This window comes from Gymnodraco acuticeps, unplaced genomic scaffold, assembly GCF_902827175.1.
Source record: "Gymnodraco acuticeps unplaced genomic scaffold, fGymAcu1.1, whole genome shotgun sequence".
Taxonomy (NCBI): domain Eukaryota; kingdom Metazoa; phylum Chordata; class Actinopteri; order Perciformes; family Bathydraconidae; genus Gymnodraco; species Gymnodraco acuticeps.
The window spans coordinates 560516-632604 of NW_022989855.1; the positions used below are offsets into that span (position 1 = coordinate 560516).

General features: G+C 40.8%; 1 protein-coding gene and 2 long non-coding RNA genes across 3 annotated transcripts; 2 read left to right on the forward strand and 1 right to left on the reverse strand.

The window, feature by feature from the left end:
* Nucleotides 1-12772: 12772 nt before the first annotated feature.
* Nucleotides 12773-15280, reverse strand: LOC117562111. The gene is made up of 2 exons (XR_004571490.1): nucleotides 14809-15280; nucleotides 12773-14468 (listed from the first exon to the last, which is right to left on the reverse strand). It is a non-coding gene; the product is annotated as an uncharacterized LOC117562111 (long non-coding RNA).
* Nucleotides 14455-52825, forward strand: slc9a1a (solute carrier family 9 member A1a). Its single transcript, XM_034239886.1, is given in 13 exon segments — nucleotides 14455-15042; nucleotides 26303-26775; nucleotides 28584-28834; nucleotides 30581-30798; nucleotides 33505-33707; nucleotides 38672-38761; nucleotides 40884-40954; nucleotides 41451-41627; nucleotides 43951-44077; nucleotides 45481-45582; nucleotides 46249-46330; nucleotides 47384-47511; nucleotides 47513-52825. Coding segments are annotated over 13 exon segments (2361 nt in total). The 5' UTR covers nucleotides 14455-14762; the 3' UTR covers nucleotides 47672-52825.
* A 5276-nt stretch (nucleotides 52826-58101) lies between these two features.
* On the forward strand, nucleotides 58102-59311 carry LOC117562265. The gene is made up of 2 exons (XR_004571525.1): nucleotides 58102-58210; nucleotides 58358-59311. It is a non-coding gene; the product is annotated as an uncharacterized LOC117562265 (long non-coding RNA).
* Nucleotides 59312-72089: the final 12778 nt, after the last annotated feature.

The following is a 72089-nucleotide window of genomic DNA, read 5'->3' on the forward strand; positions in this document are numbered from 1 at the left end:
CCCATGGTGGCATGTATTTGGATTACAGAGAGATGAGATGTTCTTTTATCTTTCACACTCTGTATGTTAATAATCCTCAGCCTGTAGACTGATATACGGCTCATATCACAACTGGCCTTGGCTGGTGCAGCCTGAGTTAAACCATTCACTGTCTCCCTCTCATCCTCGGCCTTGGGGATGAAGTCATAACTCTAGCAGATGTTCACCAGCAAACATCACTTTGGAATTAAGAGGGCCCTCTACAGGTCAAGTAAAAAACTGACAAATTGTGGCATAAAACTAGTCAGCTCAATAAATAATCCTTCCTTGAGATAATTCTGGTATCTGGTTCTGGTATATTAGGGCAGTTAATATATATTCATACAACATCAGAAGCATAAACCAGTTTTCTGCCATTAAGTTTTTCACATACAAGAAAAATAGTTTTGATGTACAGCAGGGGTGCCCAACCAGTCGAAAAAAGGTTGGGCACCCCTGATGTACAGTATAGGTCCTATACTGTACAGTATAGGACCTATACATAGGTGTATAACAAAAACAATGCAATTAAGGAAATGAAGGAATAAAAATAAAATAAAATAGGGAAAATACTATTGAAGAAGCAGAGAAATATACATATGGAATAAATAAGACAAAATATGTACAAAAAATCTGAATAAAAAATGCAATAGATGTGTAGATTTTAGGAAATACAGTAGTAGACATGTGAGATGCCTTATCTATCAAGTGCTCAATCTATGCTAAATACAACTTCATGTGTGTATACAGTAAAAATACCTCCAAGCAGATTTTACCGCCTGCTTTGAAGTACAAAATGGGTTCCCTTCTCCACCCCCTTCCACCCTTGTCTTTTCTTTCTGGGTGGTGCCAGATGTGACCTGGGCAGAATCGCTGAGCGAGCGCACCTTTCATGGTAATGAGGTAAGAGTTATGGTTCGCTCCCTAGCCAAAAGGTCTGCGTGGAACAAAAAGAGAAGAACACCTTGGAAACTTCGACCTGACAGCTTGGAGCAAAGTCTGGCCCGGTGCACCAAAGAGACTTTTATTGAAAAAGTGTGTGTAAGAGTGTGTGTGTGAGTGCAAACAACATGTGATTTTTCATTTTGAGTAAGGCCACATGGCTCCCATCTGAATTTGATTTACACCTCTTAGATATAAAGTGTATAATTGCTCAAGCCTGTCCTCACTAGAGGAATCAAAGCCATTCATAAACCACTAGGACAGTCAACGAAGACTATTTTATATAATTATTTATTTTTACTTCTCACCCAGCCATAGACTGTCTCTAGACCCATTTACCTTACTATCTACATACATGTTTCCACCAGTTGTGAACAGAGTTTGACCTTCATGCTGTGTTATTTATATATCCAGGCTGATGGCACCACCTACTGGCAGAGAATCCTACATGCACATTTCCACATTTCCACAACTGCAAGCAATGACAGGTGGTTGACTTTAGGAGGCGGTGCTGCATCATCGCAAGGTATTTGAGTGAGTCAGGGTTTTATTCCCCCCCCTAAAATGTCTGCATTTATTTAACTCTCATTAGTAGGAGACTTGTTACTTATTAATTAACCTAATGCCGCAGTGGAGAGGTCGTGGGTGTTTACCCAACACAAATTAAACAGTGAAACCAAGAACTCACAAAAACCACATTCATTCAGTTGGTTTTGAAACTTCCCTATTTGTTTGCTTAATTTCCTTATTTCTCATCAATTGTTGTCCTAATCCAGTCATTTCAAAATGCATTTCACCATCTTTGAGGTGGGTCTTGCAATTTGAACATATACACCCCACTAATTGACCTTGATTAAAGAGAGCAAGACAAACCCACCCACATGTCATAGTGATGAACAGAGTAGTCCAATTAAGCAAATGCAGCCATATAACAATGTCAAAGTCTAAATGGACTGTTAAGAAAATCTGAACCAGGGTGAGGCCCCCTGATTTACGCTATAGGATGGTGGGAGCCGAACTAACCCCTCCATGACCCTCACATTTCCTTAGCACCCATGTGGTCACTGCCAACAATGCCACTTTACACATAAAACTGTCTCGTTTCACCAACCTCCACATGGGTGAGAAATGACGTGCTCTACTGCAAGTGTCCTTTACATCCTCAAATGCTCACGTGGATTAGCATTCACAAGTAACACCACCAGATCTTTTAAAAACCGGGTCGCTGAACAGTGCACAACATGTTCTATCAGAAACAATATACCTCCTGTTAAGTGGCTGTGCATATTTCAAAAGGAGAAACAAAACACTTTCACTCTCATACTGCATATGTGAGAATTGAGGCAATACAAAATCCATATAGAGGGAGACATTAACTCTATGTGCCCAACATGTGAACTGTTGTTCATACACATGGAACTTTAAGACTGCTAAAAGCTGGAATGAGCGGCAGACATTATGACCATTTCTGTGATTTTACACTCATTTTGCTTTCAGTAAAAGTGCCTTTTGTTCTTTGTTGTGTTCTTTATACTTTTATTATGTTATTTGGTGTGACATTATCTCCAACAAACCATACTTATCATAATAGATCAATAGACAGAGGCGCCACAAGATTATATGAATGCAATTTATCCTAAACCCTTTGTACAAATACAAAATAATGAGGGGTACATGACTTTTAAATGTGTATATTGGTAAAAATGTTTGTACATTATTTTGTCCATGTACTACGTATGCAATTATATGAATGTGATTTTGTTTTAAATACAAATTTGCCTGGTGAACTTTCATTTTTTAAATTTACTGATTTATTGCAACAGAGGTGGGCAGCATCAGAGCCGGTGACACCAGCAGAATCAATAAACTGATCAGGATAGCTGGGTCTGTCATCGGCATCAAGCTGGACCCCTTTGAAGCTGTGGTGGAGAGGAGGACACTGAACAGGCTGTTGTCCATCATGGATAACCCCACCCATCCTCTCCACCTGCAGCTGGACAGTCAACGGAGCTCCTTCTCCAACAGGCTGCTGCAGCTCCGCTGTCACAAGGACCGATACAGGAACACATTCCTGCCCACTGCAATAACTCTGTACAACAAATCACCTCTGGCTGGAAGAGAACTCTCTGCTCCATAGTTTCTCTTGGAATAAAACCACACTGTACATTTTACATTTATATAATGAGTTCAATATTTAATATGATGTAATATATTTATGTATATTCTAGCCTATATATATATTTGTACATATAATATCTTGTCAAATTCAACATGTATATTTTCTACTTTCTTGTTTATTTCTAGTTCTGTTTTATTGTAAAATGCCTTCTTTTATGCTGCGGCAACACAAACATTTCCCAAATTGGAATCAATAAAGTACCATCTTATCTTATCTTATCTTATATATCATGTGAATGCTTGGAATATACACTCAGTATTTATTTGCATTTATATAGCCTTGAATGTTTTATTGGTTCAAGTACTTGGATTTTCTTTATAAGTTATGATTTGGCTTTTAATACTAGTTGAACATTACATTTGTATGTATATGTTTCTAGTTATTGTGCTTTTTATCATGTTTTTAATGATTGTTTTATTATTGTACTCCCATTGTGTTATTTGATATTGTATTTATTGCCTGTACAGCACTTTGGTCAACTGAGGTTGTTTTAAATGTGCTATATAAATAAATAAAGATTGAGATTGATTATGATAAACCATGTAGGCTCACATCATAACTGTTGGTAATTTCACAATTATTGCTTTCAACAGCAATACCTATTACCTACCATATGCTGCTGTAAACATTGTGTTAAACTAGTAATGAAGATTCTGAGCAGCCACCGAATTACACCAGAGACATTTTGTGGATCAGTGTCTGACTCTTGGCGTGCAATGACCACATGGCCATAATTATGAAAATATCCCTTTGCCTTAATCTAAGATGATGACAATTATACCCTGAGGACACCAGTGGTCTGCCGGAGCTAGTGTATACTTATTAAGCATGATGGGATCTGGCATTAGTTAGAGCAGTGACATTTGCAATGGCTGAGAGAAAATGGGGTTGAAGACGTTTGTGGCCAAGGGTCCTGTGAGAGAAAGAAAGAGAGAAGAGAGTTGGACATTTTCCATGCTTCAGTCAAAAGTGGCTGTTTGCCCAGCGATCCTAAAATAACCACCTCTGCCACAGGGTGCTTTGAGTGTGCTTAAAACCGTCAAAAATATTTTGCATTAGTCCCTGCTGACAGACGCTCTGTCAGAGCTTGTCATCATTTACACAGCTAAATACTAGGTGGCGTCATGTCACCATCTGATGGTTTTTGAAGGTTTTATCCCAGATTCATGCTGGGTCATCATCAGCTGACAGCTCTGGATCCTGTGGCTAACCTCTAATGAGAAGACATGCTGCTACAGTACAGCCAGGAACACATCAGAGATTCAGGCAGTTTGTTTCTGTGTATGGTTTATTCATTTATTCTGACCTGTGTTAAATAGGAAGTAAAGCAGGATTTAGGGTGCCATTTACTCTGATGCTACCTGTCGGAGCTGTGTTATTCTGAATATGATTCCACTCTACAGTCTTTATGTAAAGACAAACAAACAGAAAAAGCCACGAAGCTTCTTCAATTGCTTTGTTTTAAAATGTGAAACAGTAGAAATTGCATTTAGCTTTCTTTCTCTGTAGGTTGAATTGCTGCCTGGCAATAATTGACTTGTTTTGTTCCACATCTCATGCTTTGTGGGAGAAGACACAGTGACTAACTCCATGCATATAAAGGCAGGAATAGGAACTACAAAGTACACATATATCCAGGGAGTGAGCTGGTAGAGTACTTGCTTTGATTTTTTATAATTGCAGTTTAGTCTTCCTTCACTTAGAATGGACTTTCTTTGGCTTAACGAATATGAAAGAAAGCCTCCCAAAAGCAAATAAGCCTTGCTTGGTCAAAGAGTTCAATATAACATGTTTTGCCTGATCTTGGATGGATACAAAGCTTTCGACATGAAACTTATTTTTCTTCGGGCTGGATTTATTTTTAGTAACAGTACAATTTATCTTTGATCAAATGGCCTCAGCTTGGGGGTGCTGAGCTGGCTTGAGCACAGCATTGAACCCATGGGGCTTTGGGTTCATTTTGCCTTGAACCACGTATTATTTTTTGCTAAAAGTAGTCTTGGCATGTGTTTAGCTCTGTCATCCTGAGTAATTTACTTCATGACCGCTAACCACAGCATCATGCCCCATATTATTTTCTCCAAGGTTTTGATGGCAATTGGAATCATGTTGTAGACATCTTGGTTCCTGCAGCAAAGCTCATGGTATAACATTGTACCACAACAGAGCTGAAGGAGAATGTGTACAATAGGTTATGCATTTATGTGTTCCAACATGGACTTCACTGAGGTTACCATCTGTTTTGTATGGGGGTTCATTTGGTTTGTAAATGAATGGTCTGGCACGCATGTTCTGTTGCAAAGTTACTGTGTGATGTTGATAAGAACAGCAATAACCCTAGATATGAATATAATTAAATGAATGAGGAAACACATTTGAAATAGTTGTTCTCCTTTCTCATGGAGAAAGAAAGATACCTTTGACCTTCGTTTATCATGAGATAATTATCTTTAAACAGAAAAAGATACCAGCACAATAAACTTACAAGATCAAAGTGACAATATCCACGGCAGCATCAGAATAACTAACAGTACCCCCCTTAAAGAACATCTTAAAGTGCAAATTAAGAGCGCTAAGTGCTGCTGATTCTGCGGACATACTGTACTGTAATGGCATTTGGTTACAAATCTCAAGCATGTAACTATTATCATGAATACTTCCGTTTGGTAAGCTCTCATCACATTATTTCTGTTGGTCACTAAAAGGACTAACCTGGCCTATCTGAACAAAAAATGTTGAAGATTGCTGAGATTTTTCTCTAAAATATTGAGTTTGGCTAGTCCTCTTAATGATTACAGACTTTGTGAAATAAATCATATTCCTTTACTTCATGCAGCATGAAGAAATTGTTGTTGTCTTGTTGTTTAGTGAAACAATGCTGACCTCAAAACAAAGTTATTCAATACATCATTCATGTTTGCCTTCTTTACTACAATGGCCTGATACTGTTGCCTCTCAGTTGAGTGTCAGTATAATGAAATACAACATCAGTATGCATACTAAAAACCTTCAAATGTTGGAAGTATGTTGATCTAGAGTTATTATTTGTTGAACAAGGCAGTGCAGAAAAGAAATGGATGGTATACTCACAGCTGAATAATAAAGAACATTTTGACTTTGCACTGTATGAAAAGCACAGTTGTTACTAAATACACGACCAATATTTATTTTTTATTCAAGTTTTCAAATAGGTCATGAAAATGTGGTAGGGTATCTGCATGAACAAACCAGAATACTGAAACTAGAGCTGCTTAATGAAATGCAGCCATTATTAGTGTCACGATCTGTCTTTATGGTGTTTTGTCTTGTCTTGTTTCATGTTTTATTTTGAAAGGTCTTCACCTCCTGTCTTGCCTGTTTCTGTCTGCGTTGTGTCTTGTTTGGATTTGTCTGTGGTTCCCTATCGTTAGTTTCCCTGGTGTGTCTGATTACCCGATTGTGTTCACCTGTGGCCCCTGTGTTTTCTCCTTCCTCCTCACCTGTGTCTTGTTTGTGTGATTAGTCTTGTGTGTATTTAAGTTCTGGTTTTTCTGTCTGTCTTTGTCGGTTCGTCTTGTGTCATGACTAGTTCGTCGGTGAGTGTTCTGTTACGTCTTTGTTATCACTTAGCCTTGAAATAAAGGAATTGTCACTTTAATCTGCATTTGGGTCCTGCCTGCTTCACACACCGTGACAGAACGAACCGACCACAAAATGGACCCAGCAGATGATTCATGGGAGGTTGAATTACAGCATTTAACCTTCTATCTGGCTTGCTGCTTCGATTGGTGGAAGGGAGCGTCCAGTGTTCGGCAGAAGAGGGCCGCTCTGGTAGAGGCGCTCCGGTTGGCAGCAGAGAAACCATGTTTTGTTGAGTTTTTACCTGACTGGATTTTGGACTTCCTTCAAGCATGTGATTCCAGGCATGCTAGCTCCCTGTCTCCCAATTCCCAACCTGGCACCATACGCCTTGGTGGGTTCCGCCTGAAGTCAACCCGTGCTTCTGCCCCAGTTCCTGCTCCTGTCCAGGAGTCGTATTCCGGAACTCGTCAGGCTTATGGAGGTCCACGGAGTATTCAGGAGGCTGCTAAGAGGAGTCGTCGCAAGGCCAGGCTAGCAGCCCGAGCCCCAGCAGCCATGGTTCCGGCTCCAGTACAGGCCCCAACAGCCATGGTTCCGGCTCCAGTGCCGGACCCAGCAGCCATGGTTCCGTGCTCCAGTACCATCCCACATAGCCATGGTACCGTGCTCCAGTACCACCCCACACAGCCATGGATCTGTGTTCCGGTTCCTTGCCCAGCAGCCATGGTTCCGGCTCCAGTGCCAGCCCCAGCAGCCATGTTTCCGGCTCCAAAACCGGCCCACACAGCCATGATCCAGGCTTCAGCTCCGGACCTTACAGCCATGTTTCCGGCTCCAGAACTGGATCTTACAACCGTGGTCCCTGCACCAGAGATGGCCCATACAGCCATGGTTCCGGCCCCAGTTCCAGCCATGGTTCCGGCTCAAGTACCGGCTCCAGCAGTCATGGTCCCGACTCCAGCACCTCGTCTCCTGCTGGCTCCCCAGCCGACGCCAGCTCCCCGAGTCTTGTCGGCGTACCGGCCGACTCCATCACCTCGTCTCCTGCTGGCTCCCCAGACGACGCCAGCTCCCCGTGTCCTGTCGGCGTAACCGACCACCAAAGTTCCTACCCCGAGTCCCCTCTCAAGTTTCCTACCCGAGTCCCCTCTCAAGTTCCTACCCACCCCGAGTCCCCTCTCAAGTTCCTACCCGAGTCCCCTCTCAAGTTCCTACCCGAGTCCCCTCTCAATTCCTACCCGAGTCCCCTCTCAAGTTCCTACCCGAGTTCCCTCTCCAGTCTCCTCTCGAGTCCCTTCTCGAGTCTCCTCTCGAGTCCCTTCTCGAGTCTCCTCTCAAGTCTCCTCTCCAGTCCCCTCTCCAGTTCCTACCCGAGTCCCCTCTCGGGTCCCCTCTCGGGTCCCCTCTCGGGTCCCCTCTCGGGTCCCCTCTCGAGTCCCCTCTCGGGTCCCCTCTCGAGTCCCCTCTCGAATCCCCTCTCGAGTCCCCTCTCCAGTTCCCTCTCCAGTTCCCTCTCCAGTTCCCTCTCCAGTTCCCTCTCCAGTTCCCTCTCGAGTTCCCTCCTTTAGTCCCTCCTTTAGTCCCCTCTCTAGTCCCTCCTTTAGTCCCCTCTCTAGTCCCTCCTCTAGTTCCCCTCTCGAGTCCCCTCTCGAGTTCCCTTCTCTAGTCCCTCCTCTCGAGTCCCCTCTCGAGTTCCCTTCTCTAGTCCCTCCTCTCGAGTCTCCTCTCGAGTCCCCTCTCGAGTTCCCCCTTGGTTCCCCTCTCGAGTCCCCTCTCGAGTTCCCCCTTGGTTCCCCTCTCGAGTCCCCTCTCGAGTCCCGTCTCAAGTCCCTACCCAATGTCCTGGTCCGTTGGAGGTTCCGCTGGGGGTCCTGCCAACTCCATGTACTGTCCCGTTGGAGGCCCCGTCGACTACTCCTCTGCCGGGGGTCCTACCAATCGTATGTCTGTCCCGTTGGAGGTCCCGCCGACTACTCTCCTGCCGGGGGTCCTGCCAACCCTTTGTCCTGTGCCGTTGGAGGCCCCGCCGACTACTCTCCTGCCGGGGGTCCTGCCAACCCTTTGTCATGTCCCGTTGGAGGTCCCGCCGTCTACTCTCCTGCCGGGGGTCCTGCCAACCCTTTGTCCTGTCCCATTGGAGGTCCCCGCCGTCTACTCTCCTGCCGGGGGTCCTGCCAATCCTATGTCCTGTGCCGTTGGAGGGTCCCGCCGACTGCTCTCTCCTGCCGGGGGTCCTGCCAATCCCGTGTCCTGGTCCTTTTCCGTGGGGGATCCTGCCGAGGCCTGTCCCACCAGCTCCGACACCGGTTCCTGCCCGGCCTCCGGAGCTGTCTGGTCTTCGCCCTCGATCCCGGCCCCCTGAGAGCCACGGCCTTCGCCCTCGAGCCCGGCCCCCTGACTTTCCCGGCCGCGGTCCTCGCCCTCATGCTCGGCCCCCTGAGTTCGCCCACGATGGCCTTCGCCCCTCCATAACCCCCACCTTGGACTCTGTCTTGCCCCCGGGCCGTCCGCCCGAATACCCCTTTTTGAACTCTGCCTTGCCCCCGGGCCGTCCGCCCGAATACCCCTTTTTGAACTCTGCCTTGCCCCCGGGCCATCCGCCCGAGAACCCCTCCTTGAACTCTGCCTTGCCCCCGGGCCGTCCGCCCGAGATCCCTTCCTGGTCCTCTGCTGTGCTCCTTGGCGGTCAGCTCAGTCCCGTCCTCCTGACCCCCTCCACCCACCCTGTGTCTTGTTTGGATTTGTCTGTGGTTCCCTGTCGTTAGTTTCCCTGGTGTGTCTGATTACCCGATTGTGTTCACCTGTGGCCCCTGTGTTTTCTCCTCCCTCCTCACCTGTGTCTCGTTTGTGTGATTAGTCTTGTGTGTATTTAAGTTCTGGTTTTTCTGTCTGTCTTTGTCGGTTCGTCTTGTGTCATGACTAGTTCGTCGGTGAGTGTTCGGTTACGTCTTTGTTATCTCTTAGCCTTGAAATAAAGGAATTGTCACTTTAATCTGCATTTGGGTCCTGCCTGCTTCACACACCGTGACAACTAGTTTCACTATTTACACCCATGCATTCTCTTATGTGTTCAAAAAGAGATAACCACAAAGCGATATTTAACTGAAAATACTAGGGAAATGTTTACTCAGAATTTTTCTTCCACACTTGCCCCTGCTAACATCTCAGTAAATGAGCTAGTAGATCATTTTAATTAAAAATGTTATAGATGCCATTGCTCCAACTAAGGTAAAGGAAGTGACTGGCAAGAAAATATCTCCATGGAGAAAGGCCATGACCGTGAAAACAGAAAAAAGAGAATGTCGAAAAGCTGAACGCAGGTGGCGAAAAACAAATCTCCAGGTTCACTTTGAAATCTATAAAGAGAGACTTGGCCTTTATAATTTGGAATTGAAAAACGCACGACAATCGTTCTTCTCTGACATCATTACCAAAAACAACGCACGTGCCTTGTTTGCTACCGTCGACAGACTAACTAACCCCCCAGTGTCAGTAACCTCTGAATTTCTATCCTCCTTTTTCACTGACAAAATTCAGAAAATCAGACAAGCAGTCAGTGCCTCTGCATCAGGTACAGCAAATGTGTTGTCTCTGTGTCCACTTAATATCAATTCAAACACCATGACACAATTCCATCAGATTAATGATAAAAACCTAGAGGACATTATACAACTTCTGAAATCCTCCTCCTGCTGCCTTGATATTATTCCAACAGGATTTTCTTTCAAAGATGTTTTTCATTGCATGGCCTCAGATCTACTTCATATAGTAAACAAATCTCTTCACTCAGGTGTTTTTCCACAGGCCCTGAAAACTGCAGTCATTAAGCCGCTCTTAAAAAAGAATAATCTAGATGCTTCAGTAATGAACAATTACAGGCCCATATCAAGCCTCCCATTTCTAGGTAAAATCATTGAAAAAGTTGTTTTTCAACAGTTGAGTAATTTCTTGCATTTAAATAACTGTTTCGATGTGTTCCAGTCAGGCTTTCGTCCAAACCACAGCACTGAGACTGCTCTTGTAAAGGTCTTCAATGACATCCACTTAAACACAGACAGTGGCAGAACTTCAGTGTTAGTATTATTAGATCTCAGTGCTGCGTTTGACACTGTTGACCACAGCATATTACTAGACCGACTGGAAAACTGGGTGGGACTTTCGGAAACAGTTCTAAATTGGTTTGAATCCTACTTAAAGGACAGAAACAACTTTGTTTCTATAGGTAAATACACATCTGAGTTGACAAATATGACATGTGGGGTTCCTCAAGGCCCCCATCTTGGGGCCTCTTCTCTTTAACGTCTACATGCTACCACTGGCTCAGATAATGAAGAACAACAAAATAAGTTACCATAGCTATGCGGATGACACACATATTTACGTAACAATTTCACCAGGAGACTATGCTCCAATTCAAACACTGAGTAAGTGCATTGAACAAATCAATGACTGGATGTGTCAGAACTTTCTCCAATTAAACAAAGATAAAACTGAGGTAATGGTTTTTGGAGCCAAGTCAGAACGTATAAAAGTTAGCGCTGAGCTTCAGTCCGCAATGTTCAAAACAACAGATAAAGCCAGAAATCTAGGTGTAGTCATGGACTCTGACCTGAGTTTCAACAGCCACATTAAAACAGTTACTAAATCAGCCTACTATCACCTAAAGAATATATCTAGGATTAAAAGACTAATGTCACAGCAGGATTTGGAAAAACTTGTCCATGCTTTTATCTTCAGTAGACTCGACTACTGCAATGGTGTCTTCACAGGTCTCACTAAAAAATCTATTAGGAAGCTGCAGCTGATTCATAACGCTGCTGCTCGAGTCCTCACTAACACTAAGAAAGTGGATCACATCACTCCTGTTCTGAAGTCTTTACACTGGCTTCCTGTGTGTCAAAGAATAGATTTCAAAATACTGCTGCTGGTTTATAAAGCACTGAATGGTTTAGGCCCAAAATACATTTCTGACCTCCTGCTAAATTATGAACCATCCAGATCTCTCAGGTCTTCAGGGACTGGTCAGCTTTCTGTCCCCAGAGTCAGAACTAAATATGGTAAAGCAGCGTTCAGTTATTATGCTCCAAATATCTGGAACAAACTCCCAGAAACCTGCAGGTCCGCTGCAACTCTGACTACTTTTAAATCCAGACTGAAGACTTTTCTTTTTGTCGCTGCTTTTAATTGAACTATTCATATCTTAGACTGCACTGTAACTTTTATCCATGTATCTTTTCTTTTAATGTTTATTTTATTAGCTTTTCTTTTTAATGACTGATTTTAGATGCCATTTTCTTAATGTCTTTCATTTTTTGTAAAGCACTTTGAATTGCCTTGTGTTGAAAAGTGCTATATAAATAAACTTGCCTTGCCTTGCCTTGCCTATATGACGTGTCTTCTGTGAAATTGAAAATGGTGGTGGGGCCGTACCAACAAATAGGCTTTAAATCATTAGAGAACAATTATGCTTTCTTTTTATGAAGTTGAATGTGCTGGCACTTTGAAGTCTCTCATAGACTGTTGTTGAATTATTGTACACTTATGGCAGTTATCAGTGTATAAAATGAAATTGGGACGTGTTTATCAGAGGAGGCTGTCGGCACCCACCACAGAAGATAGCATCCACCACAGTTCAGATTTATCAGAAGTTTCCCTTGAACATCATGCAGCAATAAGGTGGTAAAAAAACCAAACACCTTACTGTCATAAAGAGTGATAAGACATAGACAGAAATGACTAACTGCACAGACAGTTTGTCGCCTGAACTCTGACTGTGGCTGTGTTTAATGTATGTGTTCTGCAGCACACTGTTATCAACACTGACCATACCTTATTAAAAGACTAGACATTATCTAAGGCATATTTGTTTAGCAGTTTTGCCTCACAACTATTAAGTGTAGTCTTCACTGGCTAATCTCTTGTCTTAAAGTCCAGAGAGCAGCTATTTGAGCACAAAACTATAATCATTGTGTCTCTTTATTGGCGAAATTCTTGGGGACTTAAGGCAGTTGAGAATACATATAGGTAGAAACACACAAGTTATTAAACATTGCATCACAGTAGAGACAGACAGATTGTTTGGATTTTTATTTGTTTCTCATTTTAAAATGAGCTTTACAAAGGCTGATCTTCTTAATTTTCAATATCAATGTATCTACCAAGTGTTTTCTTGATTAATCATTTGGTGTATTAAAACATGCTCATTACAGTTGATCCAAAACCCAAGGGTACTCCATTTACTATCATAACAGAATAAAGCAGTACATCCACATTTACATTTTGCATTGTACAAAAACCTAAGCACTCTCAAAGATTGCTCTTTTTTTGGCACAAGGTCAACATTACTGTTTTTTATAAGTCTGTAGTGTCACTTCAACACAAGCAACCCTTCTAAAACAGCAGGCCTACTTCAGGTCTTTGTTGAATGGATGAATAGATGATACGTTGCTAAATGTGGAAGGCGTGCTTCCACTAGAAGCACATGTTGAGTCATCATTTTTTAACTTGTAATTCAAGTACTTTTCAGGGCCACTCCCACACACCAGGAAACAAAAAACAAACAATATACTCATTAGTATGCTGTTTGTATCTTTAAACATAATCCTCCTGGTTCAATACATCCTGGGTGTGTCTTTGAGCAATGGGCTGAAACTGCACTCGGGGCCCTGGAGCGAAACTGACCCCTGACCTCTTGGTAAACATAATGTCCTGTATAACCTGTTTTCAATTCCAGCTAAAGGGATTTTTTGTAAATGTATGCACTCCCACTCTTCAGCCTGTTATTGTGAATATCATTGCTCAGAATACTGGGTCACATAATGCTTAATGAAGTATTCAGATCATGGAGCGATCTGATGTACCCCGGCATAATTTCCATCATCTGAGATTAGGAAAAAGGCACACTTGGTTATATTTATGTGATTAGTGCTATCTATACGGACTGTTTGAGTGATCCATATGATGACACTTATGTAACTGGCTTCTTACAGTCAACCAACATAATGGTTAACGCTCTGGGCTGTGGTCTGTAATTGACCTTTGACCTCCCTGTGGAAGCAAGAATGACCCGGAGCCATTTTAATTCAACAGTATCAGATTACTGCCTATAACAACCATACAAAGCAAATCCCAAAAAGGAATTGATGTGTATCTGAAGAATTTGTTACAGCAGTTACTGAGTTGCTATTCATTTTTCTTACTCATGATGATACACCTTAACCCTCCATTCCTATAGGTGTCAGTATAGTCGTCCATCCCACTCCCCTACCACTCCTCCTCCTCCCATCCACCAAACCTCCGCGAAAGGGTGTGCTTTTTGAAGGTTGTATGGAGCTAAACACCAACGCAGACAAGACCAGTCGCCACTCTTCGTTTGACAACCCGGGAAAAGCCACTGAAGGCTGGGCAGAGATCACACCTCGAGTCCACCCCACCGCATCCTCCCCACCGCATCCTCCCTCTGGGCTGAGTCCCGACCGAGGTCTTCTTGTCCTCCCCTGAACACGGTGCTGGGAATGCCGCATATACGGACACTTGTATCAAAAAGTTGAATTACATAGGCTACGCGGCAAAAATGCAACGTGACAGCAGTGTGGCTTCTCTTCAAGGTCAGTATCTGAGCACCGCAGCCGCCTCACGGACGTGTTTCTCGGACAGTCGGAGGGAAGAAGAGGCGTGGAGGGGGATGCCGCTGAGCCTCCAGCATCAACAATGACATCTTTCACCAAGGAGGACATTCATAGCCACTGACACAACTTGTGAAACACCGCTGTAAGAAAAGAAAGGAAAGGCTTGCTTATTTTACAGCACACTTGTCTGCATTGTTGTTAAAAGACATCCAGCATTTCGTCGTTTCCTGCTTTCTCACAGCGGCTTGTGTCACTGTTTACCTGGCAACAGGCAACAACGCCAAAGTGAAGCTAGTTAGTTGACAGAATGGATGTTTGGTTCGGTTAAGCCAAATAAGTTGCGTTGAACCTCCTTGAACTAGTTTGGTTTTCAGGCGGACTTTTAACCCACTCATTTATTTTAAAAATAACATCGCCTTCTTTCGTTCAACAACATGCCTGCGAGGAGAGATTCACACAGCCCGTCCGGGAAGAGTTTACCGGAGCGGGGGCTGCTCCTGCTGATCGTGCTGGTTTTACTGCAGGGATCCGTGCTTCCTCTCGGGGCTGCTAGCTCTCCCGATACCACCCACAATGACTACGTGGACAACCCCCAAGAGAAGGAGGAAAACTACACTAAAAAGGCATTCCCTGTGCTCACCCTCAACTACCAATACATACAGGCCCCCTTTGAGATCTCATTATGGATCCTGCTGGCTTCCTTAATGAAATTAGGTGAGTATCATGTGAATGTCACGCATGCATTGTTGCTTGAAGCCCTGCATTTTTGTTCAGTCTTTCCAGGAAATGCTAGCTAAGGGGTTAGGTTATAGGTTTGGCTACAGGTGTGTAGTCAATGCAGGTTAGTTAGGATGTTTGCAGCAAGCTGTCCAGATGCACAATTACATGCGTATACAAACAAACATAGGTGGAGTCTGTTTTACCAGACTGCTCTTTGGATCAAAAGCACATGTTGAAGAGAATACATATTTCTGATTAATGTAGACAATTCAACTGATATAGTCGTATTGGGCTCACAATAATTGACTCAGGAAAAAAAAACACTTATCTCCCAGTTACAGCATAATCTCTGCCCAGTAGGTCACCCTGCAGTGTGAATTCTTAATACCAATTAAATATGCCACTGGTATGCATGCTGACATAACAAGTTGGACCAGAATAGCTCAATTTACTCAGCTACTCAATGGTGAATCTATTTTTGCTATACTCATCAGATCTGTCAGCCTCATGTTCAGAGGTCCCGGTCTTTTGCCAGTGCTGTCCTTACTTGTAGAAACAGTGATGTCTAAGCGGCTTGGTGCAGCAATCTGGATGTCGAATAGCAACTATTTGGCAAGTTGTCAAGGGGAACCGTCTGCTATTTTGAGCCAAAGCCTTGAGGCATTGTCATAAAAGATGTCTCAAAAATGACATTTGAGTTGGGCTACTTCATTATTGTGCCAAACTTTACTACTTCTGTCCAGCTCCTCACTTTTCTCTGTTGCTGTCTTCTGTGTCCTCACACTTTATTGCTCCTTCTTTCTCCATTCCTGGTTGCTCTCCTTTCTTTCCTCTTACTTTCAATACACTGCCCTTGTTTCTCACTCTATGCCTCTTTGCATTGTGCTTCCCACAAAACACTGCATTGTCATCTGCTATCTTTTTCCGGGGCCATGACTGAGCACCAGCCTGTAGCCAGGGAAGATACTGCCTTACTGACTGGGCAAGAAGCCCAGGGTCTTCAGGGACCAGACGGGCAGAGAGGGACCACCTGGCTCGACTGGCTCTCTGTTAGGACGCAGCTCAAGGGCATTGAGGGGAAATGAGAGATGAGGATAAGGAGAGGGTGAGGTTAAGGAATTATGGAAGTCCAGCAAGCAGAAGGGAGGCAGAAAATGAATGAGGCAGTAGGAGTTTACCCGCTGACAGCAGCAGACATAAGTGACCGTAAGCCTCTGATTTTCCAAGGATGGCTGAGAATGGGCTGTGGGTAATTTAATGTGACAGCTACACTGCTCAGCCTCGGCAGAGCGTCTTATTCACGTTCATGGTACTCATATTTTTCAAGCTTAAACGCACAGCCACATTAAATGTATTTCTTAAGCAACGCTATCAGGGTGCCTTTCTGTCCTTATTTTTCGCACAAATACTTTTCATGGATTGATTATTCCCGGTGTGCAAAAATATTTTTGATATAAATCAAAACCTAGATGGTGTAATTTCTCTTAGAATATGCCCTAACATTGTCAAAGAAAATGGCAAAGTCCTTTTTATAGTTATGAAATGTCTTCTCTTTTGGCTCCTGTAATTAAGCTTCATGCCAGAATCATACAAAAATAACTATTCTGTAACGTTATCAATTTCTTTATCAATGGTCGGATGACATGAAAGCTCAGATTGACACTGCAAAACTATAAAACCCTCATAAAGTGATCCACTGTGTTGAAGAGAAGGCTGTGTTGAGAGGTCTGTTATAATCAGGAATAATCAAAGTTGACAAGCTATTATCTAAATGAACAATTTAATTTCCTGTAATATTCAAAAGGAAACTCATAAACAGATCTTGGTCTGTATTAGAATGAATAGTACACTGTTTTAGGGTGTGATGCTTATAATAATTTATGGACTGATCAAATATCCACCAGGCAGGTACCGACTTGAATGTTGACCTTTCAGTTTGGTCAGATCTGATTATATTCACTAGTACGTGTGGGAGTAGGACACACCTTTTTGAATTGTCTCGGTGTGTTTGAAGCTGCTTGGCACCGGTATTTCTTTACTTCCAGCTAAGCTTTGTAACATGTATTATGAGTACAGTTAGGCTCAGCATCCATTTATAATTCAAAACTCTCCAAACTATTTGAAGAGAAGGTGTGTGTTACACTATTACATACAGAGCTGCTGTTATCCGATTATAGTTTTTGTGGAAGCGGGAGTTAAACTTCAACCGAAACCTTTATTCCTAGAGTAAAGAAAAGAGAGAGACTCAACGGAGGCAAAGTAAATGAAAAACACTATTTACAGTAGATCCTTTGTGAGGCTTTGATATGGATTTGTTTATTTTGGGATTGCAAATGAAGAACTGCACTGATTGTTATAATCGCAGGCTTTGTTAATAATTAACAGACCTTTTGTATTCTTATTTCTGGTAGCTACAGCACAAAACAACAATAACTGTGTATCCTATAATGACATTTTTAAAGAGAAAGCTATTCAGTCAAAGTAGAAGTACCTACAGATCTTTGTAGAACAGTCAGATTATTGGTTCTTCTCTGTTTTATCCTTTATACATGCTGTAGATCAGGAAGTTCCTGGGACAGCGTGAGTTCACTCAGGTCAAACGGTTTAGTAGTGGGCGTATAAGTGCAGATTTTGAAAACATGAACTGAGAAAAAGGTTCTTCGTGAGCGTTAAATAAAGCACATATTGAATGGGAACTTACTTTTACACTTCCTTAGCGATGTTTAATATTGTTGCCACCTGGTTTTACCCCAATGAGGGAAAACTCACTGTCTGTTGTGTTAGAATTCATTGGTTTGTTTTATGTCTTGCACCTAATGAATTGCAAAGATGTAGATCGTGTTTGTCGTTCTAATTACCAGACATGGTTGTGATCCTAATTAAGTCTCAGCGGGTGGAAAAAACAATAGTCTAAGACCCATTACAGCATTAATAACACAGTTTCATCAATGCTGCAATTGTTAAATGTGTGTGTTTGCCTAGTAAATGGTTCACCAAGACACCTGCACATAGATTGCTAACAATTGACTCCAACAAGGGTGGGAGACGTATGCAGTATCACTAGGTTCACCAATAAACCACCAGAAAACTGATTCTAGAACAGTGTCCTGCTACAATTACCTTTTTGTTTCAAAATTCAATCAACAGTTTTGTTGATGAAATGTGCATTTAAAGCAGCTCACCAGAATAAACAAAGTATTGACTTAATCCTGAGTTTACAGTACAGAACATATGATTCTCCTTAAGAAAATTAAGGTAATACTACATTTTGTTGTAGAGTCCAAAGTTACAGGATTTGTTAATCCCATTAAGAGAAGGGAAGGAAAGATTAGAGGTGTATCATTGGAAACCGCACTCTTGGCAAAGCTTGAGTAACGGCCCGTCCACACTACAGCTTCGACAGCTTCAAAAACGGTTTCCAACGCGTCTGCCCATTCACTTTGAATGGGGTGACGTCACTTTTCGCCGAACTGCATTGTGGGAAGCAGAGCGGAGCTTTCCTGGCGTTTCAGGCTGCAAAAGTTGAGCAATGTTCAACTTTTGAAGCTTCTGAAGCTTTCGGTGGAAGCGTCAGCCAATCAAATCATATGCCAGTACAAGCTCTAGCCAATCAAACCGCTGCTTGTGTGTCAGGGGCGGGTGATTCATGTGATTGGTTGTTGGTCGAGCTTCAGACACGCCCAGCTCCAAGCTTTTTTTGAAGCTGTAGTGTGGACGGGCCGTAAAGGTTTCCCGGGCTTCACATTTTATCTTGAATATGTTTTTTAGATTATGGTTTAGCACAGAAGTTTAATTAATGAAAGAAATGTACATGCTAAGAATCTTACAAATAGATTTCTTTGCCTCATATTTAATGAGATGATTCTATATATATAGTCGACGTCCAAGACATTTAAGTCATTAAAGCAACAATGAATATTGATTGGTTTGATTGTCCGCCATTCTGTGCATGCGTCACGGGGCTGCAAGCAGTAATCATCATTTTAGGTGTCATAGCCGAAGAATATTCTAGCAATTAGTGGTTGCCCATGACGCCATTTTCTGTTTCATGGGTAGGTGCCGGATTTGAGTTCTCCATGAAATGAGACAGTCCCAAGACAACTTACAGTATAAAGGTGAAGCGAGTATCTGTACTAATGTTAACTTGTTCTTTTGCTCACTTCTGAAGCCTAAAACGTTCTCTCTATTTGTGCTTTTCCAGAGTATAGTGTGGCTTGTTTCTGTGTTGCTTTTTAATTATACTTAGGATAAAACGTTCCTATTAATAATGTGAGGAGTAACTGTGAGCCGGTAGTATTGTGCAGATATGGCGACAGGGATCATAATGAAATATACCAGCCACCGGCCATTATTCATCATTTGAACCACATGTGTCAAACTCAAGGCCCGGGGGCCAAATCAGGCCCTTGGTGGATTTCCTTTCGGCCCGCAGGATCATTTCTAATTACTATTAGATCTGGCCCGGTATATTGCAGGCACACTGAGGCAGGGGTTCCTCCGCTCAGAGCCTGACCCTAAACATTGATGAACTTGCACTCAAGATGAGATGCCAAGTATCTGCTTGAACTAGCATCACAGCAGCACACTGAGTTTAAATGGATGTTTCCTTCTGCACTTTGTTTCTTGAGACAACAGGGCATGTTTGTTTTTTTCTTTGAGGGAAATAGTTTTGTTGAAGCTGTTGTTGGCCTGTGGAAAAATGTGATCATAAGAAATGACTCCGGAAAAGCTGCAGATAGAGCCATAAGAAATGAATGCAACTGATTATTTAATGTTTAATGTTGTTTTTATAGGCAATCATTTAAGCTTTGTTAGTTCCAGGTTTAATATGTGCAATAAGTTCAATACGTTTTGCAATAAACATTGAACCAGTCCGGTCCTCGACTAGTACCCATTTTTTTATTTTGGCCCACTGTGTATTTGAGTTTGACCCCCCTGATTTAAACCAACACTGGTCTTTCACAATCACCTCGAGGAGCACAACCATGTGGGTCCAATCATTCAACAATGACTCACAATGACCTTTTTTGTATAAAGAGCCCTGTTGGTCATGCAAACACCACATTGAAATAAATGTGTTTCTGTAAACACAGTATGGTGTGTGGGTGGAAAGCCAGCTAACCACTATAACATCTTGACTTTTTGAAAAAGAATGAAATAAACGTATCACTGATAACTTTTTTATCAAAGTAACTCTTTAAACGTTTTCTCTCTTTTGTCCTTGCTTGGTCCGGCGTATTTTGGTTGCCAGCCATGTACAATTAGTAACCTGGCAACAGGCCACAGTTCTTGGCGTTGGGAATGATTGTGTGTAGCAAGTACCAGGCCATGCTGACACTGGGTACACATTCAGAAGTGAAAGAGCTGTTACCCGTTGCTGCTTTTCAATAACCTTGCTGCATAAAGACTCTCAGGGGGGATAAAGATGCAGCGCCTGCCATTATTGACAAGCAGCCAGAATGAACCGCCTGATTTTAAATGTCAAGGATCTGCTGGCATTCAAATCCTTTCTTACCATTCTTCTTCTACTCAGTACATCTCCTTCAAACATATGTCTTGACAGCACTGAAGTCGTGTGCTGTCAGTTGTTCTTTGAAGTGTACGGCCCTCCTTTTCACTTATCCTATCCGCTCTTATGGCTCTTCACATGATGAGCACTGAAGGCCATTATTGGAGTCATGCTTGAGAGGCTTAGGAATGGGTTAACTCTCCACCAGCCGGTTGGACATTTTAAGGCTCCATCCTCCAAGCTTTTTGTACCGGGCCCTGGATGTGTTGAGATTTCTTACATTTAGAAGAGTCAGTATTGAGACTGAAATAGCTTTTTGTCTCGATCTCATCCTTGTTGCCCACTATGCACAATCTTCACTTGTCCCTCCTTGTCCTCCATGGATGATAATGGGTCATTTAGAGTCATTCTCTGATCCAGTGTTGAAGCCACTGCTCGAGGTTCCAGCAGTATACCGTTTAATCAATCCAGTCATGCCCTGTGTGCTCCTTTTTTCCTCAAGGACTACACTGCCCATCTTTTTATTGAAGGTTACATTTAAATGGCTTCTTTGCAGAGCTTGGTCATTCAGTGTTATTAAACAGCTTCTGCTGGGGCGAGCCTGAGACTTAAATACCACATTTGTATTTGAGAAATGTGAGGCATTGCTATGTTCTGAAAATTACGACCTCTGATAATATTACATTTGCCACGGTAACCTTGACAAGAAAAGGTTTATGTTTGCCTTTAACAGTCTCTCCATATGACTTTCAATTCTCATTTTGAATTGCCTGATTGTACTTTTAATGCCAGATCTCCGTTGGTTCTATTCATGGCTCATGATTCAGAGAGTGAAGGCTCGGAGCCAAAAAGTACGCTGGCTCAGGTCCTATAGTTAATGTCACTGGTAAGGCAAGGCAAGTTTATTTATATAGCACCTTTCAACACAAGGCAATTCAAGGTGCTTTACAAAAATGAAAGACATTCAGACAAAGGCATTTAAAAACAGTAAAAGATAATAAAAGAAACATTCAAAGAAAAAAAACGTGAATAAAAAGTACATGAATAAAAAGTTAGTGCAGTTTAAGATATGAATAGTTCACACAGAAGTTCCACTTTACTGAGGAACACAACGGCTCAGTTTCAATTAAAAGCAGCGACAAAAAGAAAAGTCTTCAGCCTGGATTTAAAAGTAGTCAGAGTTGCAGCGGACCTGCAGGTTTCTGGGAGTTTGTTCCAGATATTTGGAGCATAATAACTGAACGCTGCTTTACCATGTTGATCACACTTGACACAAGGGATCATGGGACTCCTTCTCCTCTAATAATACCCCCTGCCACCCTCTGGATCCAGTTATACTCGTTTCTTTTTCTAGAGCCTTGAAGTATGGGTAGGTCTATCGTGAGTCATATAGAAACATTGTGCATTAATGAACAGAAGTTCTCCCTTTGGCTCCTCAGTGGCTCACCGCAGATCAAGTTTTGGGTGTATAGATTTGTTATACCCTGTCTACAACTCGATGTTGGTATTGCTGAAATTAAGCATGTGTTTCTCGTTAAGTTGTTTATTTGAATTAGTTTCATTACATTCTCTGTGTCTGTCTATTAGGATTAAAACACACCATCAATTATTCTTAGGTAAATGTAATAAGTTACCGTCTTCTTGGACTCCTTCAGTTACTCTCAGTAGTTTCCATCATATTAGTCAGCTGTTACAGAGGATGTTTATCTTTCCTGTGTATAGCAGTGCAGCCCGATGTCGTGCATATGCAACATGTTTGCTCAGAAATGTAGAGCACAAGACTTGTAGAGGTAACTGCTGTTGTATGCGTTGACATCAGCTAATTGGCTCCCAGCTGAACAGAACAGACCGAGGTCAACTCATAACAGGCTCACCTTGTTAAAGAGAATGATACATGGATAGGTTAGCAGCATAAAGTGTTGACAAACTGAAATCATTACATTTCTTTGCAATTCTTTACACGCATTTGTAATAAAGCAAGGTGATAAACTGATATTGGTTCTCAGTTAATGGCATCATTGTGTACAAATACTGCCATGGGTATAATTTCCATTTTGAAGGCCTGTCATTGTTATCTTTTCTGTTCAGCCAATTAGCTTGCTGGAGCTGTGCAGGCCCACCTGTGTGATCCGGTGTCCCCCACGCCGAACAGAGATCTCTGCAGTGTTGATGTCTCAAACACTTGGATGCAGCTTCTTAATTATGTAACAGTGTCTATAGGGGGTTAAGATTTTGTGAACATAAAAGTTAGCTTTCATAATAGCAGCTTTCTAAATAACATAGGGCTTTGGATAGAATAGAATCGTTTAATGTCATTATACATGTACAATGAGATAATCATAAATGCTTCTCCCTTTCAAGGGTGCCATCAAAACAAAAACATCACAACATAAGACAACAAATACACACAGCATACATACTTAGGAATAAGGAATAAAGTTCAGTAATTATTTCCAGGAGTATAAAAATAAAATCTGTAATGTAATAAATAATAATAGTAGGTATTTATAATAATAATAATGATATATGTGTATATATGTACAGAGTCACATTGATTCACATGTTTTCAGGTGTTAAGAGCAATGATGGCTCTTGGGAAAAAACTGTCTTTGAGTGTCCAAATTAGCTATTGAATTTATATCCTGCTACAAAAGCGTTTAAGGACAGTCACAATAAATGTCTGTTTCCTGTGTTTGAAGCAGCTATCACAGAATATCTTTGTTGAACCACCTTCCTGCGAAGCCTCTGTAGAGTAGTGGGTGGTAGCCCTCTTTAGACCATTGAAAATAAAGACCTCTTTACTATCCTTCCTCAAAGCACCAGGGCTCCAGCGGCATGCAGCTGCATAATCCACAGACATGCACTTGTTAGGTTTGTGTGCCGAAACACTAATAATACTGTTGTCCTCAAGCTGAGTCAAAACACACATCCCCTACTCTGAATGTCTTCTATTCCCACGATGCTTAAGTTTCACATACTACAATGAGAAAACCCTGCTACGTTGAAATGATCAAATACAGGTTAAATATAATTCCAGTATGTCTTTATAATAAATGACCTGTTAACTTTGATTGGTAATTTACTGGCAGCATTTGTGCAAGGCCTGACCATGACATAGCAAAGTGCTCAATGTGCTCATTAGTGAATATTAATTAGCTGAGCACCACCCTCATTGTGCAAACATAAGCAGACTGGAGCAGGCCTGAGTCGTGCCCCCCCCCCCCCCCCCCCCCCCCACATCGTGGCTCCTGTGCCATATGGTGCTGCTGCTGTCACTGCACCATCCATTCTTGTCCTGAGGAGCTTCAGCTTGTAGCTGTGCTGCTTATTGATATGTTACCTTGTGCTACTGTGTGCTTTTAGCTTGTAACAGCTTCAAGGGTTAAAAAATGTGTTCGCCATTTACATCTAAAATGATAGGGGTGGGTGGAACACATATTTACATGTAGTGGCTGTTGCTTCGGGCGGATGTGAAGAACAACTTGTTGGCATGCATCAAATCAACATGATAATCCCTCTGTTTCCATCTCTAATATAATCACACCCACACTGCTACATACAGGTCTTGTCGTGTCAGTCACAAGGTCATTAAATCCTTTTTGAATATAATGCAAAGCAGGGGCCATTTCTCACATGAGCTACGTTTCCCTTACTATGAAATCAGAAAAAAGGGTCAAATTCACAGTGCTGTTGACGTGGCAGAATGATTTAAAGTGCTGACAGTATTCTTTTTTGTATCTATTGAATAGTATGCAATCTACTATGAGTCACTCTCTACCCTATGAGCTTGTTTAGCCTGTGTGAGCATGTAGCACATTTTGGTTCATATGTCTGTTTGTTTGTATCTCAGTGTTAGCAGCATGCAGTCAGCTGCTACAGTAACAGAAGTCAGTGGGCTGCTGTAGTGTACAGTAAATGAAGCCGGAAAGACTTCTCACTATGGGACACATGCTGCTCTCTCTTTGAAGTCTTCATCTTCTTTTGTTGACTATTTATGCACAGGCTGCAGTTCCCATCACCTCATATAGCATGTCTGTGTTTTATATTTGTTTATTGGGTTTTTTCAACAGCATACAATTATTCTCTCAGAGCATGTATCAAAAGTAGGTAAACAAATCTTCACTTTATAGAAAAATAGGTAGAGTAACAATGTAAATACTGCTTAAAGGTGGGGTAGGTAATTCACTTCAGAAACACTTTTTGTTATATTCCATGGAATGCTCTTAACATCCCGATAGCAATGAATGAATACATGAAATGCTTTGACAATAAATACATAAATAAATGTCATCTGTGGAAGCCAGATGAAGCCGGCTAAAGTAACTGGATGGCCTACCTGCCTGTCAGCCTTCCATCTGGGCACAAACTGATCTCGTGCTCTCATTGGTCATGTGCGCGTTCGTGTGTGTTGGAGGAGGGGCTCTGTAAGGAAGTCTGAAGGAAGAGGCAGATTTTTTCCGGTTGTGTACTTTCAAATTCTAGCGCACTCGAGCTGGTTTCTCCATTCTTACCTACCATACCTTTAACACCAGGGCAAACACAATTCCACACAGACAGAAGACAAACAGACATACAAAAACAGACAAACCAAAAATAAACAAATAGAAAATCAGTCAGCTAAAACTAAAATATCAATAATAAACAATAAATGTCAGTACGGCAGCTACTCCTCCCCGCGACAACCCGTCCAGTGTTGGGACCCCTCCAAAATGCTGTGTTTTATATTTTCATGTGAAACTTCACAGCAGCCCAGGAGTGAGGGTATTTATGTTCCCATGTTAACTTGTCAGACAATAAGGGGGGCCTTTTAAAGTCCAGCAACCTTTGTCATTTGTCCCGCAGTAAGTGCTTGTAAATCATAACATTAACAATTTGTCAGGAATCCATACAGATATGTTTGTGCTGTAACTTGTGTCTCAAGCAATAGCAGATCATTTCACAAGGTTATTTCAATAATGTGGGTCTCAGAGGACAAATAGAAGCTGTGAGGGAATACTGTGAGATCATGGCAGCCTAGACTTGCTAAACATGTCATGTGAGATCTGTATACGATAAATATTTTGCATATTATTTCCATTTTTTCCTTCAAGAATTCACAAGGCCATTGTTTTAGCTATGTCACACCAGTAACTAATCAGCATGTACAGTGCATTTGTTTATTCACTACCTACATCTATAACAATGAGCCACTGTTATTATGTAAGTTACGGCTTAGAATATCAGTTCTTTAAAAGCTCTCTTTTTTCAGGTTGTAGTCACATTGAACAAAAGACATCACGCAAGCTCTGACATGTCTGCACAGCCTACACAGACATCTGAAGTATTTCCCTCTGCATTTCCTACAAACGTTAGCGATGGAGAATACTCATTTCCTGCTGTATTATCATGGATTTGCTAACATGTCACATACACTAGCTATTCTTTTCACCCAAGAGCTCTGCAGAAGTTAGAATGTGTAACAAGGGTGGTGCTAGTACTCACAGAAGTGTGGTATGTCACAGCTCATTGCTCTTCTAATGTTGTCGTTGGCCAGAATTCAGTTTACCTTTCATTTAGTCAGAAAACCAATAGATACAATTCCAGTTAATGGTAACATCACTCAGACGGAGACAAACAAACTTCCACTTCTCTTAAGGCCTAAAGCAAGGGATCCGGCAGTTGATTTCCAGATAATTCCCTTCTTCCTGTTCTACGTCTCCAAACATGCCACTGAATTGTATCTGCTTGTCTCATCCATTTTCCCAGGGTTCCACATGATACCTCGTCTGTCCAGCATTGTGCCAGAGAGCTGCCTGTTGATCACCGTGGGTCTGCTTGTGGGGGGGCTCATCAAACTAGCTGGAGAAGACGTCCCCCCAGTGCTGGACTCCCGTTTGTTCTTCCTCTGCCTGCTGCCGCCCATCATCCTCGATGCCGGCTACTTCCTGCCCATCCGGCCCTTCATGGAGAACCTGGGCACCATCCTGATGTTTGCGGTGGTGGGGACCCTGTGGAACGCCTTCTTCATCGGGGGTCTGCTGTACGCCGTGTGTCAGATCCAGCCGGCCAATCCCTCCATCCTTCACAAGATCGAGCTGCTGCCCTGCCTGCTGTTCGGCTCCATCATCTCCGCTGTGGACCCTGTGGCCGTGCTGGCTGTGTTTGAGGAGATCCACATCAATGAACTGTTGCACATCCTGGTGTTTGGAGAATCTCTGCTTAACGATGCTGTCACTGTGGTGAGTGACCGCCACAGGAAATATGTGGCTGGGAGCAGACTTTAGTGCGTTTTCTCTTATCAGACAATGCCTTTATTGTTTTGTCAGTTCTCCAATTTGATTTTGATTTGATTTGATTTATTTTGAATGTGTAAAACAATAATACAAACATTTAACATGAGAATTATTATACAATACAAAATTAAAATATTAAAAAATATGACGGATTCTAAATTATGTGTAAACAAATAATCTACTTAATTACACATTCGAAAAGGGGTGGGAAGAAGTTTACATTTATTTAATCCCACCCCTTCTCCCAACAACTAAATTATTAACATATATATTATTTTTAAAGAAATACATTTCTTATTGAAAAAACAAAACATAAAATAACAAATAAATAAACAAACACAATACGTAATACATAACCGAGGTAAATGATATTCAAGAAAAGATAAAATAACAAACCAGATAAATAAATAAGCTGCAAACACCCAGTTATGATTAAACAACGTCATCCCTATATCTTGTTAAAATCTTTAAAATCTAAAACTTTTTTTAGACAATACAAAACCAATATTCTCTGTCAAGAATACATGTGATATGCCGGGATGTAAACCTTTGGTTGTATCCCTGAGAGGCTCCTGAATTATTAGAACAGCCCTAACTGCGTGTCAGTTATTACTCAGCTCTCAAGATTCAGATTCAAGGCTTTATTGTCATGTGCACAGTAGCTACAGTGTACATATGGCAATGAACAACTTCAGTCACAGGCTCCTCCAACAGTGCAACATGAATATAGAGGACATAAAACAGATACAATAGTGCAAGAGAAACGTCAAGATATTCTCCCTCTGAAACACATAAGATATTTGTAACCCTTTTTACAAAGAGGGCTTCTCATTGACACAAATTAAAATAGTGCTGCACAGACGTCTTTTGTTATCAGATTTAGTTCCATATTAAAAGTGAATTTAGTTCTTATAACCTTGGACTAAAGCTGTCAACACACAGCTTCTGACTGACTGACTAGTCTGTCACCACTGAATTGTCCTCGGCTCACAGAAACACAAACGGCTCCACTACAGTATAACGTTACCAACAGCGCTAGCATCATAGCTTTGCAAGGCACTGACTTAAGTTTCCACAACCTTTGTTTCTGACATGAACTATCACAACACTTATGTAAATTAATACTTTGCCAAGTATTTCCATAACCCTGCTCATTCACCGTGGGCCTCTGTCTCTCGGTCAAATTCAACTACGAGTTTGGCTTCCATGCACACTTTATCAAGCTGGACGGCACTGTGCCATCATTGGCTCAGGCACGTTTGAGTCGAGGACCCACAGAGAGCGCGAGCAGAGCTTATCAGCCTTAAAGCGTTTGGCATTCATCTGCATGATCATCCTGCCTGGCATCACATTATGCCTGTCATACATATATTCCCATAGTGAGACACTTAGCGAATCATAACGCATCCATCTTATCTATTCGGTTTCCTAATACTTGCAGAACATTTAAAGGATGTGAGCAGCCTTTTAAATATACAACAACACATGTTAAGTAAGTGTGAAAACCTTAAATGTTTTAAAACGTATCTATACCTATAACCAATCTATCATTTTGTACACGTTATGGATTTTAGTTTGCTTTGACATTCACCCTGTTTTCACATTTCCATCATGACGTCTTTAATCTTTCTTCCTCTTTTGATCACAGTCAGAGAATCAATACAGGTGCATTAAATGACCTAGATTTTTTTTTAAACTGTCATCCCTCTGTTGCTTTTTTCTAATAACTATTCACACTCCTCATCCTCTCCTAGGTGTTATACCACCTGTTTGAGGAGTACACACGTGCCGGCACAGTCACGGTGCTGGACTGTTTCCTGGGAATCATCTCCTTCCTGGTGGTTTCCATCGGAGGCGTTCTAGTTGGAGTCATCTACGGGCTCCTGGCCGCCTTTACCTCCCGCTTCACCTCCCATGTGCGGGTCATAGAGCCACTTTTTGTCTTTGTGTACGCCTACATGGCCTACCTGTCAGCTGAGGTGTTCCACCTCTCTGGCATCATGGCGTAAGTGTTTTATTTTTGTATTACTCAAATGTTCCTTTGCAACCACTTTATCTATTCCAAAGTAATGTGCAACTTAGGATAATCACCAACAATAACACAGACATTTCTAGAGTAAATTAATGAGTTTCATCTCATTCATCGTAAGTTAACAGTTGACTGTTTTTTATTGTTTTTGACACCAGCAGCATTTATCTAAGCAACTATTGGAAGGATTACAACTACATGTTGTACATGTATGGCACAAATCAGAATACATTTGTAGTGTATGCGTTCAGAAGACGTCTTTTAAAGCCTTTTCTGAGTCCATGCATAGTCAGCATTGTTTGTCCTAGAATCGTTAAGACTTGTAGTTTTGTGCTTTAGATCCGCACTTACACATGTCCAGCGTATCATGTGCGCTCTCGGAAATACTCCAGCTGTTTCAGTGACATCCCTCTTGGATCACATGTTTTTAGTATGTTGATATTTCCTCAGTGATGAAATGTCCCGGTCAATATCAGCCTTCCGAGTGCAAGAACAATCTATTTCAGTCATTGCCCTATAACAGTAACTCAGCTGTACACCGTGGCATATTACACTGTAGCCCCAGTGGTTTCATAAATTGAACTGATCCAACGTCACTTTACCAAACCTTGATTTATAGGCATCCCAATATTCTCTGTTTCTCATCAGCTCCTGCAGTTTCAATCCTTCTTCAGTTTAAGGTGCTAGGAGTTATTGATGTTGCAGACAGGGAGTGATGATATACAGAGTCCCCTCTCTGACTCAGGGCCGAATAATTTGTATTTTCAAGGACAATCTTTTCCAAAGCCTGGGGCTCTTTTCTATCAAAATTAGATTTGTTGTGGTGTTTACAAAGTAGAAGAGAAACTGCTTGCTGGTTTGAATTCCTTTCATCGTCCCCTTAAAGCAGGGGTGTCAAACTCAATTTCATCGCGGGCCACATTCGCATTATGGTTGCACTCAAAGGGCCAGTTGTAACTTTAAGACTATAAAAAAAGATACATATATAACTATATAATATATATAAAATAATGTATTATATTACATTATTGCCTCTGCATTGGATTATTATCGGATAGGATAATAACTTCAAAATGAATTACGTCTGAAAGCAGAAGTCTAGGGCAAATAATTGCAAGTCTCTTCAGTGCGTGTGTCACAAAACTAAATGCATTGTGGGACATGTAGTTTATGGGCAACATGCTTTTGTAAAGCGGCATGTAACCGTATAATTAACGTATTGTATTCTTTGCAAGATCTTGCGGGGCCACATAAAATGAAGTTGCGGGCCGGATTTGGCCCACGGGTCTTGAGTTTGACACCCCTGCCTTACAGCTTTGAAAACCAAACCAATATTGACATGGAGTAGGCATGAGGTGACCGCTGAGCAGCTGCTGGACATGAATAGCGTTCATTTCGGGCCTCCACATTTTTGACATAGACGCATTGCCTGTCCAGAATGGAATAGAGAAGTGGTCCCTAGACAAGGAGGAAGACATTTTTTGTTAATGTCACATGTTTACAAAATCAGTGTAAAAATAGTCACTGTTGATGATGTCTTAAGTAAAACCACCACTTCCTCCTTTGACATTTAAATATGAATCCTACTTCATCTTAATTTTTTAACAGTGTTTCATTTTAGTTGACAGACATCCAAGCATTAGCACATTTGGAAACATTGTTATCCAAATAGATGTTTGTTGATATTTCCCAGAAGTCAATGTTTGAATCTTCTCCTTTCAGGTTAATAGCATGTGGAGCGACGATGCGACCCTATGTGGAAGCCAACATTTCCCACAAATCCCACACCACCGTCAAGTACTTCCTGAAAATGTGGAGCAGCGTCAGCGAGACTCTTATCTTCATCTTCCTGGGAGTGGCCACGGTGGACGGACCTCACCACTGGAACTGGACCTTCGTCACCGTCACCGTTCTTCTGTGTCTGGTGTCTCGGGTCATAGGTCAGCTCTAGTGATTCTCACAACTTCCTCAAATGAAAATAGTGTTTCCATGCTGGGGTGTGGAGTGTATGGAGGGGAAACGCTTAATCTGCATAGGAAAAAGTGTTTTAAATCTGACATATTTTTCGGGGTTAACTCATAAAACATATTTTTGACGTTTGCTTTCACTGATAGATTTAAACAGCTGTCACTTCAGATTTCAGCTTAAAGTGCCTTTGATTTGTCATTGACAGAGCTTATATGCAAATCAAAAAGCAATTCTCAAAATACATAAATGCATCTTTTTGAAGTAAGGTCTAATTTACCCAAAAAAGGAAATCAATGCGAGTAAAAGGAACTTCTAAAAGAGGGAAGTGGAAACACTGACAGGAGTTAATGTGGCCTCCATGTTTCATCACACAGCTGTCAGTGTGTGTAAGGGAAGCGCCAACCAGGATTTCCATGTTGACTTCACACAGCGTCACAATCCTTCTGCTGGTGATTTGTCATACTACAGTGTTTCCCCTAGGTTTACTGCTTTGGGGGGGTGCTGTCTGGGGGGGGGGTGTTGTTGGGATATTGAATTTTTGTACATCCTCTGGAGCAGCGAGAGGCGCTGTGGATTATTGTTATTGATTAATGCATCAGTGTTTCTTAGGGTCAAAAACACTAAACTCATAACAAAAATGAAAGTGTTTAGTTTATTTAATAAAAGAGCAGATGTTCAATGTGAAAAGTGACAGTAGATATAGATTAGTTGCTATTTGGTGCTATAAATATGTATTATTTAAAAAAAAAAAACACCTTGAATTTCAGGGGGAGCGCAGCGCCCTGCCAAGACAATGGTAGGGGAAACACTGCCATAGTTAATAGTGCTGCTGGAGAGACAGAGAGTGATAGTGGAGTACCTTCAGTCCTGCAATACTGACGGGCAAAATCACAAAAAGAAGAGCTGATAGCGAGTAAACATTTTTACTGTCATACTGGGCTTGGGCTACTTTCTTTTTACTGGCCCAAGTCAGACCTAGTTCATTTATCTTCTTTCATTATCATCATATGCCTCTGTGCTGGAGACCATACATATGTCATTGGGTTTCAATTATACATTATTAATGACAAAAATATTCATTACATTCTCTTATGTCAAGAGTTTATTAACCCCTTATGAGCTTCATTAACCACAAACTCTCTGAAGACTGGGGCTGCTCGATTAGGACAACAATCATAATCACGATTATTTGGGTCAATAATTGATATCACGATTATCAAAAACGATTATCCATTTACTTTGAAAACATCAATTTATTGAAAAAAAAAAATGTGAACAGTATGTTTTTAACAGTTGATTACTCTATACTTTAAGTATAATTCAACTGAAAACACAATACAAAATTATAATAAAACAAATAATTAAAAATATTAAAAATAATAATCATTTTATTTCGATTACGTTGTTTTCGTAATCGTTGCAAGCCAAAATCATAATCGAGATTAAAAAACGATTAATTGCACAGCCCTACTGAAGACAATATCATTTTACACTAGATCTGGTCATTGTAAAATGTGACTGTTTTATGCGAGGATCTTTTTGATAGAAACAGGCTGGTTTTGCTTTTAAATGCATATGATTTAATGTTTTTTCTTGGTAGTTCAGCCAGGAGGGCTTTGTAGACGTACACAGTTTCTTTTTGTCTTGTTGGTGCAGGTTAAGCGGCTGCAAAAGCCGTGCAATCGTTTTGTGAATTCGCCCCTTCATTTATTTTGTAGAGAGCTGATGATGCTTTGAGCAACATTTCCAAAGACAAATATGCCGTCTGTGACTGTGGATTGTTACAATCAATTATCATGCACATCTTGCTCACATCACATGAACAGTATCTTGTGTTAGAAAAAAAAAAATGCAGGTTTTGGTTTGTTTACTCTCTCTGAAGGGTTTGGCTCGAAACACCAAACAGATCATTGTAGCATCCCATAATCCCCTCTGTTTCAGCCCTGTTTCAAAAGTGCTGATTCTCTGTCTGTTACTTTAGATGAAAATAAGGAGCCCCTCCCCACGCCCCTCTGAGAGAGATTTGGTTAAAAACAACACAATGGTGCTCTAAGAGGAGATTCAGGTGATAAGGTGTGTGTGTGTGGGGGGGGGTTACCTTGGTTGGTGATTGGCTAATGGTTACACAAGCCAAAAAACAGGATCAGGACAGAAAGAGAGAGAATCTTTTTTTCTGAAACTTTCAGAATCTCTTTACACAGAGGGGACACATGTTGATGTAGAAAAGACATGGAAAAGTGCATTTTGCATGATAGGTCCCCTTTAAGTGTTTTTTCAAATCCTCCTGGCAGCAATTGGTTTCCATGTACTTCAATTTGATATTACATTTAAATTGCATACTTTGGTGGTGATTGGCACTCAATTAAAATAACGTCATGTATGCAAGTAGAGATAGGTTTAAATGGGCAGCAAAGCATGACCACACATCACTTATGGGGCAAAAGCAGATATGACTTTAATGGATTCGCTATGTCAAGAAAGGGTCAACTTTTTTTTTTTATGCATGTTTTTTTGGTTGTAATTATAACGAAAACCTGCTGTGTGAATCATGAGGGAAAGCTTTAATGTGGTAGTTTTTAGCAAGCACTTCTGGAGAGAACATTTGTTGATCTCTGCAGGTACCATACACTCAAAGTCCCAAACCCAATCTCACTTTCTCATTTCACTGTCCTTCCCAGGTGTGGTTGGTCTGACCTATGTGATCAACAAGTTCCGCATTGTCAAGCTGACGACCAAGGACCAGTTCATCATCGCCTACGGTGGCCTGCGAGGAGCCATCGCCTTCTCCCTCGGCTTCCTGCTGAAAAAGAATCTCTTCCCCATGAGGGAGATGTTCCTCACAGCCATCATCACCGTTGTCTTCTTCACCGTCTTTGTTCAGGTATGAATATGCAGTTTATGTAGTCCAATTTAAACAAACATTAGAAGGAGAAAACTTTGTGTATTTCTTTGTCTGTCAGTCTAATTACGCACCAATTTGAATGAAACTTGGTTGAAGGATTAAGCATGGTTCAAGTTAGCACCCATGAGGTTTTGGAGCAGTTCCGAATTACTGGGCTGATACACAAATTATCTTTTACTTTCGTCAACATTGTATACTGTCTATTTATGTCTTTTTTCACGCGGTGTCTGGTTAAATCCATGTAAATGCACTCTCAAGTTGAAATGTGTTTTCTTAAACATCTTTCTCGTGTCTGTTGTTTCCACATTACGACTTAAAGCTCATGAACACAGTCCGACTTCCTAACACTGAATATAGGAACATCAGGAGCACCTGAATCCACCATTGGCCTTAGTAAGAGTCTGTCCAAGTGCAACTTATGCAATGTTATTATGAACACATTCAATGCACCATGCAAAGAGATACCCACGCTTCAAAATGTATCTAACCCCGGAATTTTTCTTTTACTGTTGGTCGTATGGTGCACTATTCCAAGTAATAGACAGTCATTTAATCACATGTTTTGTTTGTTACCCACTTATTTGCAATTGTCATCACCAACTATATTGCTTTGCAAAAAAGTTCCTTTTAGGTGTAGTTTATTTGCCTAGCAGGTCTAGTTTGAATTTCCACTCGCATCACTGGAAAAAAACAATCTATCTCAGAACAAATATTTTATTTGCAACCCTTTATTCCAGGCCTGTGAATCTCCCTAATTGTAATGGTCATGCTGAGGATGAGACATCAAAGGAACGCTTGTGTGTTTTCGACAAGACGTTAATTTGCTACCCTGAATAGAACAAAAAGATTAATTTCACACATCAAGTCGATAGGCTTTCTTGGTCTATTTCTTCTTTAAAAAAACAGTTTCAGCTGGTTTAGGAACATATCATTTCAGCTTCTACTTAAAGTATGCTGATAGCCAAACAGGCAGGTGAACAAACGAATGAATCAAATGTAACTCAGGTGCATAAGGAATACAAAATATGGTTTTATGTAGAGACGTTTCTCCTGTATCTCACAGAATGAACATCAACATAATATACAAAAACAGTACATGATGGCAAGATAAAGACAAACAGGCAGTAGTTCCATACATACCAGTACTATGTATATTTAGCACCATGAACTGCATCAGCACGGTCCTGTCAGCTGAACCATCTTTTAGTGAAACTGTAGGAAGATACTCGGATGTCAAGTCGAACCAGAATGGAAGCAGACAAAATAAATCCTGAAGACATGTTCTCTCTCCTCAGGCAGGATCAGAAACATGTTTTATTCATACTGTCTGATGCTGAGACCAGGGGCCTCATTTATAACGCCGTGCGTAGGATTCACGTGGGAAGGTTGCTTACGTAGTAGAAATCCAAAAAATAGGTACAGAAATGTTCCGACATTTTCCGATTCACCAAACATTGCGTACCGGCGAGGAAAGTGCGTACAGCACTTCCTACGCCGGTTTCCCTTTTATAAATCACAATCGACTCGAAATGCGGTGCAGCTTTTGCGGGCTTCACGTAACGCCCATATTTGCCTCTAAATAGTCAAAGAAACGCCCATTCATTCATTCATTTTGACTGACTTTATGAAGAAGATCGCAGGAAATGACGACAGAACAGCTAAAAAAGACAAATCACACCGTGTCAGATTTTGGTTATTTTGGGGAGGTGGAGATAAATCATATTGTTTGGTGGATGCCGTTTGAACCAAAGTAGCAGCATGGAGGTCGGATCTTCACCAAAATAAATAAATAAGTGGTCCGAAAAAGGTTAATGACAAAAACAATACACAGAGCCTTCCTCAGGCAGTGTGTTTGTACCGGGGACAGGAGACACCCCCTTGATGAGAGATGAACTGTAAGAAATGATCGGGGAATCCCTCCGGAGTGGAGTCATGACGACTGGATCTGAATTATGTTTTTCTATTTGGTGGTTTGTGTCCCAGCTGTCGATCAGCTGTGCGCAGCGTCTCCACTGCAGCAACTCTATATCCACCAGTTAAAGGAAATACAATAATGTGTTGCGTTATATTAGCTGTACAATTTACCACATATGGTGTTCTTAGTTTCCATACCTCCTGTGTTTTATGAGCGACTTATCAAGTCTTAGCAAACGGCATAAAACATGATTAAACATGGTAGTATATAAAACCATGCTCGTACAACCTATAGAAATGCAAAACCGCATCATTTATGAGAAAACATTTCATAACATTAACACAACATATTCCAGGTGGTTTTAAATAACATATCCGTATTTATTTATTTCTCCAAGTTATGTTTTTGTGTGCACTGAGGAGTCTCAAACAGGCGTTTGTTTAATCATTTTAAGATTGGCTTTAATCAATGTTTGAAAATGAATTCTTCATATGATAAATGTAACATTTTATTTATGGTATTATTTCCACATATTTCTCTCCATTCTTCCTTCTGCCAACGCAGTGTCGCAGTTTCTCGTCTCTCCCGTTTTTGTGCTTAGTGCGTACGCATGGGTTAGAGTTTGCGTGGAGGACCGCACATTTTCCCGCCAAGTTAGTATTTTATAAATCGCAAATATTGCGTAGAAACTGGCGTACGCCATTTTTTTAGCGTATATCCCTTTTATAAATGAGGCCCCTGGGGAGGGGAGGTGGAGGTCCCTCTCACCTGCAATGTGAAGTTATTTCAAGGTCACCTATTATGCAAAATCCACTTTTTCATGTATTTTATACATAAACATGTGTCCCCACTGTGTAAAGAGATTCTGAAAGTTTCAGGAAGAAAGATTCTCTCACTTTTTGTCCTGATCTAAATATAAATATAAAAACCTGTCTGAAAATGATCTGATCAGATTTTGGCCACTTTATGATGTAATAACGATTTTTTGGCTTGTTTAACCAATATCCAACCAAGGTAACCCCCCCCCCACACCTTATCACCTGAATCTCCTCCTAGAGCACCACTAGCCGCTTTCACACCAAGTACTTTGCCGTACTTAGTTCCCAGTACTTAGTCCCGCCGAACTCTTTAGTCCCGGAACTGTCCTAGTAAATCGCGTTAACACCGGAATAAGTCCCTGGGGGAGGATTAGGCAAATGAAGCCGCTGACGTCACTTATTCTTCTGCTGCTTTGGGTTTAATGGCAGGCCGCAAACAACTTCACGGCGTATACTGCCACCCGAAGTCCTGGAGTCCCCCCGGAGTTGGGGACTGGCTTCAGTAGAAGCTGCTGGTTAGCGTCTTCCGAGTAAATCGGCAGAAGCGCCGACACCTCCTCATCACTCCACCGCTCCCATGTTTTTTTGTGTTGCCAAAAGTTATAGTCTCTCTCCGTTGGTGCGCTGGGCTAATGCTAATGCTAATAATGCTAATGCGAGCAAATAAAATGACGTCTTCACAAAACTTTTCCGAGTTTTACGGGGTGTGGTTTGCAATCCGCCCAGCCAATCAGAAATGGGAACCTTTTCCTCCCCAGGAAAGTACCTGCTCTCTAGCAGGGACTAAAAAGGGGTGAAAAGGTTTGCATGAACTAGGTTTTAGTTCCAGATCTTTTTGGTATGAAAGCAAAATCCCAGGAACTATCGGAACTATTCCTGGGAAAAGTACTCCTAAAGCGCCTATTGTGTTTTTTTTAAACCAAATATCTCGCAGTGGGGAGTGGCTCCTTATTTTCATCTAAAGTAAAAGACAGAGAATCAGCATTTTTGGAACAGGGCTGAAACAGGGGTTTATGGGATGCTACAATGATCTGTTTGGTATTTGGAGCCAAACACTTCAGAGACATGTTTTGTATAGAGACCTATAGTATAATAGGGGACCTTTAAAGTTGGACTCCGAGACTGAGAGTGGGATTGAGTGTGTACGGTTAACGGTTAGAATAGTAACGAATTGCCTTTGGGCTAATTGGCCAAATGGTCTTATTAGTTGTCACTGGACGTTAAACTATGGTTAGCATGACTGCACAAATGATCAGAGTAATCTTAGGTTGGTTAGGACATTTATAACATAACATAGATTATATTTCCCCCATAGTAAACTGAGGTACGCCCTATGGACGGATTACTCTTTAGGTTATTAAAAAAGTTCTCTTTAATGCCACTGCATGACTCAAAACTCTATTCTGACATTTGTTAAATACCGCTGATTGGCCTGAAGCAGCACTTGGAACATTCAAGAAATGGGATAAACTTGACATAATAACATTCTCCATGTTTAAAGAGAAGGAATACATGTCATTGGTTTTCCTTATTTCATGTTTTGTGTGGCTAAATTGAAATGTGGGGAGGTGGTAAAAGGTTCTTCTACATGCCTGGTAGCAGGACTGGGTATTATTAAAGAGCAAGAGAAATATTCTGTCTTCCACATTATGCTGTTAGTTAACCAGAGGGCTGGCTTAATCTCTTTAAGAAACCACATGATTTGCTCAAGCTTTTCACTGGTTTTATCTTTCTAGGATGTGGTTTAGCAGATTTGTTTAAGATTTAGATATTTGAAGGGGATATCTGTGACTTTGTAAGAGACTTATAGCAACATCAACAGGGTTGTGAAAAGTCGTTTTAAGATCTGCCGTTTGTTAATACGCCATTGCAACATCCGGGAACTGTGACATCACATTGAAGTGGGGCAATACTGTGCTTATGCTTACTTGAAAGAATGAAGAAACAAGCATAGTGGATCTGTTTTAGTTATCTTCAATGGTATTATAAACCTGGAGAGATTTGTCAGTACTCAGAGTAGTGATTTGAGTGTTTTATATTGGCCTCTCCACACAGAAATGATACAAAACATTACAGATGCACTGTAAATCCACATGCACTCGTCACATTTCACTCCTGAATACTAGATAGATTGCTGATAAGAGCCTATTTCTGTGTTTTCGCTAGGGTCAGGAGGTGAATAATGATTGTTTCTCTGCTCCTTCGTGCAGGGCATGACCATCCAACCCCTGGTGGAGCTGCTGGCGGTGAAGAAGAAACAGGAGGCCAAGCGGACCATTAATGAGGAAATCCACACCCAGGTACGACCTCTCCCTGCAAACATCCTCAGTCTTCATGATCAGAAGCTGATGACTTCTTTATGGTTTAAACATATGAAAAACCCAGAGCCTTTTTATAGGGGATGAATGAATTAAATGTACTTTGATCTTTCACCGAGATACCGTGTTTGACAACAGCAACGCATTCTCCTTTACTGTCTGGTTTTGTATGATTTTATTTAGCCAACACACAGACATAAGCATTAATAGACATATGATTCAAACTCAAACTCAAAACTATATCACTCACAAGAAGGGGAAATGAGCTACCACTGGATTGTAAACAGAGAACAGTAACATACAACAACAACAACAACAACATGCAAACAAGCAAATACACCAAAGAACTTAATTGTGAATTCAAATGTATAGATTGAAACAAATTGAAACAACTAAATGCGAAGGGATGAATGTTTTAAAAAGCAGATCATTTTAATATCAGCAGTCCTCCAGTAACAAGCCTCTGAGGCCATTCAGGGCATCAAATGCTGACTGCTGCTTCCACCTACTGGCTGTGTGGTAGTACTACACCTTATCTAGTGTGCTCTACTGTGTACAGTTACAGCATGGAAATATATATACATTTTTTCCAGCATGGTAAATATAAATCCAAAGAATTAACATTTTACCATTTAGTTAATTTTAACTTGAACACACTATCTCACATACAATTGTTGGTTCTAATCCAGAAGTCCCGAGTTATGTAAAGCTATAAATACGGCTCAGATAAAAACACACACACACTGTACCTCTCTGAGGCTTTGCAGTTAGTCATCAGTGCTCAGGGCTAGAAGAGCAGGCTCTCCTAATGGCTTCTCCTCCACCATAAACCACCGGTGATATGACCTGAGGACGCACTCCCGCTGCTCACACCGAAGCATTAAATCAGAAATAAAATGCTACCCAGTCATCTGGTTTCGAGGCTATTCAATTATTTACCAAATTCATACCTGTCCCACAAAGATACTGCAGATGCTTTTTGTGATTTAACTTGATGTATTTGTAACTGAGTCTAGGATGTGAAAGGCACAAAATGCATTTTCCCACCTTTCAAATTTCACTTTTAGGTCATATTAAACTGAATATCTTGTTTTTATAGGTAAAAAATATCATATATGGAGGCATTACCTTGAACTTTAAGAAGATAAATCAATACATCAGCTCATTAATTGACAAGAAAATGAATCCATAGTTACATATAATCATATAAAAGCAGTAGGAGATGTCAAGATGTTCGTAGTTAAAGAGGAATACACCCAGGACTCAGGTTCAGTGTAACCAGGAGAGCATCCTAACATTATGCTGTATATTCTCACCCTTGAGCTTCTGGACTATTTAGCATAAAGTTGCCTCTTTTGCAAACTGACCGTTTCACCCCCACCCTCGTCGCTGTGCAGCCGTTACATATATCAGTCTCTTCTGACAAGCAGAGGTAAATGATGTGGCTCCACTTAATGACTTGTTTCCATAGTAACGCTGCATGTCAGACAGGCATCTACAGACTGAGTCAGAGCACCAGGGCTGCGGTCTGAGAAACAAATGCATTTATAAATTCCAGTGAGCAGGCGTGCAGCCACTGCTAATGAGCGCAGTCCCATCAGTCAGCTGGGTGCTTCTGGCTCTCTCCCACGACTTCAGTCTTATAGCTGCTCACCTGCTGCTGTTAGTAATGATGTTGGCTGGGAGGGGGTGTTACTGGAGGAATGGTAACTGTGGTGACGCAAATGTAATGTCTGTGGTGCCTTAGTGCATCTGTAATCACAGTTATTAACATTGGTGATCATACATTATGGTTTTTAAAGCAGAAAACAAACATTTTGTCTCCAAGTACTGTACATATAAAACATTGGAAAAAGAAAAAGTACATAGAAAGTCTTTGTCAACATTCCTTTTGATATTGTACTAAAGCAGATGTAGCATGGGACCCTGGGAAGTTGTGTTTATTAGACCTACTGTAGGTTAGTTTACTGGACATTTATGTATCTTGTTAGGTCTGTTTTACAAAATAAATAAAAATAATCCACAGAGAAGGTAAGGGTCAGATGAGTCTTTAATTTGTTTGTCAGTCTCCTTTTAAAAACCGTTTTGCCTCTTTTCTCCCCAGTTCCTGGACCACCTCCTGACTGGAATTGAGGACATTTGTGGACACTATGGACACCACCACTGGAAGGACAAGTATGGATTATACAGTTAACGCTGCTCAGAGTAATCGCAGTCTATCTCCGGCTCGACCTCTCATCTTACGCAGTGCACAGTCAGTCTCGCCTATGCTGTCACTGACATAACCACTGAGCTAAGCATATATGACTCCAAGATGCAAACAAGTCTATGACATCATCTACCAAATTTAAGAGATTTTAGGAACTAATGCTAGCTACAATTATTAGAAGAAAGCTGGCAAAATTGCACAGGACAATGCATTTTGTTGAGAGGCGTAACCAATGTTAACACTGATGGTGTCATTGTTTTATTGCCATTACATTGTGCGTTCAACATGTACTTCATAATGTTAAGTTGAAACAACCTGCTTGTCTATTTGCCACTTTAAACGTTTCCTTTTTGTTTTCTTCCAATATGCATTAGAGATGTACAACCTCTCTGTCATGTTCTTACTCAATGTCTGATTTTCCCTTGTGGTTCTTCTCATCTGTAACTCATTTCCTCCTCCCAGACTGAACCGCTTCAACAAGAAGTATGTGAAGAAGTGCCTGATTGCAGGCGAGCGCTCCAAGGAGCCACAGCTCATCGCCTTCTACCACAAGATGGAGTTCAAACAGGCCATTGAGATGGTGGAGAGCGGAGGAGGATTCAAGTTGCCGTCTGCTATGCCTTCCACTGTTTCCATGCAGTAAGTGTGAGCATACACTCTGTCAGAGGTGGGAAGTAGTGGAGTACAAATACTTTGTTTCTGTACTTAAGTAAATGTTTCTGGTACCAGTACTTTACTCCACTACTTATTTTTCTGACGACTTTTTACTTTCCCTTCTTACATTTTTAACACAAATACCTGTACTTTCTACTTCTTACATTTTGAACACAGGCTGGTTACTTTAGTTTGAATGTGTGTTTGGTGGCGTGATCATTATTCTTTAGAGTCATTGCGTGCCTATTGATTTGAACACGATCCGTGTATCCATCATTTCCTGCTCTTCTCTAAAGAAGAAACATTCATTAGCTAACAATTACATTATTGTTCTATTAATATAAAGGGAGGTCGGTTACTCTTTAAAACAGTTGGTACTTATGGGTACTTTTTACTTAAGTGCATTTCGAAGCCCATACTTCTTTACTTTTACTTGAGTAAACAAGTTTTATTTTTAAACACGAGTATCTGTTCTTCTACTTGAGTAAAGGATGTGTGTACTTTTGTGCCATCTCTGCACTCTGTCTTCTGTCATCCTCTCAGAATACCCAACTGTCCCGAATTCTTAAAGCTTTACTGATTGTTACCGCCACTTGGGGGCAGCAATATGTCATCATGTTTTAAAAGTTGAATTGGAAGAATTGGAAGCTAAAAGTTATTTATTTAAACAAAATTCACTCACTTTTAGCTCAGATTTTTGTCTCTACAAACTCCTGGGGAAATATCTGAATCTATAGCTAGTCACTCTCTATTGCCGTATGTTATGCAGGTAGTTCCCAGTATAGTTTTTATACTTTTTCAGCAAAAACAAGCTTTGAGAGTGACCTTAAATCTAAAAATGTGGGCTAGGCTGCTAATTAATGAGCTGAAACTTGCTATATATCTGCAGAAACAGCTGACAGAAGCAATTTGATACACTGTAATTATAAAACATTTTCATTGCAGTCGATTATTTCTTTTTCTAATACTTTGTGTTTTCTGATTAAGTAAAATGTCTTCTTAATGCATAGTAATCAGTTCAAAATCATCTGGACCCTTTTAACCGCAGTAGTTTCTGTCAAAGCTTTACATGGAACAGGAAGTAACAGTTCCTCTTTCATACGTTGTTTAATACCACACTCTATAGTCTTTTGTTTGATTTATAATACGTCAAGGGCTTTATTTTGAACGTTTTATTCAATTTTTCCATATCTAAATATTCTTAAAATCACTTTTGATTGAGAGACCGGCTAATGGATGTTAGTTCTAAGCAGCTAGTATTACATTAACAGCATTTGAATGATCGTCTCTGTCATGTGTGAATGCACCAAGATGAGGAGTCTTTGCTTTTCATTATTCAGAATGCTTTTATGCTGTAACCTTTAAAAAAGCAGCTGTTTACGCCTCATGTCACACATCTGCAGTATCAATTAGTCAGTGATGAATTGTTAGCGTTGGTCAGTCTTAACACCCAGCAGGTGTGCATTGGTTATTTATTACTAAATGTAAGTAAAAGCTGAAGATAGTTTGATACATCAGTAGAGATCTGCAGTGTTGAGAATTAGATGATCCCAGTATAAATAATATTTTCTTTTTTTACTCTACCTCTATCAAATGAAGCGATAACACGAGAACAGATAAGGTCAGACCTGTCAGCTGAATGAATTCAACAGGGCCATTAAGAATATTGATACTTCACAGTTAACAAGCCACTAGCTATTAGTCTTCTGATCATTACATAGCAGGAGAAAATAATTAAAGGTCACCTATTACGCAAAATCCACTTTTTCATGTCTTTTATACATCACCATGTGTAGACTGTGTGAAGAGATTCTGAAAGTTTCAGGAACAAAGATTCTCTCTCTTTTTGTCCTGATCCATTTATATAAAAACCTGTCTGAAAACGATCTGATCAGATTTTGGCCACTTTATGATGTCATAACGATTTTTTGGCTTGTGTAACCATTAGCCAATGACCAACCAAGGTAACCCCCCCCCACACCCCCCACACACCTTATCACCTGCATCTCCTCCTAGAGCACCATTGTGGCTCCTTATTTTCATCTGAAGTAACAGACAGAGAATCAGCACTTTTGAAACAGGGCTGAAACAGAGGGGATTATGGGATGCTGCAATGACCTGTTTGGTATTTCGAGCCAAACACTTCAGAGACATGTTTTGTATATATCTGAGACTTATCATATATTGATGAAAAACCGGATAATAGGGGACCTTTAAGATAATTGGGGTTTTGTTATTGTCTGTGTCACCTGTCATGTGTGTCTGTAGTACAAACACGCATAATCCTAACTTGTGTTATATTTATCAGGAACATCCAGCCCAAGAAGCCTCCTCCTGCCAAGCCTGCTGAGAAAGCTCCGTCCCAGCTGACGAAAGGCCGAGAGGAGGAGATCAGGAAAATCCTCAGGAGCAACCTGCAGAGGACACGGTTGAGGGTAACACCACTTTATGAGCAATAAAGATGTATTGCCTTATATAACGGGGGGGGGGGTTGAGAGCATATCACTATTCATATTGATTCTCACTGGTTATATGGGACTATAGTAGGGATGCACGATATTGGAAAAAACTTGACATTGCGATATGAAAGAATACAGGAATTGAAGAAAAGACCGTTTTTTTTCTGCAAAGCATCCTTACTTGAACTTTAATGCTATACAATTGGTATTTTTCTAACTATATTTTAACCGGATGAAGGATTTTAGTCGCGGACGTCTGGATCTTAAGTTATCAGAGCAACAAGCTGAGCTAGCTCGGTTAGCAGCGCCGAACTGCCCTGGAGAAACACATGAAACTACTTTATTCAGTGTTTTTAACTCTAATCACCGGGTCCGTTTGCTTTGATGGTGATTGGTGGTTTGCTGTGCATGCAGAGCCTGCATGTCACTCACTCAAGTACCCCTGACATGAGAGCCACGCAAGTTTTCCTTTTGTAGCAAGCAGCAAAATAAAACGCTGAACTGAACAGTTACAACTTGCAACTGCACTACTTTTTAATAGTTGTATTAACTTATTAACTGATCGACATCAGAGATGCAAAATATCATCCCTGTGTTTTTTATATTGTAAACTGTATTTAAATAATGTGCGGGCATGTATGCATGTTGGTATGGATGTGTGAGCATGTTTATGTGTGTATATGTTTATATAGATATATATTTATTCGTTTTATATATATCGTTTTAATGCACTGCGAGGATTGCTTTTTTAAATTTCGTTGTACCTGGTGCGATGACAATAAAGGAATTCTATTCTATTCTTCTATAATTGGAACATGGCGTGTTTGAGTTAGTTTGCCTACTTAATATCGCACGTCCTAAAAAATAAAATGCGATCGCATATCGCGATTATCGTCACGACACGATATATCGTGAGGCCCTAGACTATAGTATTGATTTTACAGAGTTAGAATTAAATCAGTAGCTCTACTCATACATTCACCAATTCTGACTTAAATTTGTAGGGACCGAAAAATTGTCATTGATTTAACGAGAGACTTCTCATTGATTTAAAACATCAATGTTCCCTTGGGGTCATCAGGGACTGTTTTTAACATATTTTCTGCAGGGCCTTGAGATAAACAGAAACAAACAGTGCCACAACCTTCTATTTTATATATATTCTATCCGTTAATCATTCAATTATCATTGTGGTTTATTATTCTGTGAGCGTTTTTCTTTATACTAAAGGTTATTTGAGTATACCAACAAATCCTCATCCTCTACTTACATCTGTAATACTCATCAGTTAAATGTCAAAAGCTGCCACAGGGAGCAGTGAAGTCTATATCCTGGGAACAGAATAAACTGAGTTGTTTGATTTGTGTTTCCTCTCTCAGCTGCGCTCCTACAACAGACACACTCTGGTGGCCGATCCGTTCGAGGATGGCTTCGATGACTTACTCATCAAGAAGCAGAAGATGATCGAGCTGGAGAAGAAGGTATGATTATTATTATAAATATGATATTATCAGTCTCTGTGAGGGTAATGCCTCAAATCACAATCAGTCTGAGGCACCAACCTGCTGTGTCAAATGTTATTGACACACGCACAGCTAAAGGTAAAACACATTCTGTTGATTAGCCAACGCCAAAGGAGACTATTTGTAATAAGATAGGTGTGGTACACAGAGACTGTTTTTTTATTTGGTGAATAACAGAAGATGTTATAATGCAGGAAGAAAAGTACAACACATCCAAATCGGAGGAGGAGCAGCTCTTCTCCTTCTGTACCGGCAGCAGTTACATGATTCAGCCAAAACTATGATTTATATTCCAATTAAAGTCCACCTTCAGTCTCCATAATTCATTTCCTCGACACAAATGGGGGCTGATGTATTCACGCAGTTAGGTGTCTCCAACACAAACTTCTGTTCCATCAGCCTGTAATTACATAATGAAAACCAACTCTTGTTTTTGGTAAATGAAATGTGCTAGAAGCCAGTGCAGACTCGAGAGGATTCCTGCAGAGAAAGCAACAAATAGTTTTAATGAAGCGCCTCTAAGATATTGATTAATGATGAATCTCTGAAACGCTTTAGTTGGGCTGCTGTGAAAACAACTTGTGTGTTTATTTTAAAACATATATTTTCCCTGTGTTTTCCCAGATTAAAGACATGAACAACTACCTGACGGTGCCTGCTGCCCCCCCCGACTCCCCCACCATGTGTAGAGCCAGACTGTCCTCAGGTAAACTCATCCATCTTAGCTGCAGCCAAACACAAACACTCCATACTAAAAGGCACCACGATAGCAGAACGTTTTCCATGTCACTGACGACACCCAAAGCGATGATACGTTATATTTTGTCGGGCTCACAGGCTTTACAAACCAATAAACACTGCAGGAAGCACCGCGACTGTTCACTGCTGCAGAAATAGATATTTACCCCCTGATGGAATTATGTTTGCATGAGGCTGCCAGCATGTAAACCAGTGTGTGGTTTCATTTTAGGCAAAGATACTGATTTCAAACCTGCTCAGCAGCAAAAGGGAAACAAAACCGGTCCAGGTATGTAGTGAGTGTAGAGAAGATTCATTTTGACTCGATAACCCAACAGCAATCCTAACATGCATGTGTCAATCCTGTTGCTTGGTAACATTCATTAATTATTCATCACTAACAAAAGCGATCTCATGACATGGCCACATATGGATGATTCATTATAGCTGAGAAACAAACCCTGCTGTTTAGATTAGAGTCAAGCATGATGTATTATAGAATGTCAGCGTCCCATTGGACATTTTAAAGGTTCAGTGTGTAGGATTTGTAAGGAATTATTGGCAGAAATAATTAGTAGATAACCACCTGAACAGTATTAGTGTCCATGTTAACATTCTGTGGTAGTGCTATTGTCTGTCTGAATTTCATTGTTTGGATCACATACTTGCAAAATGAGGGAAAAGCAAAGTGATATTCAGTTGCTTGCAATCTGCAACCTCACCACTAGATGTCACTAAATCCAACACACTGAACCTTAACTACAGGTGAAATCATTTCCAGCATGTGCTGCATTGTAAATCGTTGTGGCATTATTTCTGTTGTGTAGTGAATATTTGGAAAGGTCTTGAAGCCCCCTGTTGTCCTGTGTGTGCAGTGATTGTACATTGGTAGATTTGTGTTGTGTGTTGACTGCATTCTCCCACCATTATTTGTGTTTTCATGCACGCTCATGGAATGAAGACAAACGTATTTAAAGCCTTCTTCATGAAGCTAACTAACATGTCCTCCTCCTGCCCGTAGACCCTCAGTCTTACAGAGCCAAGCCGGAGTCGGACAGTGTGCCGACCTTCCAGGTGGACCTGGCCTCCCCTCAGTCTCCGGACTCCGTCAACGTGATGGATGAGTTCAGACGGGCCGGCCAGCAGCGGGGGGGGGGAGAGGAGGGAGGAGGACCAGGGCCTGATGATGAGGCCTCACAAAACAGGTGAGGGAGCCGATGGCAAAGATCCTCAGAAGCTGACGAGGTGCCTCAGCGACCCCGGGCCCGGCGCCGACGAGGAGGAGGAGGACCAGCCCTTCCTGGCTTGATCCAGCTGGATGTGGAGGTGTCAGCCCCCCCATCACTAATCAGAGAGACGGCTGCTTCACTGCTCCAAATATTCTCTTTGGTTCAGAAACCAATCAAGCCAAAACTGCTAACGCTGTACGGAAACCAGACACACAAAGCAAAAGGAGTCTGAGAAGAGCCATTAGTTTGTTTTTATCATTGCTCTTTATTTTTCTAAGACCGGATGCGAACAGCTGCTATCTGAGAGACGGTGGAGTTTATGGTTGATAGCCTGAGACATTCAACAAAGAACTATGCATAACCAAAGGCTTGGACTGCTTTAGTGTCAGACAATGTCGTTTTTACCTTTTAGTTTTACTTCCTTTTTAATGACTGGATAAGTGTTGGGTTTTTTGTTTGTTCGTGATTTTTTTTTAATTCTGTCTCTATTTGAGACATTCTGGGCATCCAGGCCTACATTTGATAAACAAAGCAAACTGCTTCATCCAATCCTTTCATTTCAAATATTGGGTTTAAGGTGCTTGTTTTAATCCAACATCTCACTGAAACTCTTCTTTGTTTCTGTCACTTGAAATAGCTGGATATTCAAACTTGAAATAGTAGCTAGGTTCAGATATTTTGCCTTACTTTATGTAAAACCTTTCACTCGGTGCATTTTAAACTTGCGTTCTATTTATTTCAGGGGTTCTGTTTGAAATCACGTTTGTGTAGATGTGTTCAGTCGTGCTTACAGACCTGCAGCCTTGTTTATCGGCTGTGGAGCGAGTTGTCTGGATGTGAGAAATTCCTTACTCTTGTGTCAAGGAATTTGCTTTTCCAACCGTAGAGTAAAGCTGCGTGTTTGGGAAGCTTGTGAGACAGAAAGTGATGCAGCACGGATGTTTTGATGTCATTGTTCATGCTTGATTCCCCTGGTCTTCTGAAATGAAATCCCATGTTGTCATCATGTCACGTTTCGGTGTAGATGTTTTACCTCCATTTTAAACACCCTTTAAAACTCACTAAAGGTCGAGTTATCAGTAGTAGATGTCGCTCTTAATATAGATGTATAGAATAAGTGTCCATCTAACTTCACACTTCTTATATCTTAAACTAATGCCTGGTTTTATAATTTCAAACTAATTCATATTCACTTTCTTGCAAGCATCTGTGCTCTCCATCATCTGTGCTCTCCATCACTGCTCAGATTGTTACACAAGTGAAGGGTAGCTTGTACAATCCATCCACACCTCTAAACCTCTTGAGAATGTAGGCATATCCTGGCAAAAAATGTCATTCTATGCAGTAAAGATGTGTAAAATATATAAATGAATTATGAGAACCTATATTTATGAATTCCCTTTAAAACTAAAGTCTTGTAATCTTGCACCACATTGAGGCAAACCACTGCGAAAATCCAAGCTAAAATTCAACACGGGCATTCAAATACACATTCTTAAAAACAGTTTGTAAGAGTTTTTGCAAGGAGAGTTATCTGCAGGCAGGAATACGTTAATTAATGTGTTGTACAGTGTGTCAAATATTGTATCTTTTATACACGGCTGCTCAGTGAATTAGAGTATCGTATCAATCGTATGAGTTGTTGATTCATGTCCAATTGAACGTCTTGTGTGTCACAGCCCAAAAAACTGACTGTAAACCCGACAAGTACTCCTTCAATCCAATCCAACTTTATTTATATAGCTCATTTAAAGACAACAGAGTTGACCAAAGTGATGCACATCAATATATATATAAAAAAGCAGCATAAATACATTTAGATAAAAAAGATAGGACAAAAAGAAACTAATGTAAAAGCAAAAGACAATAAAACCATACTCAGAGTGAAAACCCTCATTCATGATGTAAAAACATTTTAAAACACAACAATATAGAAAACCCCAATTTAGAAAACATAGACTGATACGTCTTCTGCAAAAGCACGGGAGAACAAGTAGGTCTTTTCACACAATGATTATTATATAAATTCAGTGCAGGAAGAGAGTAGTTCCTCCCTCCTACAGGCCATCCAAAGAACTTCCTAATGAAAGCAAACTTCATCACTGAAACACAATCCTTCTCACTGCTCCAGTGTTCTATCTGTTAGCGACCATTGAAACCAACCTGATCCTCTTTCACCCTGAAGGCTCACATTACAGCAGAGGGGAACGAGCAGAAACGTTTTGCTCTATTCTTCTCTGAAGCATCTGTTGCTATGGTTCACTTAGCGAGGATAAATCCAGATGTGCAGATGTGATGGGGGGGGGGGGGGTCAGAGCCTTAAGCATCTAATTTCCCTGTCTGGTACAAATTGAATTTACTGTCTGAAATGTCAGCGCGTGTGTAGAAGTGCCGCAGTCGAGATTGGCTCAAACAGAGAAGGGTTGTTTGAAAGCCAGAAGTGACAAGTTGAATGACATGCAACGCTTTCCCCCTCCATCTTTAAATCCTGCTTTTATCGCTGCTTAAAGGACAGAGATATTTACACGCAGCGTATGATTTATGCTTTCATTTATCCTCCCGCAGCTCAAAGCTCTGATAACTCTTCCTCTCCGTCTGTGAGTGGTCGTTTAATTTGCTGCTGGTAGGAATATTTCTAAAGTATCGTCCATTTGACTTCCATTTAAAGTCAGTTTGTTGCCCATTTCCCAAAATACATATTGGGGGATGTGATCAAATATAAGGGGACAAACTCCTCTCTTTTGGAATTAAAACAATCCTCAAAACAACAGACAATTAAATCCCTGAATACTTTACATTATTCCAAAGACTATCATTTCAAAAGATTAACAGAAACACTATTTCCATACTATTCTTTTTCAAACCAAATGCATCTCTTTGGGCAAACATTCTCAAACCTCGTGGGGGAATGTTTGGTTCAGGAAATCTTTAATCTGAAGCCATACGGTACAGCCTGTAGAAGAACCTATTGCATTGTATTCATGTATTATAATGTCATATTGCCTTTGTTTTGCTACACTGGATGTCTCTCCACAGCGCTGAAATGTTTTAAGTCTGGCACTTGTGTTCATTGAATGATCCGAACTGAACTACACACACTGTTGCCTCACCAGCATTCACTTCAGCTTTACGTTTTTCTATACTGTGTGCTTCATTTGTTTAACTGCTTTGTTGTTTAATTCTTTTTGCTACACATGGATATATATGTACTGTGTTTTTATTGTCAAATGCTTTATCTGGACACATGTGCATTACATCACTCCATGTGATTTACAAACGTTTTTAGGCTTAACTGTGGGTTTTGTTTGTTTAACTGTACTCAAAATGCATTTATCACCCAAACTTTAAACTGTGGAGTTCAAAGAGGCAGCATTTACAGCTAGTAAGACTTAGATTGTTCCACTTGGAAAAGAAAGGTTAAGGCATCCGCTACAAGCAGCTTGCATGCAGACAACTCAGAAAGCCACACTGAGGTTCTTGCATGTTTTTAGATTTTTGTTTGTATTGTTTTTCCCCAGGAAACCATACATTTCACTCAGCAGAGCATAGCACAACAAAACTTGCTTCTGTTATAGTAAATAACTAGTAGATAGATTTACACTCTCACATTTAATACAATCATTGTGCCATGTCCTACTGTATGTACATCAAAATAATGTTTTTTGGGCTGTTTCACCTGTTCGTACTAGAGAGAAAAGTGGGGTTCAATTTCAAAAGTCTTCATTCTGTTTGAAAAGGCATTTTTAAGTCTAAGTGAACATATGAGGCTTCAGCAGTCTGAGTTTAACAAACCAAGCAGATGTCCTTTAGTTATCTTTGTGAGCATTTTTTAATCAAACCTTATTTGTGACTTACACTGAAAATGCTTCAGGAGGGGATCTTTAAAGGAGGCAGTATGAAATGGAAAATCAATCGCTTCAACTGGAAACTGTTTTAATGTACATATGGGCACGACACGTCAACATTATTTACAAAAATAATTTGGGAAAAACATCGATCCAAAACCCTAGCTACAATTATGTGTGCTCAGAAAACTGTTCTCACTAATTTGGTTTTGCTCTGCTGACACATGCAACAACTCCTTTCAGTACTGTAGGATTTGACTGGCCTAGCAGTAAAAGGCAAACAATTACATTGCCATTTGACCCTCTCCAGTTACAGGCAGTAATTACAGTATGACACACACACACACACACACACACACACACGTCATCCCACAATGACCCCACAGTGTCATTACTCCACCCAAAGACTGTTTTCTTCCTTCCTTTACCTCTTCGTTCTCCACATTTTCACACCACAACGAGCACTTTAACAAAGCTGGACCTTTATCTCAAAACACCGATGTTGAAGAGAGCAATAAGTGGCTTTAATGTAGTGTACACATTGTGCATGGTTATTATCAGGTGACACATCACAGGGAAAAGGGATGTATTTCATGATGGGCCTGATAAGCGGGTGTTTGGGGTTTTCAGTCCGAAAGCAGAGAAGCTAGGGTTTAAATCCCAGTGAATGCTATGACTTAAAGGTGGGGTAGGTAAGTTTGAGAGACCGGCTCGAGATACACTTTTTGTTATATTCCATGGAATGCTCTTAACATCCCGATAGCAATGAATATATTAAAAGCTTTGACAATAAATACATAAAAAAACGTCATCTGTGGAAGCCGTAGTACTGTAAAAAGCACGACCAATCATCTGAGGCGGCCCGGCTAAAATAACTGGATGGCCTACCTGCCTGTCAGCCTTCCATCTGTGCACAAACTTATCTGGTGCCCTCATTGGTCATGTGTGCGTTCGTGTGTGTTGGAGGAGGGGCTCTGTAAGGAAGTGGCAGATTTTTTCCGGCTGTGTATTTTCAAATTCTAGCGCACTCGAGCTGGTTTCTCCAAAATTACCCCACCTTTAAGAGTGGATTATATTTCCCTTTAATTCTTTGTCTGTTTTATTCATCTTCATGTGTTTGAATTAATGTGTCAATTTCAATTGCAATAATTAAGAGGTTTTTATTGTTTTATATACACATAAATGGGAATATATATATATATAAAGAGAAAAATGTATTAGAAATTAATTATAATAATGTACAAATCTGAATTTGAAAGTTAACACGTGTGCACTTTCTTGTTGATTAATCTATAGCTTTCAGCATTCCATTCCTGTAATGACCAGTGAACTAACAAGAGAAACAACGTCATAAACTATATACCAAATTAAAGTTTTACTTTATAGCAATGATGTGTCAACGTCTCATGATTCCGGAAAGATGTATCTGTTGTTTTCGACCAAATAACAGCATTAATAAAAGTTAGTTAAGGCTTTTCAGTATCCTTTAATCTGAGGACTATACTTAAAGAGGCACGGTAACGCATGTTGGGCTTTCCCTTTCCTGTAGTGTGTTATATAGCTTTGTGTGCACTGCAAAGGCTAAAATCCCTAAATTCAAAGTTTCAAAGTTCCTATAATTTATGTGATTGGATTATAATTTTGTATGCTTTTTTTGTTATTCACTCTTTGTTTTGTATATAAAACCCCACTGTTACTTCCAGGTGCAGCTACAACCAGGCTGTAGTTTAGTTTCCTTCCATTGGCTAAGTACACCTTTTTATACTATACATTATACAATATGTACTTGATTTTTAAGTTTTTTAAATCGTAATTTGCAACTACGCACTACAGCTGTCAGCTAAATGCTGTGATATTGAAATATAACGTAGCATCAATTAAATTAGATTAGACATAACTGTAAAAGTAAAAACTTTGCAGGTATGTACTCTTGCTGGTGTGCCTTTAACCCTGCAAGGCCCACTGTTGTAATTTTACAACATTACTTTAAGCTATCCTAAAAATGTCAGTAAATGTTTTGTTTTTTTAAAGACTACATTCACATAGTCAAACGGTCCTTTTGTTCAGCCTCACAATGCTATTGGGCGGTACATGTGTTTATAGGTCCTGCCCTCTGGCAGGACTTCCGAATCTTCAAATTTCCGAATCTTCAAACGAGCAACATCTCTTTGTTTTATTGGACTGGATGTGTCAGATTCAAGTATATAAAATGCCTCAAATGTTTTTGTGATTATTACAATGTCTAGAACATGTACATATTTAGTTATTGTGGAATACATTCATCAAATGTGATTTTGACGAAAACAGTTCTTTCTGAAATGTGTTGGGACACTTGGATGTATCCCTTTTAGTATGATCATTAGCCAGACAGCATTGTGTTGAACTGGTTTACCTGCATGTGTGGGTGTAGGTATTCCTTTTTTTATTATGATAATAGGCTAAGCCAGGTAGTATTGTGTGACTCAAGTGTACAATGTAAATAGGATTCAGATTCAAAGGATTCAGTGCATGGATGTGATTGCTGCCATCCAAAACGGAGAAAGTGGGTGAGAACTGGAATCTCTGGAATGATCTGTGACTTTGATGTGTACCAAGGCAGTGTCAATGGGATACGAGCCAAGTCTGAACTTGGATTGTCAGGTGATGTTGTGATGAAGCTTGCCTCCACGCTTCCAGAAGGTCAGAACTACAAGATCTACACAGACAACTACTTCACCTGTGTCTCATTGGTAGTGAAGCTCCTTGATCGTGGGATTCATTATGTGGGAACAGCCAGGCAGGTGCGCTTACCGAACTGTAACCTTGAAGAGGAGAAGAGCTTGAAGAAAAAAGGGAGAGGAAGCTTTGACATCCGAGTGGAGGCCAACCACAACATCTGTGCTGTCAAATGGTATGACAGCAGAGCGGTCACACTTGTGTCACCCTTTGCTGGACAAGACCCATGAAGTCCCGACGCTGGTACGTGTAAGGCAAGGCAAGGCAAGTTTATTTATATAGCACCTTTCAACACAAGGCAATTCAAGGTGCTTTACAAAAATGAAAGACATTCAGACAAAGGCATTTCAAAACAGTAAAAGATAATAAAAGAAACATTAAAAGAAAAAATACATGAATAAAAAGTACATGAATAAAAAGTTACAGTGCAGTTTAAGATATGAATAGTTCACACAGAAGTTCCACTTTACTGATGAACACAACGGCTCAGTTTCAATTAAAAGCAGCGACAAAAAGAAAAGTCTTCAGTCTGGATTTAAAAGTAGTCAGAGTTGCAGCGGACCTGCAGGTTTCTGGGAGTTTGTTCCAGATATTTGGAGCATAATAACTGAACGCTGCTTCTCCATGTTTAGTTCTGACTCTGGGGACAGAAAGCTGACCAGTCCCTGAAGACCTGAGAGATCTGGATGGTTCATAATTTAGCAGGAGGTCAGAAATGTATTTTGGGCCTAAACCATTCAGTGCTTTATAAACCAGCAGCAGTATTTTGAAATCTATTCTTTGACACACAGGAAGCCAGTGTAAAGACTTCAGAACAGGAGTGATGTGATCCACTTTCTTAGTGTTAGTGAGGACTCGAGCAGCAGCGTTCTGAATCAGCTGCAGCTTTCTAATATATTTTTTAGTGAGACCTGTGAAGACACCATTACAGTAGTCCACTCTACTGAAGATAAAAGCATGGATAAGTTTTTCCAAATCCTGCTGTGATATTAGTCTTTTAATCCTAGATATGTTCTTTAGGTGATAGTAGGCTGATTTAGTAACTGTTTTAATGTGACTGTTGAAACTCAGGTCAGAGTCCATGACTACACCTAGATTTCTGGCTGTATCTGTTGTTTTGAACATTGCAGACTGAAGCTCAGCGCTAACTTTTATACGTTCTGCCTTGGCTCCAAAGAGAAAGTGTACATCTTCTGGCACACCATCATCCTTGCTTTGATCAACGCCTGGCTCCTCTACGAGCGGGAGTGCAAAGCTCTAAAGATGCCAAAGCAGGAGATCCTGACCAGGAGACAGTTTCAGGCAGATCTAGCATCCTCTCTCATCCTGGTAAGAATGCATTTCTGATATTTGCCGTTTGTAATATTTTTTTATATTTCACTGTAATATGTTTGACTTGTATCCTAATGTATTTTTGACATGTATCTTGATTGATTCTTTTCTAATCAGGGGAACACAACTCCTCTGAAAACACCCAAGAGAGGACGCCAGTTGAATGCTCAGAAGAGACCATCCTCAGGTGATGGGAGTCCACCAAACGGGGCCCCATCCAAGAGATAACAACCACTGGATGTACGCAAGGACCTAGTGGCACATTTTCCAGTGAAGACAAAGAGAGGACGCAACAGACACTGCAGTAAAGGGTACACAAACACACGATGCAAGTGTGACGTCCGTCTCTGCTTTTCCGACGATAGGAACTGTTTTTGGGACATTGTATTCATATTTAATAAATTCATAACAAATATGACTTAAATTATTATTCATGCTATATGATACAGGGCTAATTAAGCAATCAATCCTGCAAATCAACCCTTAGTTGTTCAATATATTTATTCAGACCATTCTGAATAAATTCTGCTCCCACCTAAGCCCAACATTTCTCTAAAAACTTACCAAAATGTGAAAACTCTTTCATTTCTGCTCCAGAGGCTCCCTACAACAACATCTGAAAGGTCAACAAAATAAATTGTAATGTTTTTCTTTGGGCTTTACAGGGTTACGCAATAATATGAGGCAGAGGAAAGTACTAACAACCTTGCAGGGAGCAAGATCTACAAAGATGAAATAAAATAACCTTTTGTGGCCAGACGGGAGAGTGCCGCACAATAATGAAATAAAAATAATTGAACATTCAGAAAAGAGGCACAAAAGAATGAGTCCCAGAAGTAAACAATACTGAAAGAGCTGGATTTGTTTATCTGGAGGACATGTTATAATTTGTTGAGTTTAAATTGACTCTAATAAACTGAAAATGAACTGTCTGCTTTAATGGCATTTTCTCGGCTAAAGGCATTGTGACTGTTTGCAGGGGATGGTGAGATATGCAGTTCTGTGACCCTTATGTGTTTATTATCTGTTCAATGGCAATCACAATGACTCATGTGATCCTAAATCAGCTTGGCCTAACACCCACATTTTCTGCTGGAATGGATATACCCTATTTATAATATTCACTCGTTTTAATTCTTGGCAGTTGTTGCATTTCATCTAGCAGAGCCTCTGGGTAGCTAAGTTCATTTTACATCTGAAGAGTTTAATTTGAGACTATAATTACCAGTATTGTTGTTAGCTGGAAATCCTCTTTATATATTTGCGTTTGTAGGGATTTGAGCTGATACTCATCCAGAGGAATTAACAGTAAGTAGCCTAAAGCATATAACAAGCTTACATTTGCAGATCAACAAACAGTTCAAGCAAACAAAAGCTATTGTGTTTGTGAGATAAGAGTGTCCGATTCTTAAATCCACAATATATATTAAATGTTTCCCAAGTCTTCAGTTAACAGCGCTTTATTTAAAGATATTTTAAAATTGAATGATCTAAAATACCATTGTCTTTAATCTCAGCAAATTCTGGGGTCAAGTAGGCATATTTAATGCAGAAAAAAAGACTTATAGCGTTCTTGTCAAGAGGTATAGGAAGATAAGTAACACTCTCTTTTCTGTGTAGTAAATATGAAGTTGGCGCCTGCAGACGCTTAGCTTCAGGAATTTCCTGTGAAGAAAAACTCCTGCACACAACCTCCTATTTGTAAAATAATTTAGTTTGGATTGATCAAACTACATATATGTGACTTAGCGCTTTTCCACTGCAGGTTTTGGTGCGGTTTGGTTGGGGTCGGCCCGCTCTTTTTTGCTTTTCCACTAGGGGTAGTACCGGCTCACGGGTACTTTTTCACTTTTTTTGGCCCCTCCTAAATTGAGGTTCCAAGCGAGCTGAAAATATGCTAAACTAGTGACGTAAACACTCCCGACTGCTGATTGGTCAGAGAGAATCGGTCCGCGAGATAATCCCCAAGCATCACATATATAAAGCACAATTTTTGAAAAAGAGGAGCTACAGTATTCACAGATACTACAGCGGGAGCTCGACGGCGCAACGAGAAAGTGGAGCTCTCTGCACTGTTGGCCGCACGCGGATTCACGAGAACGTTTCACCAGTGTAGAGAAAAACTTAAAAAACTGAAGAGCGAGTATAGAGCCGTCAAGGACCACAACGGCCGGAGTGGTTCCAGTAGAAAAACGTGGAAGTGGTTTGACCTGATGGACGCCATATACGGCATTAGACCAGCCAACGTTGGGAGGGAGGGAGGCCTGGAGGATGGTAAGTTTTTGCTAACGCTCTGTTATTTGCTTGAAAGCGTTGTATCCTGCGGCCGGGCAGTGCTCTTTCCTGCTGGGTTCGCCGCGACACCTACTGCGGCCCGCCCCCGGTGGGGGTGCCCTCGCCCTCGTTAGGGCCCCTACCCTCTCCTGCGGCCCGTTCCATGGCCCGGTCCTCACCTGCGACCCCACCCTCCTCGGCCCCTGTGGTGCTTCCTCCAGGGACGCGAGGATTATTTGTATTTGTTTGCCATGTTTGAATTATGGGGGGGCTTGTGTGGTGACCACCTATTAATACACTGGGACATAATTCCTACATGGAACTACAGTTGGGGGTATTGTTCCCACACGGACATGTTAATGGTTTACTATATATGTTGTGTGCCCTCCTTACTTTTCTCTCTTCTTCCCGGACTGCAACCGGACAACATGACCTTTGCTGCTCCCAAATAAAGTAGGCTACGCTTTTGCACCTCCATTGCACCACCTCCGACTCCCTATCTCTCGGCACTACAACGTACAGTTTTCTAGAGTTGTTGTTGCTATTTAGTATTGTGCTGCAGTAGTTTGTGGAATTAACAAGTCATGTATGCTGTTCTAGATGATGCCGTTGTGACTAGCGAGGAGGAACAGTCCCAAACAACGACTGATGTCAGTGCACCGTCCCCAACACAAAGTCAAGCACAGACACCAACTCGAGCACAAGCAACGCCGAGCGCCAGCCCGACACCGCAGCGTGTGGTTATACACTGTAAAATTACAGTAAATTACTGGCTACTAGTTGCATGGATTTCACAGTAATTTACTGTAGATATTTTTACAGTAAATTAGAATAAAAGTACAACTAAGTACTGTGACTTTACAGTTGCCATGCCCATGGAATTACTTTGATAAAGCAATACAAAAGGCTGGCTAATGTTTGGAGTTAGTGACAATGTATTCTAGATAGCTATCTTAACGATTTATTAAATAATATTGCACACAAGTAACTTTGACACATTCACTGCACATCTTCAGCCAAGTTCAGCAACAAATGTGCGCAGTTTACAGCATTCACACGCATTTTCAGCAGGATATACATTTTCTAGTTTCTACAGGGTTACAGGAGTATCAAGGAAAGTCTTAATAATTTACATTTTGTTTAGTGGAAATATAATATGTTCCCTCCTTTAATATCCTTTTGATCCATCTCATCAAAATCGTTCGGGAACCATTTCTTCAAGCAACACATATCTGTTTCCCTTGTGGCTGTATCAAAAACGACTTGATTCTTCTCACTAGATTTAAAGATGAAGGCTGTTTTATTTCTATATGATTGCATTATATTGCTTTTGCATCTTTGACTCAAAACTGCCATTTTGGACGAATTAAATACAGTATCTCATCTCTGCTCCCATTTAGTTTAATTCTGATTTTGCAGTGAGAAATATATATTTATATCTACTCTTGTGAATTCATCTGAAGCTGCAAACAGAATTTAATGAACTGACTCTGATTTCACAGGTCCTATTTTACAGTGCCATGAACACACATTAAACTCATGCCAACTATTTAATAGCCTTCTCTGGTGTGAATTGTGCCTGAAAGCTTTTCAAATGGACTGTCTGTTTATTTACTTGTATTTCGCCTAAGCTAAATAACCGGGTCTAAGCTGTCTCTAAACTAGATTCTCACCAGGGTAAGGCCGGTTAAATTGGTCTTGTTTGCGTGAGGGCTCTTCTGTTTATTTTCTACTGATGGCTCTTTGATGTTTAGAGTGTCTGCCCTTTACATATTATAATGATGTTTATTTTTAATATCGGAGCAGTCTGACCCACAGTCATCTCTGAATACACGAAGGAATGGAGGTTATGATGTTATTTGCTTCACAAATTCTGGTGCTGGTGTCAATATTCTGTTTAAATGTTAGTACAAATGACTGAAAGGTGAATTTAACACATCTTCGATTACATCTCAGGGTTCTGCTTGTAATGCATGTGAACACCAGTAGATGGCACTGTGTGGCCATACATTTAAACAGCTCTTTAACAAGTGCTGTCATCTCTGAACATGCCCCTGTATTCACTTTAATGTCATTTTAGGAATGGTTAGTACACTAAAAGCATACTTGCATGTTTAATTGGTGTGTCAGGGCTCCTGTGGCCCCATTCCATCAGCTTAATGGTGTGTTTGCTATTGCATCCACTCTCATTTTCATGGCCCATATACCAGCTCCAATGTATGGCTAATTGTTGTGTTTAAGCTATAAAAAACAACAACTTGGAACTAGTGCATGGATGTTTCTCGCAACAGAATGCTCCCACTTTCAGCGTTGGCGAAATTGCTCTGAACATATTTCGTTACACAGCAAGGAATGTTTTGATTGTGAGGCTGCTGGAGACGGGTCACTCAGGGTCGCATGCACACAGCAGTTTGTTTCCGTCTATAAAAGGAGAAGACAAATATAACTTCAGAAAGGCAATACAACTGAGATTATTGTTCCACTGACACTATTTGTACAGAAGCCGAACTCAGCTGTATTCTATTTATTTTTTGCGGAGAGAGACGAGGATAACATGCCACTTTAGACCCACATCTTTTCAACTCCACTATATAACAGAGAAATATCTCCACTACTATTATTTGAAAAATATCTTTACTATACAGATTGGGACTTTAAATAAATAACCCAGTATCAGCATATCTGCAGCTAGGCAGACACAGGATACCTATACGTAAATGTAAAATGATCGTATTGCTTCGAACTGCGGCAACAGTATTCCATGTTGTTTTCTGAAATGACTACACCTAGTCCCTCAATCCTTCTTAGCAACGGTCTGTTCTCCTTAACAGTGGTGCGTTAGCGAGAAATAAAAACCCCTGGAATGTCCACATTCACCAATCAGAATCGAGTATTCAAGTCATGTAGTACACTTTTTATAGATTTTCCACTCTGACATGGGTCATTCTGCATACATATTTTAATGTTTGGTGCCTCAACTAATATGGACACATGGACCAAGGAGAGTTTTCAATGGGCTTGTATTCAAGTTTAATCTCAGGACTGAGCGTCAATACACAACATTTCTTTATCTAACTTTTAAACTTCTAGTACAGTAGACTGATCACACATGTGTGCTTTCACTTAAACACTATTCCAAGTCCAGGATATTTACTTTTACCAAAGTATGTCAACTTGTGGTTTTAATACTTTTACTATTGGGAAAAGGGTCTGAGTACCTTTTTTCCATCACTGCAGGATACACACAGCTTCAATAAACCACCCCATAATAAGATAAGGAGATTCCTCATCAGACACATCATGATTGAGTTGCCAGACTCACATCTTGTCAGGTGACCCAGAATGTATGGAGGGTTACAATGTGGTCCACATCTGCAGTGTGCTGAGTCAGATATCTCCCTCACATCATGCACCAGGGTCAGCACCCCATCCCCAAAAAGCTATCTGTGTAATTTATGTCTCCACATCAAGCGTCCTGCAGAGCCATGAATCCTGATGCCAGAGAATGCTTTGCAGCGGCGCTTGGAGAAACAAATAACGGGGCACGGTGACATTATTAATCTGGACATGCTCATGCTGGCACGGACCAATACGTCTCTGCCTGCTGTTTGATGTATTGGAGTGAGCGGAACACAGAGATGGACTTTCTCATTGGCATCTTGTTTGATGAATAAAACATCAGTGCGGGTTGGGACAGAATTTAATTTTTGAATACAAGAGTAGAAATGGTTATGGATCACAGAACTCGTTACAATCTGTGACCCTCTGCATAATTTTTTAACAGACAGTCAGCTGTTTTAGGCCACACCCTGCATACTTTTAGAGTCATTTCGTAAGTGTAAGAACCCTGATTTTCTGTGGCAACAGTGTACTTTTAATTAAGTCTCAGATTTAAGAGTGAAGGGAAAAATAATGTATTACACTTCATCACTCCTATGAGTTGTGTTTGTATGAGATGTTTAATCACATACAAGAGTAGAAAAAAGGGAGAAAATTCATAGTCTTTATCCCCAAATGTATTCTATGTGAGGATATGCTTCCAAACCGATAAACCATGACTCAGACTGATGTGAACAACTTCACATGCAACAGATTTCCTCCTCCAAGCTCATAAATGATGTTTGTAGTACATGGAGGATCAGTTTGTGTGTGTGTTGCCAGTGTTGCATTATGAACAGCATAGAGTCACCAGAAACGACACATGCTTGCTGTGAAATTGTGTAACAACAGTAGTTATTTGCAGTGGTGTGATGAATACAGAGCATATATGAAGGACCTTTGTAGGAGCTGTTAAACTATATAAACTATTTGTTTTCTGTGGAAAATGTCTGTGCTTGGATTTCACCCTTGCCTGTCGGTAGTGGGGAGACTGTATTGCGTTTTCTCATTTATCTTTGTGATAAAGGAGGATGTCAGCGGCCGCGCAGCTTCATGCAAGCTCAACGACTCATGTGTAGTTTGGCCTTTTGAGATAAACAGACTCGATATGTCTATTACATTTATTTTTATTTGTATAAGGCACAAGTTGGTATTACATTTAGTTTGAATCTGCATAAACATATGAATAATCCATTAGGTGTGTTTTTGTAAATGCTCAGTGATGACAGGAATGGTATGCCTATTCTTGGAGCTGTTCAACATGTTCAATCAGAGGCCATGTTTTAAGTTATGTGAATAATGTCATGCCTTCCAATATTCCTGCAATAATATATACCTTTACAAAGATTATAAAGTTAAGTTGTGTTTTTACTTAGTCAGAATTGGGTCAAATTAAATGATTATGTTAAAGTTGGTGCTGTGCTTTATTTTTTGTCCTACAAATGTACATGTGTGAAAGCTATAATAATCACCTTTTAATATAATTGAGTCCATTACAACACTTATGTACCAAATGCTAAAACATACACTTAGATATATTTCATTAATGGTTATATAAAAACGGAATATTGTAGCATCATTACAATATGGCAGAACAATTGCATTTGATTGCATCAGATTGTACAGGTGTTCATTAATAAAGTGGCTGCTGGCTCTATGCTGTAGTTCATAGAGTGATGAAACACACGAGACAAAAGCGTTAATCCACAGAGACGCTGAGCCATCACAAAGCCCCTCTCTCAGACTACAAACTGTCCTTTTGTCAGCAAAGAAGCCCACACAACTCTTCATAGATGTACCTACTTTGAGAGGAAATGCTCTTGGATCAGAATATAAAAAAGGCAAATTCAACAGATCTGTCTGTCTGTAAATTACAGACAGCCAGTCTGAGGCAATTAGGGCTGCTGAAGGAAATGGATTAGCGGTATAAATGTGGGGTCAAATGCCGTACAAATTACCTTAAAATGAGCTTGTCCCCCCCATTATGCACCTGACAAAAAAGAGCCATGACACAAATCTTAAAAATATGCTTATATTACCAGTGCAGACTTTGGCTTTCACAGGAAATTAGAGTCAACTTTTTTGCCTGGAAGAATGAAAAATATGATCCACTTATACTTTGAAATGATTATTTGAACAACAGAGAAGGAGACAAAGGAAAGAAAAGTGGAAGATCTGTGCTTAAGGCGCATCAAGAGTTCATTATACATCACACACATTGTCAGGAAAGTCAATGACAATGAGTGTCTACATTGAATATACTGATTGTTGGGATATCCTGGGGAAACTTTTGGACTACACAACGACATAAAACCTCTAAGGAACAGCAGAGGTCGCAGGGTTGCGAGGTGTAATTAAAGACCAATATTGAATCCGATCAGCCCTCTATTTTCTCATTTCTGCTTTCAGGTGCATTAGTTGAATAGTGCTGTGCAGGCTCTTCAGTAATGGCCAACTCATGGGCCCATCTATCTTATTTAATACTGAGAAAACACTGTTTACACTTTATCTACTATCTTGCTTATGTAAACAATATGCAAACACGCTTTTATAAACTTCCTGTGTACCAACACACCTGGGGATCAATAGAAGAGGAATTTAATGCAGACAATGACATCACATATTCTATAGTTTACTTTGTTGCCATAAGGAACTAAGTATATACCTTTAGATAAAATCACAATAACACAGACCAATGAAACAATTGCAAGTAACAACAAACATAAATAATGGGAACTGGTGTTAAAAAATGGGACCAAGAGGCACTTTGTGATCCATCATGAGCATCTAGCCCCAGTTTTAACACTCATCAATCATCTTTTTCAAGAGTTAACACTTTAGAGAATACAACTTTATTATAACAAATGGCCCACCTGTTTTACATTAAAAATGATTTATTTACCCCTTGCCAGTGTCATGACTCAGCCAAACAAAAAGGGTTGCCATTTTCCAAGCTTGTGTATGATGCAGAAGAATATATGTAATAGAAAAAAATATATATATTGTTATTAATTATATGTTTAAGAAATTAGCTTTTAACTCAATAATAAGCTAAACAAAATGTAAAATATTTTAATTAAAACTTTGGTGTTGCTCAAACAAGACAACAGGTGGATGCGTCACTTCCGGTTGCCACATTAGTTTTGGCGTGTTCGCTGCAGGTTCGCTAGCACGTGATTTTGGCTAATCAGGAGCTGCAACAACGCGGCAAATATGTTACAAATCTTCTTTAATGCATAGCGGCAGGGGCGGATCTACGGGGGGGCAGCTTCCCCCCCCCACTGTAGAGCCTTGCCCCCCCAGCTGCCCCCCTAACTTTTGTTTCCCTAAAACTGTACTAAAACAAACCTACACTATTTCCACAAGCTTCTCAAGCAACAAAACAAGCATTACATTAGTTAAAAGTGAATCATTTTAAATATCATTTTAGGCCCGTTAAAAACGCAGCTACGGCCCTGCATTAAACTGCGGAGCGGCGTTCACACAGCCCGCGGCTCACACCGCTGCAGAGAGGGAGCGAGCTGTCCCAGCACCTATGGATCAGCTTCCCCTCGGAGCATTTCCCTTTCCACTAGTTTTGTTTTTACTAAGGACGAGAGCTTGAAACTAAATATTAATAAAACACTTTAGTTTGAATCGATAGCGTTTAACAGACGGGCGCTGTTTCGGGCGTTACGTTACAAAATACTACGCAGACAGCGTAGGATAGCTGATAGCTGATAGCTGGGATAGCTGGGAGATCGATCACTTTGCTAAACTATGCGGTAGCCTACTATTAAATCCACGTAAACTACACATCACAGCCATGAGGCCAGATCAATGAAACCAGGATACATCCTTTACCGTAAAAACTGGATCCAAACACAGCTGCCTGTGTGCGCTTGATCAATACTTTCTGAAGTTATATTTATGATATGCTACATATTAGCTAGGCTACATGGCCCTAACTTGTAAAGTTATACAAGCATTTGTACCAGTGCTTTTCACAAGTAGACTCTTGCAGGCCAGAGTATAGGAGTGATTCAACAACAACAAAAAGACATATGAGAAGTGATCAGGACGAACAGAAAGAGGAAAAGGAAAAGAGAGATGAAAGGACCAGGAGGGTCAGAGTAGGAGGAAGAGGAGGAGATGAAGAGACCAGGAGGGTCAGAGCAGGAGGAAGAGGAGGAGATGAAGACATTAGTGAAGAAGAAGAAATATATGTGAGGAATAAAGATGAAGTATCAGAAAGAGGGCCAGAGGCAGGGATCAGGAGGCAAATGAAACTCCAGCTGGACCACATGGTATGTTCTTATTCTCCTTACATATTCCATCACAGCAGCACAATCTAGCAGCTCTTAGTATTGACAAATATTGATTGAAATGTGTTGCTGCACAGGTCACCTGTAGCTCTCTGAAGAGATGGGTGATGTCATTTGTGTACTTAATTATAATTAAGTACTTACAGTATGCATAATTCTGAGTATTCTCTGAATCGGGTGCCTTTTGGGTCTTTATATCTTTGAAAAATGAAACCAAAATGTTTGGTCATAACATCTGGTAGTAGACTACTTACATTTTCCCACCTCAGGCACAAAATATAAATAATTACTAGGAATTTCCTTGAAAAAATGTAACAGAGTTGAAGTTTTTGACAAAATGTAGGCATGAGACCTTGTTTAGCTAAGATATGGCACCACATGGAAGTCAAGGACATTACAAAATTGTAATATTTTGCAAAACTATTGTTTATTTTTGTAATAAACAAATATTTACTATTATTAATTCATACAACATAGTTGAAATGTTGAGCTTGTCAATCTTAATCTGAAAATACAAAAACTGAAATATAGGTAAGAGAAGAAACTGACACTTTTGTGATGTAATTCCCTCAATGCAGATCACACACGGACTGATCCATTATTTTAATAGGAGGGTAAATGGTATGGCGTGACGGGGTTGAAACAAACTGAGGGACAATATTGCAATTTCATAGATAATTCAAGTATTTTTTCAGAATTGATTTTTTATCAGTTAAAGTTGACAAGCATATGATTATATTAGCAGCAACATTTTGGGATAATTGGCCATTTTGATTTGTTTAATATTAAATTAATATGTAATAATGCTTAGTGAGGACATGCAAATATGTCTGTCTAAGACAACCAATTTTTGTGTCTGTCTAAAACAAAATATATATTTAATTTTACATTGTAAAACAACCTGTGCCATTAATTCATTGCTTTAAAATACATTTTGTAGTTTCCTTTCATTTAAAATGGTTGAGGTAAGCTTGGGGGACTCAAAGGGCACCCGATTGTTTGTCTGAACACCTTGTTTCTCTTGTGCATTAAAGAACACTTGTGTTAGGGCATGAATTAACAATAAATAGGTTATATACGGTATAAAATACCACGTACTGTCCGCCCTCCTATGCCACCCTGGCATGACCTCTTGCCTCCCCTTTGCCCCCCCCATGTAAAATGTTCTAGAACCGCCACTGCATAGCGGACATACTATTTTTAAGTTTCAGCTTGGTAGAAGAGTCTTTTATGAATCGTTGGATGTCTGCCAAACCAGGGTAATTGACCTGCTGGACACGTTTTATGTTTATTATGTTAGAGTTTACGGTATCGTCAATGGCGATTATTAAGCGAAAGGCACACTGTGGTGATGTACAGCAGGCCAGCAAAAGAGAACATGAATAGCATAGCCAACAACACGTTTGATTAAAAGTAAAAAAAACCTCATCAGGTTTGTGTCTTACCACAGGGTCACATCCATAGACAAATATGGGCTTTAAAATAACCCATGAAATATTGAATGGTGGGCTTGTTAGAAAGCACTACATTGTTATTTTTAGCTCATTGTATTGCTTATTTAATTCCTGAGGACTGTTGAGACATCCGTGGCCGATATCTATCCGTTTCTAAGAGCTTTTCCAGGATTAAACGAGCTCATTTTCCTCGTGAGGGGGGTGCGGATGGTTTTCTAATGTACAGAGCCATTCAGACCTCTCTGCTTTTGTCCACATGGCTTAACTGTAGTGTGTTGTGATAAGCCGCTGTGAATAACCATCAAGAAATCCGACCAGCCCACTGGATTGTCGAGCAGCGGACCGTTTTTCTTCTCTCCCCCTGCCTGCACTATATTTTACATTTCCAGCCCCTCTCCCCTCGCTTTTTTACGCAGGCGGACGTCCACGGCACAGCGACACAAGTGCGCACTACAGGCGGAGGAGGAGGCACGGCAGGCGGACGGACGGACGGCGGTGTGTCGGTCTTTGTTGGACACCCGGCGGACTGGATTGTGGATTTGTTTATTCTCTGGATTTTGGATCAGGGGCTAGGATAACTTCGCATGGGACAAAAAAACCCGCCTTCTTTCATGTCATCCGCCGATTTGTTTCGCCCGGCGTGTTGACACCAGTGTGAGGGGGAATCGGAGGCGATACACTGGAGGAGATTGACAGATAGGCGACATGAATATACACGCGTTTCCGTCCTGCAGCTGTACAGGATAGATGCAAACTAAAAACACGACTCGCGATTTTACATGTGATTTCGGGAGATTATAATGCAGAGACGTGAGTCGGTTTGAACGGAGACCAGGAAAATATGCTCTGCTGCACGCTTGAGGTTTTGCACCGTAGGGCAATGTGTTATTGACGATTTTGCACGGCGTGGAATAATGCATCGAGAGACACAACTTTGTTCACAGGCTTGGCAGACTGCGATTATATTTTACATAGTACATAGTACATGTATTCACTAGCCTGGCGTGTGCTCTGGTAATCCTGTTATTCTTGAATATAGCTTTCAGGACAACGCCGGTGCCATTTATCTGTCAGCCCCGGAGCCCTGTTCCGTTTCACATTTCTAAACCCAAATCCTGCTATCTATTGATGTCAGTGATCCCGTCATGTAGATAAAACCTCTCGAGTTGTGTTGCCAATGACTGGTAAATTGTTGATGTAGGCAGGCCTGACCTTCGCTTATGCAGATCCAATCGATAGCGCGATAAAAACAGCGCTGGCTAAACTAACTGTCACGGGGGTGTGTTTAAAATCCGGCATATTTAGTTTTTACACATGCCCCAACGCAGCAGTGAAGCTCCTCAGTAGAGTGGAGACTGTCAACACACTGTGAGGTGTCGGATACAATCCTGTAAAGCAACGTCTCAACAAAAGTTTCAATGGTTTTCCGAAAGTTGCCCGGCGTGTCGGCATCGGGCATGGGTCTGCGCCTGTCCCAGAAATTCGTGTTTCTGCTCTTTCTCTCGGGTTTAGTAACACTTTGTTTTGGGGCCCTTTTCTTTTTGCCCGACTCTGTGCGACTAAAACGCATTTTTCTGTCCAAGACAGAGACCCAGCCGGTCACTGTTGGGTCCGGGTCCGAGAACGATGCCAGGGAGCACATGAAGAGACCCAAGGAGCAGGGCATGACCCCCGCCAAGGGAGAGAGCAGCACCAAGCTGAAGAGCCTGATCCGCAAACCGAGCGTCTCTCACGAGGCCACCGAGGAGCGGCTGGCCAGTGGGAAAGCCCAGGAGGACCTCACTCTGCTCCGGTTGATAACGGAGTCTGCCTCGGTGAAAGCGTCCTCCTCTGACCACCCGGATACTTTCAGTTACAACAAGTTTAAAGGATGTCTGCTCAAACCCCCGCTGGGCAGAGACGGCGGCCAAACCAGCGACCCCACCACCAACGAGCGACGGGAGAAAGTGAAAGAGGTAAGGCTGTGACAGTGACCCTGCAGGGGGACATGTATAAGATTCAGGTGGGATAGTTGACATATATAGCTCCAAGGGCTATGTGGAACTACAATAATACTTGGATCATGAGAGGGTGAATCAAGGACACATTATCCATGCCAAATTAATTGAGTTTAATCTTTTGCATTGATCAAAATATGGTCAGATTACAGCCATCAATCGAATTTGTGGACAAAGTAGTCATTGTGTGTTGCTTCATAGAGATAATCAGTTTCCATTGCTTGGTCCTTTTGAATGGAAGCATGTTCAAGCTGTCAAAACACAACAGATAAACAACAATCTGCCTCATTCAGATATAAAAAACAGCCATGCTGAGTTGAAAGAAGTAATTATATTTCCGTTGTTGAATTTGATTTGTCTGACAATACAGACAATGCCTCTCTATAGAGGCAGTGGGACAGTTGTCTGCCAAGCTTCTGTCAAACAGACACAAATAAATCCCTCTCAATCATTTCAGAGTTGTCTATTTACCCGCTGTCTTTGGCTTTTCATAGATGAAATTCTGTTGATGGAGAAATGTGTCAGGAATCGAGATGAGTTGATTGTTTACGCCGTTTGTAGTTTAGATAACATGAAGTCTAATTTCTGAATAGTAAGAAGAGTGTGTTCAGAAGAGCAAGTGTGATGTAGCACTGAGTAATCTGCACTTTCCTGAGAAAGAGTTCATGATTTTCCATCTTTTCTTCCTATAATATCAGTCATTTTAAGATAATCTTATAAAATGTCACCCCAATTGTTTCACAAGCGATGTGAAATATCATATTGCTGTTTTTGTTTTTGTGAGCTGTGCATTGCATGTCATTCCGAATGATAAAATGTCCTGCTTTTAGCCGTAGCCCCTCTAACACCCTCACACAATCTCCTTGCAATGATGTGACATTGTGCAGTGACACTTTGGCCATGACCTCTTCAAGCTGTGTGCCAGGCTCTGTTGAGCCTTGTGGGTCCAAAAATGGCTCGAGAGCGTTTGCTGATCACACATCTGTACCCACTCAAGGCAGTGAGGTTGGGGGGGGGGGGGAGGCGGTGCAGAGGGGGCAGCCATTGGCCAGATGGGTTTCAGCTTTGGCATGTGACACGGATAAGTCGTGTTGTCACTCTCACTTCCAGCCTACTGTCAGCCTCTCACACTACACACATGCCTTTCATATCTGGAGGTGATGTGCTACATGATAAACCGAGGCGTCAGAAGGCTAAAGGTTGTTTGCCCTCCTGCACTGAGCTCTCACTGACTCATCCTCCTTTGATGCTCTTTTAACTGAATGTCAGTTTGCCTTTGCTCGCGTGGTCTGTTCCGCTGAGCTCGGCAAAGTTCCCGCCTTGGGGTCATATTTATCAGAGGAGAAGTTTTTTTTCTTCCCACCACGCCCTCCTCTCTCAATGACTGTTGCAGAGTGATGATAGCATTTCTTTGAAGAGCTTTTCCTAAGCCGGTGAAAAGCAGACAGGCCCCGCTTACCTACATTACATGTCCATAGACACATGTGTGTTTTTGTGGTGTTCTATTGTTGCATCAGCTTCCATTGTCGCAAACCTGCTGGCATGTTTCCAGGCGGCTCCTCTCTTTTCTGCAGGCTCACATTCATGCCGCCAGCACAGGCTGACATATTGAGACCCTTCATTTTGTACATGTTTACAGATGTAATACCAAAGAGTTATACAACTGACAATACTAACATGTTTTGATGTGTTTTTCTGTGGAGCATGAATACAGAATTAAACTTCTAGGTGTCACTCTTGGCTCGTGTTGAGGTGTACAGACAGAGCAGCTCTGTAATAGCAGTGTTTTTTTCACTGTAAGGGAATGTGGCGAAAGGGTACCCCCCCCCCCCTAAAACCAACAGAAAGGGTCTGCTCCGGCAAACTGAGAGCCTCAATCCCCAAACTGTGAATGAACATCATTTCTCCCAAACTGCCAACCACTAGAAAGCAGACTCCCTACCTTCTTCCTCTGTGTGTGCACCCACTGCCAAGTGAGGGTGAAACAAGGGACAATGACAGTCTGATCACACAAGGCAAATATTTGAAGGCAGCCCACCACTCGCTAGGCCCCGCAAAATACCAGCAAATACTGCCAAAGTTGCCAAGGTGCTGTTTACCTCCCCGCTGGTAGATAGTTTATTCTCCTCCAAAAGTCCTCAGCAGGATGAAGATAAGAGTCATTTTCAAAGGGCCTCTCTATTTGTAATTCTGTGATGTCATGGCTCACTGCATGGCTGCCTCTTTGGCTCCGACATGAGGGGCCAGATAGCAGGAGCGAAGCCACAAACACATGTGCCACGAGCAACAGGGAGAGTGTCCTTTTCTGCTGTTGATATTCTTTTACACTCACTAAGGTTAGAACTCACAGTGCAGTAATAAAACACTAGATGCAGAAGTAGCACTTCTACACAAACACGGAGCAGAGGACATCAGAGAATGGGTCTTTTTAGTCTAAGCTTTCCTCTTTACCTTGTACTGAATGTTTAGCAGAGATATGCCATTGCACTCAAATAAGGGTCTTTGCTTAATGAGATTGGAGTGCATTGTATAACGTGGCCCCTAACATATTATGCATTTAGTACATGGTGAGAAAACACAGTGCAGGCAGGACATAACGCTGACAGCTAAGCTGAGTGCTGCAGTGAGAGAGGACAGACTCACCGCAGAGTCTCCTCCAGTGGAGCAATACAAGTCTTCAGGGCTTTTTGGTCCAACCTGTGTGCGTGTCTGCTAACCGTGTGCGCTTGTGTGTGCATTTGATGGCTTATCTAGATGATCAGGTTCTTGGGGATGAATTTTGAGTTTGACAGTTTCAGTTGGAAGGCTTGTCACTGTGTTTATCCATCCAGTACTGATGCCCACCTGCATCTCTGTGTAGAATAACAGCAATCAAATGCGCTACATCTGTTCTGTGTTTAAAGTTATTGTATTTAATGGTGGGCTGGATGTGTGTTTGTGTTTTAAGCAGAATAATAAGCAGTATCCTGAAGAGATGGAAACGTCCGGTGCTTTTACGAAAAACATGCAGAAAGAGACGCTTTACGAGCACACAACTGTATAATCTACAACATTTGTAAGAAGAAAGGCACAAATGTGATCGAATAGGTTGGTTAAATCATCATTGGTTTGTTTGTTCACTTCACTGACACACCTCATGTGCTAACTACTTTTGTAATCTATAACCAGAAGGCAGTTGGTTTGTTTTTTTGTTTACTTT